This window comes from Lolium rigidum, chromosome 4, assembly GCF_022539505.1.
Source record: "Lolium rigidum isolate FL_2022 chromosome 4, APGP_CSIRO_Lrig_0.1, whole genome shotgun sequence".
Lineage (NCBI taxonomy): Eukaryota > Viridiplantae > Streptophyta > Magnoliopsida > Poales > Poaceae > Lolium > Lolium rigidum.
Window position 1 is genome coordinate 8,431,010 of NC_061511.1, and position 72,089 is coordinate 8,503,098.

At 45.7% G+C, this 72,089-nt stretch overlaps 1 pseudogene; it reads left to right on the top strand.

Moving 5' to 3' along the window:
* Window positions 1-22,274: 22,274 nt before the first annotated feature.
* Window positions 22,275-46,123, top strand: LOC124646655 (annotated as a pseudogene).
* Window positions 46,124-72,089: the final 25,966 nt, after the last annotated feature.

Below are 72,089 nucleotides of genomic sequence, written 5' to 3' on the forward strand. Positions count from 1 at the left end.
CTTGGTAGAACTATAGATCAGGGCCTCCTCCACCACTCCTCAAAATTTGGGCAAGATTGGTTGGATGGTTGGGGAGATCCTCAAGGTTTAAGCTCAGCAACAATGGAGGAGAGAGAGAGGAGAGATAAAATCGTGTTGGGGAAGAAGGGCCCTTTAAATAGGCCCCTCGAAATCCAACCGTTACCTGCAGTTTTTGCCTAAGCGATACTACCGCTTTGAGAGCGGTACTACCGCTCTGGATTCAAAATCCCACAGAACTTATCCACGTGGACACATAGAGGTACTACCGCTCGCGGTACCGCTCGATGTACCGCAATGGTCTCCAGAGCTTACTGGATCCCAAGCGGTACCGAAGCGGTACCAGAGCGGTACAGCCGTAACTTCCGTTATGGTACTTAAGCGGTACCGTGGGCGGTACTACCGCTCTCAAGCGGTACTACCGCTCAAGGTACCGTAAAGGTACTGTAACTTGTTCTGTGGGTCAATTCTAGTGCAGAACACCAGAGCGGTACCGTGGGGCGGTACCAGTAGGGGTAGCGGTACTACCGCTACTGGTACCGGTAGTACCGGCCTGACAAAAACTGCTTTCTCCTCTTTTCCTCTCCAACCATGTCACCTCGCGATACACACACAAAACCAGAAAACCTATAAGCTACGCTTCAGTCCTCCGATCTTGACGTGTCCAACGAGGTCACTGTGCACTTGCAAATCTAACAAGGATACACAATGCACACGGTGAGATTGTTCAAGTGTTGTCATCAAACACACAAAACACGGGGTTTAGACTTTTCTCTTTGAATCTCCCCCTTTTTGGTGTTTGATGACAACACAAGAATTTGCAATGGCATATGATATTATGATGAGATAATTAGATTTGCAAAAACTCGACGGAGCTCCCCCTAGACATGTGCATATTTTGAATATGTATTTGAATACAAATGCACACATCCTAGAGACAAAACTTCCCCTAGATTTTACAAATCAAGCACATAAGCAACAAGGATTCTTGACATGTTCAAATAGCATATGCACAATATGGAGGCAACACAAGATCATGCAAAGAGTTTTGGGTGAAGTTATCATACCTTTGCCTTGAGAATACCCAAACTCACAATAAGGTGCCTCCATAGAGTTGATGTAGCCACAAGAAAAGATAAACAACGAGGACCAAAAGGCTACAACAACGAAAGTCCCCATGCAAAAACCCATCCGAATAGGAATGTCTCCCCCTTTGGCATCGAAACACCAAAAAGGAGGGTAAGTAAACTACAAGGATGGTAAAGAAATACACAACCAAGCTTGCAAAAACCAACACGAAAAACAAAGCTTGGATGAGACTCCCCAAAATCATGGAGAAAAAGATAACAAAAGAAGAAGGACAAAAGAAAGTCACAAAGAAACACGAAGAACCGAAAACTCCTTAAAAAGGAGGTTGGTGGCCGAAGCCACCGTGTAAGAGTATAGTAGTGTGACGTCGCGTAGATGTATCTAGGACTCACGACTACAACTCAATATGAAGCTCATTAGTCACTTGTTTGACAAATAGCATATGTTTTGGATTTCTTTATGCATTATGGGGTAGGGATAGCTCAATAATTTAAACCGCACCCCCCTATGTTCATGCGTGCCTTTCATCTAGATATATAGTTTGAGAGTGGTATGTGCGCACGACGGTCAAGCGAAGTTTGATGGATCAATGATATTTAGCTCATGCCTCAACTCAATGAAACGCTTCTCATCCAAGGGCTTTGTGAATATGTCCGCCAATTGCTCCTTGGTACCAATGAAGGATAGAACAATAACTCTGCGAGCAATGTGATCTAGAATGAAGTGGTTCCTTATCTCAATGTGCTTCGTCTTACCATGAAGAACCGGATTGTATGCGATCTTGATTGCGCTCTCATTGTCACACAAAAGAGGCACCTTTCTATACTCGAGTCCATAATCCCGCAAGGTTTGCCTCATCCACAAGATTTGAGCACAACTACTTGCCGCGGCAACATACTCGGGTTCCGCGGTGGAGACGGAGACACAATTTTGCTTCTTCGAGGACCAACACACCAAGGATCTTCCAAGACAGTGACAAGCTCCGGATGTAGACTTCCTATCAACCTTGTCGCCCGCCCAATCGGAGTCGGTGAAGCCAACCAAAGCAAAGTCCGTGTCCCTTGGGTACCATAGTCCGAAGTGTGGGGTATCAACTAAATATCGAAAGATCCTTTTTACCGCCACAATGTGGCTTTCCTTCGGGCTTGCTTGAAACCGTGCACACATACCAACGCTTAACATTATATCCGGGCGAGAGGCACAAAGGTAAAGAAGCGAACCTATCATCGAACGGTAGAGCTTGAGATCCACCGCCTTGCCGGTCTCGTCAAGGGAGAGTTGACATTTGAGATGCATAGGAGTTCCAATGCCCTTGGCGTCCTTCATATCGAAGCGCTTGAGCATGTCTTGAAGGTACTTTGCTTGATTGATGAAGGTGCCTTGTCGCATTTGCTTGATCTCGAACCCAAGGAAGTACTTGAGTTCACCCATCATCGACATCTCAAACCTATTAGTCATCAACTTAGCAAACTCATCATTGAACTTTGTGTTAGTTGAGCAAAATATGATGTCATCTACATAAAGTTGGCATACGAAGAGCTCCCCATTGACTTTCTTAGTAAAAAGAGTGGGATCGATTTTCCCCACTTCGAAACCACGGTCTACAAGCAACTCCTTTAGATGCTCATACCAAGCTCTAGGAGCTTGTTTGAGTCCATATAGGGCCTTTTTGAGCTTGAAGACATGGTCCGGGAAATGGGGGTCCTCAAACCCCGGGGGTTGCTTCACGTATACCTCCTCATGTAGAGGACCATTAAGAAAATCACTCTTAACATCCATTTGTTGCAACTTGAAGCCATGATGGGAGGCAAAGGCCAAAAGGATACGGGTGGACTCAAGCCTTGCAACGGGTGCAAAGGTTTCACCAAAGTCCACGCCTTCAACTTGAGAATAGCCTTGTGCCACCAATCTTGCTTTGTTGCGGATGACGATGCCATGTTCATCTGGCTTGTTCTTGAAGACCCATTTGGTGCCGATAACATTGCGGCAATGATCGGGTCGCTTCATGAGAGTCCACACATCATTCCTCTTGAAGTTGTTGAGTTCCTCTTGCATTGCTATCAACCAATCGGGATCTTCAAGCGCATCATTAACCTTGAGAAGTTCCACCATAGAGACAAAGGCATGGTGCTCACAAAAGTTTGCTAGTTGCCTCCGAGTGGTCACTTTGCTCTTTAAATCACCAATGGCATTACGCAAAGAATGAGACTTGAGGCGCAAATGTCTTGAAGTAGGATCTTCACGGCGAGTGTCGGCTATAGGAGTAGATTCTTGTGAGTCCTCTTGGGGTTTAGATCCTCGCCTTGACCTTCATTGTTGTTGAATGGGGCATCATCATCATCTTTATGAGAGCCGGACGACTCGGGGGTATTAGGAATGGAATTGTCCATAAAGATTGTCCCCGAGCCATTCGGTGAAGAACTTGAAGCTTGACCTTGGTCACTTGATGTCGGTTGTTGAGGTAGATGAGCTTGCGGTAGTTGTTGATGTTGTTCTTGAGCATGTTGAGGTGGGCTTGCACTTGATTGTTGTTGTGGTTGTTGTTGATGATTTTGAACTTGAGGTTGTTGTAGAGGTTGGCTTGCACTTGTATGATCAACGGAAGAAGCTTGGCCTTGTGGTGTAGATGGCTCCACTTGGGTGGAACTTGGTCCTTCCCCGGTGCTCATAGAAGGTAGCTCTTGAGGCCGGCGAATGCCAACACCCATCCTTCCTATGGCATCCGGGGGAATTGCATCTCCCTTCTCACAAGAAGCACTTCCCTCCTCCAAAGATCTATCATCTTCATCGAACGTCACATCACAAGATTCTACAACTCGCCCATTTGACTTGTTGAATACTCTATAGGCGTGAGAATCCGTAGCATAGCCAACGAAAATTCCTTCTTGAGCTCTTGAATCAAACTTGGAGAGTCTTGTGTCCTTGACAAGCACATAGCATTTGCATCCGAAGACCTTGAAGTATGACACATTGGGCTTGTTTCCGGCGAGAATCTCATATGGTGTCTTCTCTAGACCCTTGCGAAAGTATAGGCGATTAGTAGCATGGCAAGCGGTAGAAATAGCTTCCGCACAAAAGTTGTAGTTTGACTTGTACTCCATCATCATTGTTCGGGCGGCTTCGATCAAGGTTCGATTCTTCCTTTCGGCGACCCCATTTTGTTGGGGAGTAAATGGCGAGGAGTATTGATGTTGGATTCCTTCTTCGCCGAGGAAGTCATCCAAGGTGTAGTTCTTGAACTCCGTTCCATTGTCGCTCCTTATTGCGAGGATCGTAGCATTGTACTTGCGTTGAACTTGATTGGCAAACTCCATCATGGTCCGTTGAGTCTCACTCTTGTAGTTGAAGAAGAATACCCAACAATAGTGTGAATAGTCATCAACAATGATGAGGCAATACTTCTTCCCTCCAAGACATTCATGAGACGGTGGACCGAAGAGATCAACATGTAGGAGCTCCAAGCATCTTGTGGTGGAGATGATCGTCTTGGCCTTGTGAGGAGCTCCATGCATTTTTCCTTGTACGCAAGCCCTACAAACACGATCTTTGCAAAAGGAGACATCTTCTTTTAGTCTGAGAATGTGGCCACCCTTGTGGAGACTTTGCAAAGTCCTCATGTTAACATGGGCTAGTCGGCGATGCCATAACCAACCCTTGTCACCTTTAGCAAATAGGCAAAGAGCGGAAGATGTTGTCTTTCCGGAGAAATTAACAACATACAACCCGTTCTCTACATATCCAACAAAGGCTACACGGAGTGTCTTACTCCACAAGAGGACCACCATATGTTCATCGAAAAAAGTACATAGACCCATACGAGCAATTTGATGAACGGAAAGTAAATTGTAACCAAGGGTCTCGACAAGGAGGACATTCACAAGTGAAATGTCGGGTGTTACCACCACCTTGCCAAGACCCAATACCTTAGAGCACGTGTTGTCGCCATATGAAACGGTAGAGTGAGATGGCTCGAGGTCGACAACAATATCCTTGCTTCCGGTCATATGACTTGTGGCTCCACTATCAACCACCCATTTAGCGCCACCGGAAGCATAGTCCTACAAGGAATCAAGTCTTGGATTTAGGTACCCATTTTTCAATGGGTCCTATCATGATAGTTACAAGGGGTTTGGGAACCCAAATAGTCCAATCAACATTGTCCTCTTGAGGACCAATAAAGCGAGCACGAATATGTCCATAGTAATCAACAAAAAGAACATGAGAAGGGTTGTTAGAGCCGGCGAAACCCATCGTGGTGGAGTTAGGTACTCCATCCTTTCTTGGGCTTGCATCGCCTCCCTCATGGTTAATCTCCATGTTCTCCTTGTTCTTGTTCTTCTTGGTCCTCCTACTCCTCTTCCTCTTTGGCTTGGTAGCCACTCCTTCATTGCACGAGCCCTCTTTGGCTCCATCTTTGGCTTCAATGACTCCTTCCAAGTACTTGGCTTCGATTTGGAGTCTATCAATTTTGGCCTTCAAACGATTGACCTCATCTTCATGCTCCGGGTGAGGGTGAGTGATATCAAACACTTGGACTTCCTTTGCCTTGTTCACCCGGAAATGTTCCATCAAAGCTTCTTCTTGGAGAGAGTTCATCTTCATGAGTAGACGCTTGTCACTCTCCATCTTGGAAATATCACTTCCATGGTTGCAACACTCGCGGTCCTTGCTCAAGGGAAAGTACTCCTTCAAAGCTTCCTCTTGCATGGAATTGACCTCCATGAGCTTGGCTTCGCTCCTCTTCAAAGAGGCTATTTCTTCCTCATGATCACAACAAGTGACCTTATCTTTGCTCATGCGGAGGCATTCCACCAAGGACTCTTCTTGCATGCTACTCAAACTCAATAGCTTGGCCTTGGTGGTCTCAAGAGTGGCAATTTCTTCTTCATGATTGCAACATGAGGTCTTCTCCTTGCACAAGCGGTAATACTCATCCAAGGATTCTTCTTGAAGAGCATTGACCTCCAAGAGAAGAGCATTGTGCCTCTTCGAAGAAGCAACTTGATCAACAAGCTCGTCATGACAAGAGTTGGGGTCTTCCTCATATTTCTCCTTGTTGGCTTCCTCGAGAGAAAGCATCTTCTTCTTGAGCTCACCCATCAAACCAAGAGCATGGTCTCGGTCCTTGGTGAGTTGGGAGATGATGGCATTGTTGGAGTCTTCGAGGGTGATGACACTAGCTTCAAGAGACATGCGCACATTTTGTTCCTCCTCAAGTGCTTGATTGAGAGAGGCAATCTCATTTTCCGCCTCCCTTTCAAGCCTCTCCTTCTCCTCTATAAGGTCTTGAGCCGCACCAAGTTGGGCCAAGAGATCCCCAACATGAGTCTTGGTATCCCCTTGCATGTTAGTGAGAAAAGAATCCAAACCCACAATCCCACGCTTAATGGTGAGACTAGTGGCATCATCAATAGATAAAGCATTAGTTGAAGATTTGAGTTTGGAAGGGGATTCTACCTCCCACGATACCTTTGCCATGAGGCAATGGGCGTTGTTGGTGATGAGGTTCTCATTAGGAGAGTCGAAGAGGGAGATAGAGGGAGTGGTAATGGCGATGGCGGCCACTCCCTCTCCTTCCTTGTTGGAGCTCTTGTCCTCATGTTCTTCATCCTCATCGGAGGAGTACTCTTCACGAATGATAAAGGCTCTTGGCTTCTTGGAGAAGGAGACCTTGTCGTCATCGGGCTTGGAGGAGAACTTGGAGAATCCTTTGGAGAGGGACTTGAACTTTTCCTTGCGGACAAGTCTTCCACCATTATCTTCTCTTGTCTCATAGATACAATCCGCAACAAAATGACTCTTGTCGCCATAATTGTAACATGTTCTCCCCCTTTGCCCCTCCCTTGGGCTCTTGGAGAAGCTTCTTGGAGAATCACGTGATCTTCTTGGTCTGGTGCTTCGGGACTTGTTTCCCTCCCAAAATTTCTTGGCGACGAGAGCCATGTGCTCATGATAATTGGTCTTGAGATCACCCAGACCCCAATCAATGGGATCTTCATCGCTTTCACTAGCCTCATGTACCTTCATCTTCAATGCAAGGTTGGGCTTGCGGGTGTTGTGGGCGCAAGCAACAAGATCCTCCGCATTCTTCTTGGAGATGTCCAAAGCGATGACTTCGCTAAGGACTTCATCGGATGTCATAGCACGAAAGGAGGCGTTTTGGCGGATGGCCGTCAACTTCACTTCCTCATAAGGGAGGAGAGCGTTGTAGAACTTGCGCTTGATCCAATGGTCATCCACAAACGTTGCTCCAAGATCTTTCATTTGTATGGCGAGAGCGATGAGGCGCCGATACATTTCTTCGGGGGTCTCTCCTTCATTCATGACGAAGTTGTCGGCCATGTTGTTCACTTCATAAAAATGCGATGCTCTCATTTCCGAGGAAGAGCTTGTCGAGTTTATCCCATGCTTCCTTGGCGGTCTTGAGCGAGCGGATATGAGCGCGGTCCTTGGGCGTGACGGCCATGTCGATCATGTTGATAGCGGTGGCGTTGAGTTGGTCATCCACCACTTCTCTCCTTGTCAAGCTCCTTGGGTCTCGTGGTGAGTAGCCCTCCTCAATGATGCGCCAAAGCTCGGTAGAAGAGCTACGCACATGAGAACGCATTAAGAATTGCCAATTTTCAAAGTTATTTGATTCAAGTAATGGTGGTGAACCATGCGACAAGATATGTGGCATAGGTATTGAAACGTTTATGGTGTAATTACTTGGTGGTGGCACCGCATGATTACCCCCTAGACGTCCCGCAACCGGTGTCTCATCCTTCCCCTTTGTTGAAGTGCCGGTCTCCTCAAGCCCTTCCTTTTGTGGATCTTTTGTCGATTGCGCGACAAAATCAACAATAGGAAATTGACTAGCTTTTGGTGGGGGATCCTCGACACTCCCCTTAGGATCTTGAGGATTAACCTTAATCCCAACACTCCCTCCTGCACAAAGTTTTTAATCCGATCACACCAAACTGGGTTAAAACCCTTCATCCGCAAAACTAGTTGAAGGAAAGGCCACTTCACCATGTCATATGCCTTCTCGAAATCAATTTTAAATATAACTCCATCCATCTTTTTACGATGTAATTCATGGATTGTCTCATGCAAAACAACAACTCCTTCCAAGATATATCTACCAGGCATAAAGGCCGTCTGAGTAGGTTTTACTATTTTATGAGCCACTACCGAAACCCGATTAGTGGAGACTTTAGTGAAGATTTTAAAACTAACATTAAGCAAACATATAGGCCTACATTGTTGAATTTGCACCGCATTTTTTTAGGTAATAAAGTAATAATCCCAAAATTTAACTTGAACAAGGGAAAACCACCAGCCTGAAAATGACCAAACATAGCCATCAGGTCCTTTTTAACGACATTCCAAAATCTTTGATAAAATTCCACGGGAAACCCATCTGGCCCCGGCGATTTGTTGTGTTCCATTTGAGATATGGCTTCAAACACTTCTTCCTCGGAAAAATCAGTAGTTAAGAGGGCATTCTCCTCTTCAGAAATTTGTGGAATATCATCGGTACGAGTTTCCATCATTTCGAAATTGTTATCTTCAGGAGGTCCAAAAAGTTTCTTATAGTGTTCAGTGATGTATACTTTCAAATTATCATCACCCACAATAGCCCCTTCTTCTTGTTCCTTGGAATGTTTTTTCTTCCTATGTTTGCCATTTGCTATCAAATGGAAGTATATTGTATTGTTTCCTCCCTCCTGTATATGTTTAACTTTAACCCTTTGTGCCCATTTTTTCTCTTCTCGACGAAGCTTATTCAATTGATCATTTGCATTTTTTAAATCCATCCTCTCCCTCTCAGTTAGAGGGCAAGTTTCAGCTTGAATGTCCAAGAAGTCTACTAAATTCAACAACCGTTCCTTCTCTTTCTTATATTTTCCACTTATATTTTTTGCCCATCCCCTCAAAAATCTCCTCAAATGTCTAATTTTATTTTGCCAAGTCTTAATCGGTGTATCACCAATAGGACAAGATGCCCATTCTCTCGCCACTATCTCATTGAAACCATCTTGTTCAAACCAAGGTAGTTCCAAAGAGAAACGCACATTGTTACCCCGATGAGTCTTATTTCCCGAATCAATCAGCAGTGGAGTGTGATCCGATCCAGCTCGGGATAAATCTCTCACCGAAACAAGTGGAAAATTTTGTTCCCACTCCACACTTGAAGAACCCGATCTAACTTCTCATAAGTCGGGTTTACTCGCCTATTCGCCCATGTGTATTGAGGACCAGATAAAGCAATTTCCCGCAGATTTAAATTCTCAATGATAGCATTAAACATAAAAGGCCATCTACGATTATAATTATCATTATTTTTCTCCTTCGATTTACGGAGTATGTTAAAATCTCCAGCTAACAACATAGGTAAAGACTCCGTATGACAACTCCTAACCAATTCAGACAGAAATTCAGGTTTGCGAGAATCTTGTGCCGCTCCATACACAAACACTAAATCCATTCAAAACCATCATGTTTACAATGGACATGGAACTTAACACAAAAATCCCCATTGTCCACTTTTTTTATTTGAAGAAAGGAGGTATTAATACCAATCAGAATCCCTCCAGACCGCCCCATTGGTGGCAAACAAAACCATGCGAAGTCAGCATCCCCTGACAAACTGGTTATGAGTGCATTCGAAAAGTTAGATCATCCTGTTTCCAACAGCGCAATAAAATCTAACCTATACTCATTAATTGCCTCTTTAACAAAAAGATGCTTTCCAGGATCTCTAAACCCCTCACTATTCAAGGACATGCCTCTTAAGCCCTCCATTTCAAGAGTATGATTTTTTAAACTTAGTTCTGGTGCTTCGACGAAGAGGTGCTTTATCAATGGCCTTTTTTTTAATCTTAGTACAATTCACTCCAGCTGGTTGTTCAATAGCAAGTTCCTCATTTAACAAATTTTCCTCGTCATTCAAATCTTCACATAAATTTGAAACCCTATTAACCAGTAAACATACAGGTAGTTCCTCAGTACTCTCATTTGATTTTAATAAAGTCAAAGACCTCCTACATTCATTATCAAGGATCAACTTAGCAGAATCATTTTCTACCTCGGTTGAGTTTCCCAACGACACCCCCAAAGTCTTAGCCTTATCAATAATATTAGAGCAAGTAAACAATAACAAAGAAACTTTATTCGGAGCGACGTACCAGGCAAATTGTACATAGACTTTCGGTGCGCCGACGCCATAGCTCTCTGCAATTGAGAATCATCTACATTGGGTTGAGCTCCGATCCTTGCACTAGAACGAGTCCCCCGCACACTTTCCTCCGAAATCCCGCCAAATGCAATAACCTCCTCACGAGTAAAAGTTTTTGCCTCTTCCAATACAGGGACTGCATTTTTATTGTTATGAGGCAAAATTTAGTCTATCACAGGCGACTTTAAATTGTTTGGCACATTTTTGACAGCAAAAAATCGATCCCCGATCGACGTACCTCGTGTCGTGCATCCATTGCCATGCAAGTTGGGCTCGGCATGCAATATAGGCCTCGGGCTGCTACGCTGCTGATGAAGCGCGGGCCTTGGGCTGTCGACGAGTGGCACACACACTCCGTCCCGGCACTGTCCGCCAGCGCTGGCAGCTTTTGGCGAGCCATCGCTCGCTGCCTGAGCCCACCGGGCCTCCTGCCTAGGATCACACGCCCCATGCAGTGGACGTGCACCATCTGCATGCTCCCGACGTCGACCGGCCGCCCCAAACAGCACATTAGTAGCACCATTTCCAGTATTCAGAGAAGAAGATGGTGGTGAATTCCGACTCGCCGGAGAGCGAACAGCGGACAAGTGCTGCTCCCTACCCTCGGAAGAAAAAGCATCACTACACAAAGGTTGTAAGATTTTAGAAACAGAATGAAAGTCAACAACATTTGAATCCTTGTACCTCAAAAAATCAGATGAATTGGCTGCCATATTTGCCCCAGTATCATATAAACATGTATTCTTCAATTCGTTGATATGAACCTCAGTATCAACTAGTGGTATCATCTTGGTTGCCGCATCCTTGATTAATGGGGATACAGCAACATCTACATGAGCCGAGATAACCTGTGCAGTACCTAGATCATTCGGAAAGCGAACATCAGGCATTTGCTGTCCACTACCAAATGAAGAAACAGCAGTAAATACAGGTTCTAAACATTTTGGACTAGGATATGAATCAACACAAATTGAATCCAAATACCTCGCCTCAGAGAGACCCTTGTCCGTCAAATTTAGAACAGAATGATCTGACCAAGTACTGTTTAGCTTCAAGTGAACCAAAGTGCACTGGTGTATTAGCTAAATTCTTTGTATTACCCTTAGACTCATTAGACTTTCTGTTTATATCATTCTGTGCCTCTTTGTTGGTCTCACCCTTGGACCTCTTAACCTCCCGATCCGCTACATTATCCTCTAGTTGTCTAGAACCATTGCCACTTGGGTCATCATCTTCCCCAGATGCTGCAGTCATAGTGACATCTGGTGAAATATTGGGTTGCTGCCTCTCCACCTCAAATCTAAGACGATAAAAATCATTTTTAATCTTCAAGTCCCAAGTAGCTGGTATTAGTGACGGATCTAAACAAGTAATCAACATACGCAAAACATTATTTGCGCGAGTGAAAACAGTGTCTATATCCTTGGTCTTTCCAAAGACGTCACCCAGAGCCCACATAGCCAGAAAATCATCAAGTGCAAACGGAGGTAACTTGTGCACCCGTACCCAGATGTCCTCCGGTGCCCAAACAGGTTCGACTTCTTTCTTCCAAAAATCAAAAGAGATGGATATGACCGAATCTGGAATATTGTAACGACCAAAACGCTGCACTCGTACCAAATCCAACTTGCTTGGAAAATTCACCCTAAAGACATTAGCCTCCACTTCTTGCACCTCCCACTTATATTGATCATCTGGAACAAACCATTGTAACTGAGTGATCACCTCATCAACCGTAAGAGATCCCCCAGATACAGTCACTCTTCCTAGTCTTGTGTTCTCAATTCTTGGCTTTACCGAGCCAGACAGCGGTAGCTCCCAAAAAGACAAATCGACATGGCCCAAACCATACATGGCCAACCGAGGTCTTGGAGCTTTCAACAAGGGACATTCAGTAGTAATATGTCCAGAACGCTGACAACAATCACATAAGATTACCTTGCAATCATTCAGAGAATGTCCAGGTTCCCACATCGATAACAAGTCGGACCCTTTTTCTCCCCCCTGCTGCATTATCTCCGGCTAGATGATCAGATTCAACTATGTTCTGAGATACTTGCTTATTAATACCTGCAACTGCTAACAAAGCATCTGTAGCATTAGTGGTATTGGTTGGCTGCTGATTAACTTCATTATGCTGACCCGAAACCATCCGCGGCACATTGCTCTGGGTGGCATGGGGCATCACACTGTCTGCATTTGCTCCCTCTTTATGACTAGAAACCTCCGCCATTTGATGTGCTAAGGCCTCTGCAGTATCTTTTACCAATTGTTGCTGAATTGCATTCAAAGCATTCAGAGCTGGGGGATTTCAACTATTTGCAAACCTATCATAGTAAGGACCAGATGTGAAACGATGCTAAAAATTATTGTTACCATACCGGTGTCCGTCGCCGACAGCATTGTGCCGTTGAAACCCCGTATTCCGGTACCCTCCTTGATCATATGTGTGCCCTTGGCCTGCCCGGAATAAACGGTCATCGAAGACATTGTCCCTATTATCTTGCCCATCCCGAGAACCACCATCCTCACCCGCTGTCCCGCTAGGTCCGCCTTGAGCGAAGTTGCCTTGGCCACCACTCGGAACTCCGACTGCCTCCACGACCTCCTCTCGGCGTCTCGCGTCCGTGGTTCGGCTGCCCCCCGCCACGGTTCATCGCAGCGGCGACAATTCCCTCCAAAGACGAAGACTGCAGCGGTGGTGACGGCTGCCAGATGGTTCTGCCAAACCCTAAACGACGTCGAACACCCCCAATCAAATTGTGGTGCTCGACTCGTCAGGTGGACCTCGATCGTTGACTCCAGGCCCAAACATCCCTTCATGTGAGTCAACGGATTTTGTTCGCCCGCACGGCCCAAACTTAGAGGAACAACATTTGAAAATCTCCTGCTCGACACATGCAACGGAGATCTGGAAGGCTGCCGATCACCACAGAATCGTCGATCCCCACAGAGTTGGCGTTGCAAATTGTTTCTCCTTTGTAAATTGTTTCTCCTTCGACGAACCGCAATCCACTCGACAGCATCGAAGCTATCCAAGAGGAATGTCGTCTGTGACAGCACCGGCAAAGACCGATCACTTCTCTTCGGCCTCGATCTATAAAGATTGGAAGAAATATCATAATCAACTGAATCCAAACACTGACCTGATCGTAAGACAATCGCATCTTGTCTTTGTCGCCTCTTCTTCTCTTCACGTCTACGCAACGCAAAGATATTCTCCTCCACCAGCGTACAAAATCCTCGACGCCGACTCGTGGACGAGATACGGTGACTCCCTGGTGATGGCTGACGATGAACTGACGGAATCCGCCTCCTCATCGGAGCTCACCGCGGCCTCCTCGTCGGAGAGCACCCAAAATCGCCCACGAGTCGCCTCTAACGGCTCTCCGCGATTAGCGGACATCATCTGTCATCCACCTATATCAAACTAGCATGTCTTGCTCGACAGTGGCCCAAGCCCTAGCGACCGGGTGCTGGCGGAGTTTTTCTATCTCTATTATGGTTTGGAGATGGCCCAAAGATGGGACTTACTTATCCAAGTGTGCATATGCGGCCTTCTTTGCCAGGACAATGAGAGCTCCCATTCTTGATCAGATCTGGAGATCCAGGGTCCCTTACAGCTGCAATTTTTTTATGTGGCGGGTCTCCAGGAGCAGGTGTGCTGGCCTACGGATAGGCTGCAGCGATGAGGCATTGCTCACCCTGCAGCTTGCCCTCTCCGTGATCAGGAGCCTAACTAGTTGCGTTGTGGCACGTGAGGATTGGGCATGGACGCTTGATCCAATGGTGGACGTCACTTTCTTGCATGGTGGCTCACTGGTGCGACCTCTGGACGGCAGTGGCTCTTGTCTTTTGGTGCATTTGGAGGCACTGAAACGAGGAGGTCTTCAAGGGAGCCTCGCTAGCAGCGGCGGTGATCAGGAGCAGGATCAAGGAAGAATACGATAGGTAGCGTTTGACGAAGCTTTTCCGCAGAGATTCCAGAGCCGGTGCCCCTTTGATTGCTAGTACGAGGATTTTTCTTTTTTCTTTTTTAGAGCTGTCACCTCATGCTGGCAGCAAAACAGTTTTCGTTGGCGTTGTTGCTGTATTTGACAACCCTTATATATATATGATTGATACACCTTTGCTTTGAGGGCGTATTCTCGAGAAAACCTAGCATGTCTAAAATAAAACTATATTGTTTACCGTAAAGTTCGCCCAGTACTTCGAATACTATTAGGTATGAGTGACTCGTTTTAGACATTACCATAAACTGTAAGGGAATAACCTCGTTTGCAGGATCTGGTTAGGATTTTCTTTTTGGCAAGCACCAATAAAATAGTGGTTATTTTTACGATTTCAGCTATTTGCATGAGATGCTCATAGGAAAGTTGGTATTGATGTGAATTTGGGTAGCCAGGGGCTGGTTAGTACTCCTATGCTAGCAAGGAAAATGGAGGATGCGCTTGATCGCACCACGGTGATTGTACAGCAAACGGCACAAATTAATCCAGGGCATCACTAACAAGACGAGTTTCCTGATCACATTTTTTTTTTCGATAAAAGGAATATATTAATATCAAAAGATCTCGGTTTCCAGGTGCTTCTCTCCCTAGTCTGGGGAGATTATTCCCTTCGGGTCCAAGAGATCTGTTCTCCACCAGGATTGGGCTGAGGTCTGCATTCGTTGGTTCGAGGGGCTAGGGTTTGGACGGTCCTGCTCAGGATGTCTCAGGTCAGATCGGAAGCAAGTACTACTGGTGGGGCGGCGATCGGTGCCGCGGAAGGAGAAGCGGAGAAGAGCAGCAGTAAGGGGAGGGACTTAGAAGATCTACCATCATCTGCGTTCAATCCAAGGGAGGATGGTATCAATTCCATGTTCGGTAACCTGGATATTGGGGAGGATGAATATGACGATTTCATCATTGAAGAGGATGTGAAGGAGCTCGAAGAAAGTACGCGCTGGCTGGCGGTCGCAAGGGTGAATTGCAGGAAGAAGTTTAGTCATGATGCTTTGTTCCAACAGATGAATGCTGCTTGGAACTCCTCACAGAAAATTAGTATACGAGCAGTGGATGAGAATTGCTTTGTGATCCAATGTTTCTGCCTTGCAGATTGGGAGAAAGTCATGGATAGAGGACCGTGGCTCTTCCGCGATTGGGTGCTTATTACTGCACCATATGATGGGTTCTCGGACCCGACAATGGTTGCTCTTGATCATATGCCCATATGGATCCAGGTTCATAAATTACCTGAAGCTTACAGGAAGGAAAGGGTCATCAGACCTTTAATAGAGAGATCAGCTGGCGAGGTTATTGTGGTGGAGATGATACCTTCTGGGGCCTTTAGAGGTGACTATGTTCGGTTTCGCGTAAAACACGATGTGCGACGATCCCTGACACGGTCTGTATCCATTGTTCTAGATAAAAAGAGAACTCTCTATGCGGTGAAGTATGAAAAGCTAGGACAGATGTGCTATGCATGTGGACTGATAGGCCATGAATATAAGGAGTGTGGAGATGGTATATATGATGAAAAGAATCTGAAATTTGGCGAATGGATTTATGCTAACGGCTGGGGGCGTGGTACATACACCCGTGGCAATTCTAGGGGAGGTTTTGGAGGAGTGCGAGGGAGAGATGGTTCTTTTGCTGGTGGAAGAGGAGGATTGGTAGAGAGAGGCAGAGGTAGGGGCTTTGTAGACTGGCGAGACCACCCAGAGAGAAAGGGTGTAGGGAATACTCAGGTGGACCCAGAACTACTGGATACTGCGTCTAGCCCAGTTAAGCAAGGTGATGAGGTTATGACCGAAGCTGAAAAAATAGCATAAAGGAGACTTGACTTTGGAATTGAGCCAGGAAAAGGGGTATTAGCGATTGTACCCTCTGATATGATAGTTGATGGAGTAGAGTGAAACAAAGATCAAGAACAGGAGAGTTCTTCGGATTCCAAGAGGCAAAAGAAGTCAGATGGGGCATCAATCTCAAACCAACACGAAGGATCGGCGGCATCCCTCGAGGATGACCGCCGGGCACAATGAAAACATGTGGTTGCAACTACTGAGGGCTTGGTAAGTCGTCGGCAATTGGAGCGCTTGTGGATCTTCACAAGCGATTGAAGCCGGATGTGTTCTTTTTGTCCGAGACGCATTTGACGAAAGTTAGGGCAGAAACAATCAGGCGTAAGCTGGGGTATGATCATATGATTGAGTCAGAGAGTGATGGGAGAAGCGGTGGCTTGCTGATGCTTTGGAATAAAAATATTAAGGTGACTTCTTCCACTGTTCACACAAATTACCTTGATATTCGTATTGATGAGAATTCTGTGAATGGTTGGAGGATTACGGGGTTTTATGGAGAACCTAGTGGAGACCGAAAACATCTATCGTGGGACTATATAAGGGACCTGCAGGGGATGTTTGATTTACCTTGGATGGTTATTGGCGATTTTAATGAAATATTATCTAACAGTGAAAAGGAGGGTGGTAACTTGAGGCCGCAGAGATGTATGCAAATGTTCAGGGATGCTTTGAGTAATTGTAGTCTGAGTGATATGGGGTCTTTTGGCGACATCTTCACCTGGAGAAGGGGTCGTATAAGAGAGCGACTTGATAGGGTGGTCGCTAATCAACGTTGGAGGGATAAATTCCCTATGGCGGCAGTAATACATGAGGTCTTCTGGAAGTCGGATCATAGACCGATTACATTGAACATAGAATATTTTGATTCAGAAGAAGTGAGGAATAATGGAACAAAGAAGATGTTTGAGGAAAAATGGTTACTGGAAGAGTCTTTTGATGATATTGTTGGAGGTGCCTGGGAGGAAGCCTCAGCTGGTGGGCCGACAAATTTGGCCCAGAAGTTGCATGCGGTCCACCAGGCCTTGCATGCATGGGATCGCAGGGTCCTTGGGGAGCTGAAGAGACGCTTAAAAGAATTACAGAATGAATTGAATTCGGTCATGGAAGGTTCTCTGTCTGATGAAGCAACAACAAAAATTCAAGCAATCCAAATGGAGATTGAAAATCTCCATGAGCAGGATGAGATTAAGTGGGTACAGCGAAGCCGTGCAAATTGGATGAAATCTGGGGATCGTAATACCAATTTTTTTCATAATTTTGCAACGGCTAGGAAGAAGAGAAATCTTATTAAACGGCTTAAGGATGAGGGTGGTAATTGGATTGAGGACGAGGTTGGACTTGCTGATCACATAAAAAATTACTTTGGGAATCTGTTTTCTAGCGAAGTGGCTGAACCAAGCATGGATGTCATTAATAAAGTCACTCCACGTGTGACAGCGGAGATGAATGCGGTTTTGAGTGCTCCTTATACTCGTGAAGAAGTGAAGAAATCTATGTTTAATATTGGGGATCTCAAAGCCCCAGGCCCAGACGGACTTCATGCCATTTTCTTTAAAAGATACTAGAGTCTTATTGGAGAAGATCTTATTGATGAAGTGCTCATTGCCATTAATTCTGGGAGAGTACCAGAAGGGTGGAACAACACAAATATTGTTCTAATTCCAAAAGTGGATAGCCCGGAAAGCATCTCTCAGTATAGACCGATAAGTTTGTGTAATGTTGTGTACAAGGTGATTTCTAAAGTGCTAACGGTGAGGCTTAAAGTTCTTCTGCCAAAGATTATTTCTCCAATGCAGAGTGCCTTTGTCCCTGGGCGTATGATCACTGACAATTTTCTGGTGGCTTTTGAATGTTTCCATGCAATAAAAAGAAAGAGAGAAGGCAAATATGGGACTTGTGCAGTGAAGCTCGATATGCATAAGGCTTACGACCGAGTGGAGTGGGGGTTTCTGGAAAAGATCCTTAGGCGTCTGGGTTTTGATCACAATTGGATTCGGTTGGTTATGTCTTGTGTTGCATCTGTGAGATATCAGGTTCGGTTTAATGGGAGGGAAACGGAACAGTTCTCTCCGACTAGAGGGTTACGTCAGGGGGACCCTCTGTCCCCGTATCTATTCCTGTTATGTGCGGAAGGTCTGACAAGTCTTCTCAAAGTCGAAGAAGAAGCAGGAAATATTTTGGGGGTGAAGGTGTGTAGGTCGGCACCAGCGGTTTCTTATTTGCTCTTCGCGGACGATTCTCTAATCTTAATGAGAGCAGATGTACATAATGCTAGGAGTCTTCGGAAAGTTCTGGAAGATTATTGTGGTGCCTCGGGTCAGATGGTTAGTGAAGCTAAATCGAGCATCTTCTTCAGTCCATGTACAAGTGCGGAGACTAGAGAAGATGTATGCGTTGAACTGAACATTTTAACGGAAGCTATCACGGACAAATATCTGGGTTTGCCACCGTTGGTGGGAATTGACAGAACGGACTATTTTCTACACCTCATTGATAGAATCTGTGCTCGGTTAGCGGGGTATAAGGAGAAGATGTTATCCTATGGGGGAAAGGAGTTTTTGTTGAAGGCGGTTATCCAGGCGATTCCCGCATATGCTATGTCCGTTTTCAAGCTGCCCAAGCTAGTAATTAAAGGGATCACTGATGCAATGGCCCGTTACTGGTGGGGAGATGAAGATGATCAGAAACATATGCACTGGTTTGCTTGGTGGAAGATGTGTGTTTCTAAGAACAAGGGTGGAATGGGATTTCGTGACCTTCACTATTTTAATCTAGCATTGCTAGCAAAGCAAAGTTGGAGACTGTTATGTGAGCCAGAGTCTCTATGTGCTCAAATTCTGAGAGCAAAGTACTACCCCTCGGGAGATATTCTTAATGCTGAACTTAAAAAAGGTTCGTCCTTTACTTGGCAGAGTATTTGGTTTGGTTTACAAACTTTGAAAAGAGGCCATATTTGGAGGGTCGGGGATGGGACGGATATTAATATTTGGTCTGATGCTTGGATCCCTTCTATCCCATCGAGGAAGATCCTGACACCGAGAGGAAATACGGTATACACGAAGGTTTCAGAGCTTATTGACCCTGACACTAGAACATGGGATGTGGAGCTTTTGAGAGATTTATTCCTGGATGTGGATGTTACCAGAATTCTTAAAATTCCTTTAGCTATTGGGATGATGGAAGATTTTGTATCGTGGAATTACACTAAAACTGGTATCTTCACTGTTAGATCGGCGTACCATATTGAATGGGATCATCAGCATGGACAGAAACTAAGGAGGACTAATCAGCAGGGGTCGGCAGTGGTGAACCCAGTTTGGTCAAGCCTGTGGGCGTTGCGAGTTCCAGCAAAGATGAAGATTTTCGCATGGAGATTTCTTCATGGAACAATTCCATGCAAGTCAGTTTTGGCAAACAGACACATTATAACTAGTAGTCTCTGCCCTGTCTGTCAGGTTCATTGTGAAGATACTAGACACCTCTTTTTTCAGTGTCCAAGGGCGGCAGAAATCTGGGACAACCTCGGCCTGTCGTCCTATATAGTAGAGAGTTGTGTTGAAGATCGGGCGGGCTCGGGTGTTTTTGAGGTTCTGCTTAGGCGAAGTAAAAGAATGGCGCCAAAGATTCCTGATCTCGGTTTACACGAGCTGATCGTTACTGCTTGTTGGTACCTGTGGTGGGAGAGAAGGAAAATTGTCCATGATGAAAAGGTTCAGAAACCAGGCCAATCTGCCCAAGCTATTTCAGTGCTTGCTCTTAATTACTTTCGTGCTCTGAAGAAAAATGCTGGTATTAGGCGACACGGATGGGAGAAACCAAAGGAAGACTCCGTTAAACTGAATATTGACGCTGCATTCTCCCATGAATTTTTTCCAGGTGCAACTGGTGCAGTGCTGAGACATGAGAAGGGAAAGTTTATAGCTGCCTCCTGCTGTGGTATTGAGCATGTCGGCGATGTGCCAACTGCTGAAGCCAGAGCTCTGCGTGATGGCCTGGTTTTGGCGGGCCAAATGGGGTGTTCAAAATTGGAGGTCAATAGTGATTGTATGGAGGTGATTAATACTATGGAGCAAGAGGGTAACTCGGCCGGGCCTGCTGCTGCGATCTATGAAGAATGTGCTTTTCTGGCGAGGGGTTTTGCAAAAGTGATCTTCAGTCATTGTCCCAGAGAAAGCAATACAGTTGCCCATAATTTAGCAGCTAATGTGCAGGGGTATCAATCAGTAGTTTGGATTGATGATCCTCCTGAGTTTGTAATAGCTGAGTTAGCCAATGATGTTAGCCTCTTTACTATGTAATCTGAATTCTGTTGGGTAGCCGCAAGTTCCAGACGCGCTCTTTTCCTTACCAGGGTACCGAAGGGGACTGGAAGGTTTTTAATGAGGCGGCTTGCGTGCTTAATATATTATTTCAAAAAAAAAGATACGCATTACACTCAGTATGTGCAACAACGCAATGCCCTAATAACATTACGGATGCACACAACCAAAAAAGAGAAAAAGAAAACTAAGAAATAAAAGTCCCGCTACAGTATCCCAGCCCTAGCAATAGTAATACATCCACCACCAAAACAACACCTGAAATTCAGACTCTTCAAAAATGATGCTTCCAAGAAGGGAACAGTGCCCCCGCCGTCGTCGCCTCATCAAATATCTTAGGTTTTCACCCTGAAGATAGTCTCCGCTCTCAAAACAATGCCTTCAACAAGGACATTGTCAGGCACAACCAGTTAAGGCCAGACCTTGGATTTTCACCCTGAAAGGTAAGACTCTGAACTTCACATTTGCTGCCGCCCCCACTTTCATACCACTGTTGCGAAGTCCGAAACACCAAGCAAGCCCCTCAACAGCGCAAAGACTTGAACCTTCATTAACTAGTCCTTCAATCCGACCTTCATCATATTCTCTTCTTCTGACTTCACCATGGATCAGTTGTCACTTGGTTTCAACATAGAAAAGAGCTTCGCGCAACACCCTCCAGAACCAAACGATCGGAATAAAAGTATGGGTACGCATGGCCGAATACCACCGATCCAGCAAACTCCAGGCGGCGCCTTCCGGAACTCAACACTCTGGCTAGATCATGAAGGACAGGCCCTGGCAGGTCTTCATCTTCGCCCAAGAGAGACCCTAGAACCGCCGCCTTTATTCAGGTCGGGGCCCCACGCCGGCGGCCATCCCAGGCTGGCCATGGATGCTGCCGGAGACACCAAGCAGATCGCCTAGTCCGGAGACACTGCACACGCCTGGGCACCGCCGCAGCCGAGAGCCAGCCCTCCATCGTTGGCTGCCGATAGGCGAGGAGAAGTGGATCTAGGGTTTCCCCTTGCAGCCCGGCCCCACCCCTCCCTCCGCCGCCGGCAGGGCACACCACCGCCTCGTCGTCCATCATGCCGTCACCGAGCCGAGGCCAGGCGCCGCCATCGAGGTTCCCGACGAAAGGGCCGCGCCCTAGCCTGAGGAAGGCGACCCGCGCCCGACCCCCTCGCGCGAGATGATGAATTCCCCGCCGGCGCCGGCGCTGGTCAACCTTTGCGTGACCGCGCCCCCTGGCGGCGGCGAGGAAGGGGAGGGGGAGGGGGGAGGCGGCGGCGGCGCTGTAGAGATCCCTGGGCCGCCACGCGGGGGCGACACGGGAGGGAGGAGTTGGTGGACAACCAGAATATTTCGGGCAAAGAGAACTCAAAAGAACTGACAGCAGCTAATGCACGGATCTAGATGAATTGTTAACCTCAACATGATGCTAACAGCTACTAATACAGATCTGAGATCTGGTATCGATTAGCTTAATCAAAGGTTTTCCGGTCGAGAGTTCGAGATCTCTGTATGTCAACGGATACAGCTAATGCAATTGGGCATCGATCATTTCGGGTTTACTTTGCATAATGTGACATTGTATGGTTGCTGGCTTGAACACCGTGGAGCGCACATGGATGGCACTGCTATACATGGTAGCAAGTGGATTATTTTAGTTCCATCGAACGACTTAGACTCAAAGTTCTGGTCAATCCAACTATAAGCCTAAGGAGAAGAGCATCCATTTCCTACACTGCTACGAGTCTACCACATCCATTCCATACACACAAAAAATTAACCAGTAACCATGGAGGGTGCTCTTGTGAGTGTGGCGACGGGAGCTTTGAAACCAGTGGTGGAGAAGCTGTTCGCTCTACTTGGTGATGAGTACAAGCGGTTCAAGGGGGTGCAGGACAAGATCAGGTTCCTCACCAAGGAGCTCACCACCATACACGTCTTCCTTCTCAAGATGTCGGAGAGGAGGAGGAGGAGGGGGGTCATGATCCGCTGGACAAGGCGTGGATGAAGGAGGTTCGGGAGCTGTCATACGACATGGAGGAGTCCATCGATGACTTCATGCTATGTTAAGCCTGTAGGTTTTGAAGCACTAGAACGATACGATTGGAACTAGTACGTGAACAAGCTAGCTAGCTCTTGCTTAATCGGAACGATCGGAACTTCGCAAACTCAGCGAACAACGGAAACAGGAGAATCGAAAAACGATTTTGGATTGCCTCAGGCACGTATCGTGCCTTGCTTTACTCTTTCTTTTTCTGAAGATTTTCGTTGTTTTACAAGCAGCAGCCTTGCCGTGCTTATATACACGCACAAACCGACCTTGCCGCGCCCAACGCGTCTCCGTACCGGAAACCAACACGACGCAACCCGGAGCTGTTTACAACTTGACATACTCCGGTTTGGACTCCACTTCCTAAAACGAATTTAAACTTACCTAAAGCTAATTCATCTAGGACTCTACTTGGATAGCTACGTATCCTAGAAACAACTAGGTTAATAGCCTTCATTCACCTCTTTAACCTGGTTGCTATGCTTCACTTCATGCACTCCGACTTTCTTCCTCATCTCGATAAACTTCTGCTTCCCGAGGGACTTGGTAAGAATGTCGGCAAGCTGGTCATTGGTGTTCACATGTTGAACTTCAATCATCCCCTCCTCAATGCACTCCCGGATGTAGTGAAACCGGGTGTCTATGTGCTTGCTCCTCTCGTGATGAACCGGGTTCTTGCATAATGAGATGGCAGCTTGGTTGTCGATCTTCAGTGACACCTTCTGCACCTCCTTCTTTGCAAGATCAGCCAGGAGTCTTCTCAGCCACACACCTTGACAAGCCGCTGTGCTCGCCGCTATGTACTCTGCCTCACATGAAGACAGTGCCACCACTTTTTGCTTCTGAGAATTCCAGCTGATAGGATTCTGACCTAGGTAGAATACCATGCCCGACGTGCTCTTTCGATCATCAACATCACCTGCCATGTCGCTGTCTGAATAGCCATGAAGGATCAATCCTTCTTTTCCCTTTTTGTACGTGCAGCCAAGATTGATAGTGCCTTTCACATAGCGCAAGATTTGCTTGACGGCGCTCATGTGTTCAGTCGTGGGGTTCTCCATGAAACGACTCACGATCCCGACTGAATAAGCCAAGTCTGGTCGGGTATGCACCAAATATCCTAGGCTGCCCGCAATACTTCGATACGTTGGGGTGTCCACCGGCGGGTTTGAGCTGATCTTGCTCAACTTGTGACGTTGGTCCATTGGCACTTGTACCGCGTTGCAATCTTCCATGCCGCACTTGTCCGACAACTTGACCGCGTAAGCCGATTGATATAGGGAAATTTCTCTGGAATTTTGCTTCACTTCAATGCCTAAGTAGTAGCTTAGTAATCCAAGATCACTCATGCTAAACTTCTTCATCATTTGCGCCTTGAAAACTTCAATTTCTTGCGCGTTATCTCCGGTTATAATCAGATCATCGATATAAACTCCAACTAGCAGGTTTGAGTCTTTGGAGCTCTTTGTATAGACTGCATGCTCGAGGGGACATCTCTTAAATCCGAGAGAGACCAAACATTGGTCCAACTTTGAGTTCCAAGCTCTTGGCGCTTGCTTCAGTCCATCTAGTGCCTTCTTGAGATTGTAAACTTTCTCTTCTTCGCCTTTCTTCTCATAGCCGATGGGCTGTTCCACGTACACTTCTTCCGTGAGATCACCGTTGAGGAAAGCGGATTTAACATCCATGTGATGAACCTTCCAATCCCCTTGTGCTGCCAAAGCTAGGAGCAGCCTCACGGTCTCGAGTCGAGCAACCGGTGCAAACACCTCCTCATAGTCAACTCCTTGACGTTGTACGTAGCCCTTTGCAACGAGTCTTGCCTTGTGCTTCACAACAGCACCCTGCGTGTCCTTCTTTAACTTGTAAACCCACTTCAAACCAATAGGCTTATGGTTCGGAGGTTGGGTTACCATGGTCCATGTGCCATTGCTCTCAATCGCCTTCATCTCCTCATCCATGGCGTGCTTCCAACTTGGAACTTTGCTTTCCTCTACAAAGTTAGCTGGCTCCTCAATACCGAGCAAACACAGTCCGGAGTACTCGAGCGTGACTGGCTTGGTGTCCTTGTAGATTTTCTTGAGGGTCTTGTAGCGACGTGGACCCGAGGAGTCCGTTGTGGCTTGCGAAGGAGGAGACACAAATTGTGTCTGTGTCGATGCGTTTGAAGAAAGAGGCGTGCTTGGCGCCGGATCATCGACATCCGTGTCGTCGGCGTAGTCGTCGTGACCATGATAGTCATCGTCACTTTGCGCCTCTTGGTGAGCATGATCACTGTGCGCCCCATCATGTGCTCCTTCGCTGCCAAGATCCTCTCCTGTGTCCGCATCATCATCATCGGTGTCCGCATCGTGGCGATCGTGATCACCTTGGTCACCGTGGTTGGGCATATCGCCGAAAATCTGGACATCCTTCCCTGCATCATCACGAATTGGGAAATCAATGGTGGATATGTTACCATTTGAAGCTTCGTCTGCTTCGCCGCTCCAATTCCACGCTTGTTTTTCTTCAAACACAACATCGCGTGAAACACGTAGACGTTTAGTATGTGGGTCATAGAAGCGGTATGCTTTGGTGCCGGAATTCCTCTCGTAGCCGATGAACACCATCTTGGTGCTACGATCAGCAAGCTTTGAGAGGTGAGGCTCCGCCGTCTTCACATGAGCCACGCACCCGAACGTCCGTAGATGTGACACATGTGGCTTACGTCCGTATATAGCTTCATACGGAGTCTTGCCGATAACCGCCTTCGTTGGAGCCATGTTTAGAAGATAGACCGCCGTCATGACGGCTTCACCCCAGAAGGACCCCGGCATGTTCTTGCTCTTGAGTAAGCTCCTTGCCATGTCCACGACGGTTCGATTGCGTCTTTCAACGACCCCGTTCTGCTGTGGCGTATATGGTGCCATGAGGAACCTTTTTATGCCAATCTTCTCACAGTAGTCATTGAACTCGTTTGACATAAATTCTCCGCCACGGTCTGCCCGCAGAGCACGAACCTTGAGCTTGTGTTCCATCTCCGTTGCAGCCTTCAGCTTCTTGAATGCTTCAAATGCTTCATCTTTGGATCGTAAGAGAACCCACATGTATCTCGAGTAGTCATCTACCACAAGGAAAAAAATACTTCTTTCCTCCGTGAGTTGCTGGGGTGATAGGGCCACATAGATCACCGTGGAGCAGCTCAAGTGCAGCACTTGCACGATAGGTAGACACAACAGGGAACGGTATACGGTGTTGTTTTCCAACCAAACACCCATCACATACTCGATTAACATGGTCTATCATTGGCATCCCTGATACCATCTCCATCTTGGACATCTTCTTCAAGGCATGGAAGTTAACATGTCCATATCTAGCATGCCATAACCATGAATCATCATCACTCCTGGCGAGCCAACACTCCGGTTGAGATCGATCAAAGTTAAGGATATAGAGCCTGTTTCGCGTGCGATATACACGCGCTAGGACGTCTCGGAGTCTATCGTAGATTGTCATCACTCCGTCCTCGACTTTCACCTTGCATCCGTTCTCATGAAGTCGCCCAATAGAGATGATGTTGTTCCGAAGCCGTGGGATGTAGTATACTCCGGTTAGTATGCGGTGTTCGCCTGTGAGGCACTCGAATAGGATAGAGCCTTGCCCACAAACCTCGACCATTGAACCATCACCAAATTTACCGAGCCTTCAACACTAAGCTCTAGCTCGAGGAATTTCTCCTTGCATCCCGTCATGTGATTACTAGCGCCGGTGTCTAGATACCATGACATGTTCTGGTTCCCGGATAGCTTTGGTATGACCTTCTTCTCCTGAAGTCGCACCGTCCGGTTTGGTTTTGGAACAATCGTTTGGACGAGATCACAAACCTCGGCCATTAGAAGAGCTGGATCATCGTCTTCCCGCTTTGCCAAGTTTGCCCTCATCTCTCGCTTGTTTGGCTCCGGACATTGCTTTGCATAGTGACCCATCGTATTGCAGTTGTAGCACTTGACCTTGGACATATCCAAGTTCCGTGGCTTTTGCTCGTTAGATCGATCACCTTTGCCACACCCTTGTGGCTTGCCTTTTCCTTTGCCCTTCTCATTGTGCCCGCCACGCTTTGAGTTACTTGATCCTTCTCCATCATGCTTTCCTTTGCTGCTTGGTGCCTCCCAATCAGCGCGTGTATAAAGCAGTTGATCAACACCTCCTCCCTTGCCTTTCCGACTGCCACAAGAATTTTCTTCCCACGTCCGCAAGCGTCCGATCGCCTCCGTCATGGTCATGTTCTCGATATCGGTAAGTTGCTCAAGCGTGCCAATGATATACGTGAACTTATCAGTTACCGAGCTGAAAATTTTTTCCACCACCTCGGCTTCATCAAGCTTTGCACCAAGTGTGCGGATCTCAGCCACCAAAGTGGTGATTCGCATGGCATAGTCGTTCACTGATTCTGTTTCCTCCATCTGCAACTTGTGAAGTTGGGGCTTCAGCACTTGTGCCCGAGCCTTCGTGACGCGATCTTCTCCGACCCTCATCTCCTTGAGTGCTTCCCACGCCTCTCTTGCTGTCTCGAACTCCGCCAATGTCATCAGCACGGAATCTGGAACAGACTGGGCTATGGCGGCCATGGCACCTTCGTCGACCTCGTTGTCAACCTCGTCGTCGGTGATTGCCTGCCACACTCGGAGTTGCCGGATAATAATCTTCATCTTAACCGCCCAAACACCATAGTTGATGTCGGTCAGCTGCGGGTACTGTACAGGGATATTGCGATGCGCCATCACGTTGGCACCACTCGCCCCGCTTGTTGCTGTCTCTGTAGCCTTCTTCAGCGTATTGTCGCCATCCTTGTTCACCTTGGAGTCGCTGGTGTCGCCCATCGCCTTTCTCGCTGCAAGAGCTCCTAGATCGTCGCGACTCTGATACCAAATGTAGGTTTTGAAGCACTAGAACGATATGATTGGAACTAGTACGTGAACAAGCTAGCTAGCTCTTGCTTAATCGGAACGATTGGAACTTCGCAAACTCAGCGAACAACGGAAACAGGAGAATCGAAAAACGATTTTGGATTGCCTCAGGCACGTATCGTGCCTTGCTTTACTCTTTCTTTTTCTGAAGATTTTCGTTGTTTTACAAGCAGCAGCCTTGCCGTGCTTATATACACGCACAGACCGACCTTGCCGCGCCCAACGCGTCTCCGTACCGGAAACCAACACGACGCAACCCGGAGCTGTTTACAACTTGACATACTCCGGTTTGGACTCCACTTCCTAAAACGAATTTAAACTTACCTAAAGCTAATTCATCTAGGACTCTACTTGGATAGCTACGTATCCTAGAAACAACTAGGTTAATAGCCTTCAAAGCCTGATGGCTTCATCAACAAGATCAAGCAATCATTAATTGGGGAATTTAGGGAAGATGAAGACTCGCCGCCAGATCGGAAAAGAGATAGAAGATCTGAAGAAGCAAATCATTGAGGTGAGCAACAGAAATGCAAGGTACAAGCCAAGAAGTGTCATACCCAAGATGAGCAATCTTACTATTGACCCTAGAGCACTTGTTATCTTTGAGCATGCCTCCAAACTAGTTGGAATTGGTGAACCCAAGGCTGAGATAATTAAAATGTTGTAAGAAGATGAACCCTGTGGGTCAGCGCCACAACATTCGAAGGTGGTCTCCATCGTTGGATTTGGAGGAATAGGCAAAACAACCCTCGCGAATCAAGTGTATCAAGAGCTCAAGGCGCAATTCCAGTGCAGCGCTTTCATATCCGTATCTCGGACTCCAGACATGATGAGTATTATAAGAACTATTCTTAGTGAAGTCAGCAATCAAAATTATGTAGACACTGACGCAGGGAGCATCCAACATTTGATCAGGAAGGTCCGTGATTTCCTAACAGACAAAAGGTAATGTATCAATTTTGTTTTAACTAATCATCTTCAAATTATTAAAGAATTAGTTAGATATATTATGTCTAACTAGCTATATGCCCGCGCGTTGCTGCGAAATATTAAAAAAAAAGGTCCCTCGGGAACCTATAGAATTATGCAGAATGCAACACATTTATATCAAGTAGCAAATTGCTACAAACCGTGGAGAAGAGACACATAGCATGCAAATTACACATAAGAAATATTTGCAGATAGATGGTTTGGTTAAGAAGATTGTAGAGTTCTTTGACAGGATCTTGATTTCAATTAGCCATACCAGATGTGTGTTACATATCAGTGCAGCAGTCCCAAGCTCTGGCATGTGCATGCTTGAGAACGTATCCAGTGAAACGGCTGAATCTATGCACCTGCTGTACCCACAGAACAAGGGCCGTTGGATTGAGAATAGATGGACTGGATCTAACCACAAGGTGGGCTATGGTACATTTTACAATCTGGGCCTCGTAGTATTGTACAAACTGTGCAAAAAGGCCTTCCCCGATCCCATCGTCTTCTTCCTCTTGCCTGTTCTCTGGTCACCTAATCTAGATGTGTTCATGGCGATTGGAACATAGCTAGCATAGATTATTTCCAAGAAAAAAAACTTGTGTGTTCTTGCTCCTTCGCGAGGGCTTGCTACATCCAGACACCAGCATCCAGCAAGCAGCAGCCAGCGAAGTTGAGTTCGCCGCACACAGCCATTTCAGAGGGTACGGGCTAGCGATGGTGTTGGTGCTTCAATAGTACCAGATGGCCCAGATCTAGGTACGGGCCAGAGGAGGGAGGTCCAGATTTGGTGTAGGAGAGGTAGTCGATGGCTCAAATCTTGCTACCCCAGCTCGCATGGTATAGAAGATGGTGGAAGAGAGATGTCTCGGTTTAGGGAAGATCTGAGATCCATCAGCTACGCTTGCTAAATTTAGTGACTATCAGTGTTGCTTTGCAAATATGCCTATAGTCCATCCTGTAACAGGATCCGATCCATCTATTCCCAATCCAAAAGCCCACGTTTCATGGTGCAGCGGGTGCATAAGTTGAGCCGTTTCACTGGATACATTCTCGTGCATGCTTGTCTTCTTGACTGATACCAGCTATGCACACGCAGTATTGGACCCCACCCATTGAATTTTGCCGATTGATCTGGTGGAGATGATTTTGGTTGTCGCCGGCGCAACTTGCACAAAATAGAGATGAATTTAGAGTGCTATGCTCCTCCTCTTCTCCAAACTCTGAGCTCGGACAGACCGCACCGGCCACCACTCCATCTCGGGATTCTCGGCATCCCCACGCTCTTCCTCTTCTCTGGTCAATCAATCAAGGGCTGGCTAGCTGTTAGTGTGCCACGCTGTTCTGTTCCCCGAACTCTTGAAGGCGTGCGTGTCTGGGCCGACGCCTTCAGCTTCCGAAGCGGATGGCCTGGACGTCCACGCATACGCCCACAGGCCGGCCGAGCAAGTGCAGCCCCCCGACTCCCCAAGCACGGCAGCATCCTCCAGCGTCGTCTCCCCATGGGAATGGAAACCTGTTTGTCCTGGCGGACCAGATTGCGGTGACCTCGTAGAGCTGCACCTAGCACTTTCGGGTCAATTGGACGCCGGCGAATTTGACGTGTTTCATATGACTGCCGTCGTCGCTGTACGACTCCTATGTTTGTCTGTCGTGTCGACAGTCGCTGCGCCGAGAATCGCTAGATCGCGTTTGGAACAATGGAATTAGATTGTATCTGATGCACTAATCAATCGATGGTTTTTCTTACCTACGAAGGCCGAACCCCCTAGCCTGCTCCATCGGTCTTCCTCCTATCCGCTTCCCACAGTCGACACTCTCACGCGCCGCCATCCTACCTCGCCCGGTTGATCCTCCTCCTCCTCTCGGGTCCCTTTCTCCCACAACCATTAGCCCGCCCCCGCAGCTCCACCTCGATTGGCCACCTCCTTGGTCCTTGCGCGAGCGGCCGGCTGCCGTGTGTCTCTCTCTAGCGCGACGCCGAGGTCAGACGCGCACAAGCTCCGTCGGCCTACAGGTCGCGGCGTTGTGCACCGCCAGGTCGCCACGCCCTACTCCTCCACCTCCCGCGCTGTCTCTCTCCAGCGTGACGCCGAGGTCCCCGCCAGCAAGATCTGGCAGACTCCATCTCCCATCGTGAAGCCGAGGTTCCTGCCAGCAAGATCCGGCGGCCTCCATCTCGCGCGATGCCCGTCGCTGTGCGCCTCTCCCTGCTCCACTTCAACGGTATCTGCGGTCGCTGCTGATTCGGTCGCCGCCGGCCGCGAGTTGCACACACGGGAGATGGATGAAACCGAACAGACTACGGGCTGATTTCTGATTTTCTTAGGGGTTTTTGTGTAAAACGGCAGGACGTACCACAGTCGTTTCGGAATTTAATAGTAAAGATTACTAGTAGTAATTTTCTTAATAGTGATGTTTCAACTCCTTAAGATTAACAACCTTGTATCCCCATTACACCGTCCAATTTTTTTTCGATAAATGATGCTTTATTACTTTTAAAAGCAATTACACCCAGCCTCTCTATAACCAGGATGCACACAGGCTTTTAAATGTTTCAAGTCAAGACTCTGATAAAATAAAACTAGGCGAAATACATATCGAAGCGATGAAACATAAGACGCCTAAGAGGTGGGTGAGCCTTCAATCCATAGACTATGCTGCCACCCATGTAGGGAAAAAGTATCCCTTGCCGCAGCCTCCAACCGTGTACAACCTTCGTAAATAGATCTCGGTTCTCCACTCGCTGAAGAGGTAACCACAAACGGAGAATACATGTACATCTGTAGATAACTTGCAAAAAGGAGCAATTTTTATCGTTAAAAATCTTGTCATTTCTACTTAGCCAAAGCACCCAGCTGCTAGCGCCCCCACCCTAAGAAGCAACTTGAACCTTGAATCGATACCATGAAGCCAATTGCCAAAGACATTGGCCACACTAGTCGGAGGATACAGGCTAGATGCTAGTTGGATGACTGACCATATAGATCTCGCAAATTGACACTGGAAGAAGAGGTGTTTAATAGTTTCGTCTTGTTGACAGAAAACACACCGGGTACTTCCATGCCAGTTTCACTTAACAAGATTGTCTTTGGTGAGGATAACTCCTCGACGAAGATACCATCCAATTTTTTTTATTTTTAATGATATTTTCATCCTTCAAATTTTCTTATTATTATCAACTCGTATATCAGAATGAAGGATCGCATTGTACAATGATTTTACCGAAAGTGTCATCTACATGAAGATTCCACCTAAATTCGTCCGGTTCAGTCGATAGTTTTATATCTCCTAGCCGGTGGATTAGGGAATTCCATGCCAACAGCCTTTGCCCAAGAAAGATCCGTCTGAACGTCACATTCGGAGGTGAGGCAGCCATTACCGTGGCAATGGTATCACTTTTGCGATGAACAATACAATACAAGGCAGGATACTATTCACTTAAGGGTGCATTGCCTAACCAAATGTCTTCCCAGAACCGTATCTGTGCTCCATTCTTGATGGAAAAAGTACCATGGCGGAAAAAGTCATTCTTTGCCGTCATGCGACTATCCCAGAAGTGTGAATCCCCTGGTTTCCAAACCACTTAGGATAACGTCTTTGAGCCAATATATTTTCTCCTAAGAATAGTTTGCCAAATCCCATCCTCGGTAAGAAGCTTAAATAGCCATTACCTATCAGGGATGAATTCTTGACTTTCAAGCCATGAACTCCAAGCCCTCCTTGATTTTTGGGACTACAAACTATGCTCCATTTAACCAGTCGATATTTCTTTTTCCCGCTATCCCCTTGCCAAAAGAATCTGGATTGATAGTAATCGTGATTATACAGAATTCCTTTTGGTACTAGGAAGAAGGATAACATGTACAGCACCATATTTGTCAGTACCGAATTAATGAGTACCAATCTTTCTTCCAAGGACAACAATTTACCCTTCCAACTACTAAGGCGTTTTTGTAATCTTTCTTCCACTATTTTCCATTCCGCGATTGTGAGTCTCCGATAATGAATCAGAATATCCAAATAGCGAATAGGATACTATTCTTGCCCGCAACCAAACAACTCTGCATGTAGAGTCGTATCATTTTGGGCATCACCGAAACAAAACAATTCACTTTTATGAAAATTTATTTTTAGTCCCGACAACTGCTCGAATGCCGCCAAAATTAATTTCAGGTTGCGAGCTTTTTCGAGGTCGTTATCCATAAATAGAATTGTATCATCGGCATATTGAAGGATAGATAAACCCCCGTCGACCAGATGTGGGATCACACCATCAATCTGACCTTCAGACTTGGCCCGCTCTATCAGGATAGCCAGCATACCCGCTACAATGTTAACAACATTGATGACAACGGATCCCCTTGGCGTAACTTTTTTCATGTCTGGAAATAGTGTCCGGTATCATTATTAACCCGGATTGCCACACTTCCTCCATACACAAAATCATTGATCAGAGCGCGTCACTCAGGAGAAAAACCTTTCATCTTAAGAGTTTGCTGTAGGAAAGAACACTTGACCTTATCATACGCCTTTTCAAACTCTAATTTTAAAATAACCCCATGTAATTTCTCGGTATGCATCTCATGTACCATCTCATGCAACACCGCCACTCCATCCAGGATATTTCTTCCTTGCATGAAAGCGGTCTGTGAAGGATGAATAACATGATCCGCAACCGTATTAAGTCTAATAGTGGCCACTTTCATGAAAATCTTGAAACTTACGTTTAAAAGGCAAATAGGTCTATATTGTTGAATCCTTTCCGCCTCATTAACTTTCGGTAACAAAATTACTTCACCAAAATTTAGACGAAATAATTCTATTTATCCCATATGTAGAGCACTAAACAAATCTAGAATTTCTGATTTAATAGTATCCCAAAAGGTTTGATAGAACTCAGCTGGAAAACCATCTGGACCCGGTGCTTTGTTACATTCCATTTGGAAAATTACCTTCTGAACCTCTTCCTCTGAATAAGGTGCAGTCAAAAGGCTATTCAAAAGGCCATTCTCTTCCATAGAAACTTGGGGTATGTCATCTGTTAAGTCCTCGTTTAAAGAAAATGCACTTTCCTCTGGAGGACCAAACATACCTTTATAATAATTCGTAATGTAGGATTTGAGTTGCTCATGGCCTTCAATCAGCCCTTCATCTTGTACCAGAGAGTGAATACGTTATTTCCGATGTCTCCCATTGGCCAAGCCATGGAAATATCGTGTATTTGAGTCTCCTTCCAATATGAATTGGGCTTTGGAACACTGATACCATTTAAGTTCCTCTTCGCGAAGAAGACTCGCTATCTGCGCATTGGACTGACTCTTGACTTCAATCACTTGCGGAGATAGCGGTCTTACCTCCGCAAAAGCCTCTAGCTCATCAATTACCGCTGATAAACGAGCCTTCTCCTTTTTAAGAATACCAGCCATATGGGTGATACGTCTCCAACGTATCTATAATTTCTGATGTTCCATGCTTGTTTTATGACAATACCTACATGTTTTGCTCGCACTTTATAATGATTTTATGCGTTTTCCGGAACTAACCTATTAACAAGATGCCACAGTGCAAGTTCCTGTTTTCTGCTGTTTTTGGTTCCAGAAAGGTTGTTCGGGCAATATTCTCGGAATTCGACGAAACGAAGACCAAACATCCTATTTTTCCCGGGAGGCTCCAGAACACCGAAGCTGAGTCGGAGGAGAGCCAGGGGGCCACCACACATGTGGGCCGCGCGGCCTACACCCTGGCCGCGCCGGCCTGGTGTGGGGCCACCCTGTCGCCCCTCCTGCGTCGCCTCTTCGCCTATTTAAGCCCTTTCGACCTAAAAACGCAAGTACCTCTTGACGAAACTCCGGAAAGACTCCGTGGGCGCCGCCACATCGTGAAACTCCAACTCGGGGGATAGAAGTCTCTGCTCCGGCACCCTGCCGGGACGGGGAATTGCCCCCGAGTCATCTCCACCGCCGTCTCCACCGCCATCTTCACCGTCATCGCTGTCTCCATGATGAGGAGGGAGTAATTCACCCCCGGGCTGAGGGCTCCGCTCGTAGCTATGTGGTTCATCTCTCTCTTTATGTGATCTAGTTGAATATCATCTATGTGCTACTCTAGTGATGTTATTAAAGTAGTCTATTCCTCCCGCACGGTGTAATGGTGATAGTGTGTGCATCGTGTAGTACTTGGCGTGGGTTATGATTGTAATCTCTTGTAGGTTATGAAGTTAACTATTGCTATGATAAGTATTGATGTGATCTATGCCTCCTTCATAGTGTGATGGTGACAGTGTGCATGCTATGTTAGTTCTTAGTGTGATTGTGTTGATCTATCTTGCACTCTAAGGTTATTTAAATATGAACATTGAATATTGTGGAGCTTGTTAACTCCGGCATTGAGGGTTCATGTAATCCTACACAGCTTAGTGGTGTTCATCATCCAACAAGAGGGTGTAGAGTAGTCCTATTATGTGATCATTGTTGAGAGTGTCCACTAGTGAAAGCGGGATCCCTAGGCCTTGCTTCCAAGCATCGAATCTCCGTTTGTTTACTGTTTTGTTGCATGTTTACTCGCTGCCATATTTTATTCAGATTGCTATTACCACTCATACTCATCCATATTACTTGCATCTCACTATCTCTTCGCCGAACTAGTGCACCTTTACATCCGACAAGTGTATTAGGTGTGTTGGGGACACAAGAGACTTCTTGCTTTGTGGTTGCAGGGTTGCTTGAGAGGGATATCTTTGACCTCTTCCTCCCTGAGATCGATAAACCTTGGGTGATCCACTTAAGGGAAACTTGCCGCTGTTCTACAAACCTCTGCTCTTGGAGGCCCAACACTGTCTACAAGAATAGAAGCTCCCGTAGACATCAAGCTATTTTCTGGCGCCGTTGCCGGGGAGGAAAGGTAAAAGGTACTCACACTCCGGATCTCGGCTACTAAGCTATTTTTGCCGTTGTAAGTACTCGAAGCTATTTCCTTTAGATCCTGCAATTGCATCTTTTTGTTTCTTGTTTTACACTAGTAAGGCATAATGGAATACAACTATGAGCTTTTAAATTTATTTCCTAAGTTAAGACATGAATTGTGTGATGCGAAAATTAAAGAACCTATGGAGCCTCAATTGCATGCTAGTAGCAATGTTATTAGTATGAACGCAATCACTGCTAATGCTATGGATAAGTCTAAGCTTGGGGAAGCTAGTTTCTGTGATCTTTTAGCTTCCCATCCTTAGGGGAGAAAATTTGTTCTGATAATGCTTTATCTCCCATATGCGATAACTCTAATGATGCTTGTGATATTTTAAATCCACCTACTGCAAGTACTACTTTCAAGATACCCATGAAAATTATTGAACGTGTTATTAATAACCGCTATGAAGGGGATGGAACTGTCCATCCTGGAGATCATTTACTGTTTTTGCATGAATTATGCGGATTATTCAAGTGTGAAGGTATCTCTATGGATGAAGTAAGGAAGAAGCTATTCTCTTTTTCGCTGTCTGGTAAAGCGGCGCATTGGTATAAATTGTTGAAGAATAGTCATTCTCTTGGTTGGGAGGAAATTGTACCTCTCTTTTATTCTAAATTTTATCCTACTCATGAAGTGCATATTGATAGGAATTACATTTATAACTTTTATCCTCGTGATGGAGAGAGTATTTCTCAAGCGTGGGGGAGATTGAAGTCACTAATGCTCAAATGTCCCATTCATGAGCTCCCCGTAATGTTATTGTTAACAATTTTTATGCGAGGCTTTCAGGACAACACAAGGACTATCTCGGATGCCTGTTCGGAGGGATCTTTCACAAGCAAGGAGGTTGAAGCTAGGTGGGATCTTCTTGATCGGATTGAGGAGAATGCTGAAGGATGGGAGAACAACAAAGGTGAAGAGTCGATATAAATTATGATTATGAATGCATTGAAGCTTTTATGGATACCGATAAATTTCGAGATATGAGTGCTACTTATGGTCTTGACTCTCAAGTTGTTGCAAATCTTTATAAAGCCTTTGCTTCTCATTTTGAATTGCCTAAAAAGAATTTTGATAAGTATCATGAACCTTTTAAAGAGGCTCGCATGAAGGATGAAATTGTTGTTAATGATTGCAATAAGCATGCTCAAACTCCTAAGAATGCTATTTCCTATAAGCATGTTAATTTTTGTGGAATGCATAGACCTTGTGGAATTAATCAAATCAAAGATGAATATTGTATCCATCATATTAATGAAAAAACTAGAAAGTGGGTTAGGGCTCTAGATGATCTTGGTAAAAAAGTTTGTGCCCTCTATCCTTTTATTTGTGAAGTTTTCCATGAAGTGGGTCATTTTAATTTTCAATGCTCCACCAATGAGAATTTGAACCCAATGAGTGCTGCAAATTTGTATTGCGATGATGAAATTACTCCTAATCAGCATGATGAACTCACTTTATTTTTGTGGTGTGAGGAGTTATCAAGGAAAATTTCTTTGTTAGATATTAATGATCTTGATATTGATGATGTCCTCGCATGGGTGTTTTTCTTATTGCATTGATAATAGCCATACAAATACTTACATACAAAATATTTTAGAAGATGACACCTTGCCAAAATATGATAGGACCGCTGTGTGTTTTGAACTAATTAATGAAAAGGAGGAATCCTCCCAAGTTTCTTCTATTGTTTCTGAAAGTAAATCAGGTTATGCGGACAAGCCACCCTTCAAGCCTCTTCCTCCTAAAGAAGGGAACGAGGAGAAGGAGGAGAAGAAGAAGAAGAAGAAGGGAACGAAGAAGAAGAAGAAGAAGAAGAAGAAGGAGAATAAAGAGAAAGAGGTAACGGCATATCCCCGCGTGAATGAGATAACGCTAGGTAACCGTAAGTATGTTGCTCCTAATGATTATTATGATAATGAATCTGAATACAATGATCTTCCTATGCCCTTTACATACATTAGTGATCATGATTTGAATGAGCACACTACTTTTGATATTGCAAATCTCTGGGAAACTAATTCTGAAAATGATGATGATAATAATTGCCATAGTGTCAGTGCTATCCATGCTTCCTCCCATAATGATATAGAAAGCTCTAAGCTTGGGGAAGAGGTGTTTGAAAATCCTTTTGCTACTGATCATTATGTGTTTGATACATCTCCTTCTAATAACAATGATGGTATGGTCACAGATAAACCGACTGTGAAAGATAACTATTCTATTTCTTATGATGACACTCGTGCCTCCGACCTTTAATGATTATTATAAAGAATGCTATGATATAGGTTATAACTATCCTTATGAAACTTGTCATAGTCATGATTGGATTACCAAAAACAATTCCCTTAATATGCAACTTGTTTACCATGTTCAAATTCTTGATAATAATCTTGCTCCAATTACTATTAATGAGAAGAACTATTCTTATGCCAAAATCAATGATACTTCTATACATATGAGCCATGATAAGAATGTTTTAAGTGATGGGTATATTGTGGATTTCATTAATGATGCTACTGAAAGTTATTATGAGAGAGGGAAACATGGTTATATGCATCTTAATAATATTAAGTTTCCCTCTTTATGTTGAGAATCTTGAAGTTACTCGTGTTTTATCCTCTTATGCTTGTCACTTTGTTCTTCATGAATTCATTTGTGTACAAGATTCTTTTGCATAGGAAGTGGGGTAGACTTAAATGTGTTTTGAATTTGCTTCTTGATACTCTCTTTTTGCTTTAAATACTATTTCTTGCGAGTGCATCATAAAAACTGCTGAGCCCATCTTAATGGCTATAAAGAAAGAACTTCTTGGGAGATAACCAATGTGTTTATTTTGCTACAGTAATTTTATTTTGTATTTGAGTCTTGGAAGTTGTTACTACTGTAGCAACCTCTCCTTATCTTATTTTATTGCATTGTTGAGCCAAGTAAAGTCTTTGATAGTAAGGTTCATACTAGATTTGGATTACTGCGCAGAAACAGATTTCTTGCTGTCACGAATCTGGGCCTAATTCTCTCTACGTAACTCAGAAAATTATGCCGATTTACGTGAGTGATCCTCAGATATGTATGCAACTTTCATTCAATTTGAGCATTTTCATTTGAGCAAGTCTGGTGCCTCAATAAAATTCGTCTTTACGGATTGTTCTGTTTTGACAGATTCTGCCTTTTATTTCGCATTGCTTCTTTTGCTATGTTGGATGGATTTCTTTGTTCCATTGACTTCCAGTAGCTTTGGGCAATGTCCAGAAGTGTTAAGAATGATTGTGTCACCTCTGAACATGTGAATTTTTATTATGCACTAACCCTCTAATGAGTTTGTTTCGAGTTTGGTGTGGAGGAAGTTTTCAAGGGTCAAGAGAGGAGGATGATATACTATGATCAAGAAGAGTGAAAAGTCTAAGCTTGGGGATGCCCCGGTGGTTCACCCCTGCATATTTCAAGAAGACTCAAGCATCTAAGCTTGGGGATGCCCAAGGCATCCCCTTCTTCATCGACAAATTATCAGGTTCCTTCTCTTGAAACTATATTTTTATTCGGCCACATCTTATGTACTTTACTTGGAGCGTCTTTGTGCTTTTATTTTCGTTTATTATCTTAGTTCTCTGAATAAATTCATGCTTGTGTGGGAGAGAGACACGCTCCGCTGGTTCATATGAACACATGTGTTCTTAGCTTTTAATGTTCATGGCGAGGGTTGAAACTGCTTCGTTCATTGTTATTTGGTTGGAAACAGAAAATGCTACATGTAGTAATTGGTAAAATGTCTTGGATAATTTGATACTTGGCAATTGTTGTGCTCATGTTTAAGCTCTTGCATCATATACTTTGCACCCATTAATGAAGAAATACATAGAGCTTGCTAAAATTTGGTTTGCATATTTGGTCTCTCTAAAGTCTAGATAATTTCTAGTATTGAGTTTTGAACAACAAGGAAGACGGTGTAGAGTCTTATAATGTTTTCAATATGTCTTTTATGTGAGTTTTGCTGCACCGGTTCATCCTTGTGTTTGTTTCAAATAACCTTGCTAGGCTAAACCTTGTATCGAGAGGGAATACTTCTGATGCATCCAAAATCCTTGAGCCAACCACTATGCCATTTGTGTCCACCATACCTACCTACTACATGCTATTTCTCCGCCATTCCAAAGTAAATAACATGGCTACCTTTAAATTTCCATCATTCGCCTTTGCAATATATAGCTCATGGGACAAATAGCCTAAAAACTATTGTGGTATTGAATATGTACTTATGCACTTTATCTCTTATTAAGTTGCTTGTTGTGCGATAACCATGTTTTCTGGGACGCCATCAACTACTCTTTGTTGAATATCATGTGAGTTGCTATGCATGTCCGTCTTGTCTCGAAGTAAGGGAGATCTACCACTTTAATGGTTAGAGCATGCATATTGTTAGAGAAGAACATTGGGCCGCTAACTAAAGCCATGAATCATGGTGGAAGTTTCAGTTTTGGACATATATCCTCAATCTCATATGAGAATACTAACTGTTGCTACATGCTTATGCATTAAAGAGGAGTCCATTATCTGTTGTCTATGTTGTCCCGGTATGGATGTCTAAGTTGAGAATAATCAAAAGCGAGAAATCCAAAATGCGAGCTTTCTCCTTAGACCTTTGTACGAGCGGCATAGAGGTACCCCTTTGTGACACTTGGTTAAAACATGTGTACTGCGATGATCCCGGTAGTCTAAGCTAATTAGGACAAGGTGCGGGCACTATTAGTATACTATGCATGAGGCTTGCAACTTGTAAGATATAATTTGCAAGATACATATGCTTTATTACTACCGTTGACAAAATTGTTTCATGTTTTCAAAACCAAAGCTCTAGCACAAAAATATCAATCGATGCTTCCCTCGTCAAAGGGCCATTCTTATACTTTTATGTTGAGTCAGTTCACCTATTTCTCTCCATCTCAAGAAGCAAACACTTGTGTGAACTGTGCATTGATTCTTACATACTTGCATATTGCATTTGTTATATTACTCTATGTTGACAATTATCCATGAGATATACATGTTACAAGTTGAAAGCAACCGCTGAAACTTAATCTTCCTTTGTGTTGCTTCAATACCTTTACTTTGATTTATTGCTTTATGAGCTAACTCTTATGCAAGACTTATTGATGCTTGTCTTTAAGTACTATTCATGAAAAGTCTTTGCTTTATGATTCAATTGTTTAGTCATTGCATTAACATTGTTTCGAATCGCTGCATTCATCTCATATGTTTTACAATAGTATGATTAAGATTATGTTGGTAGCATGTCACTTTAGAAATTATCTTTTTATCGTTTACCTACTCGAGGACGAGTAGGAACTAAGCTTGGGGATGCTGATACGTCTCCAACGTATCTATAATTTCTGATGTTCCATGCTTGTTTTATGACAATACCTACATGTTTTGCTCGCACTTTATAATGATTTTATGCGTTTTCCGGAACTAACCTATTAACAAGATGCCACAAGTGCAAGTTCCTCGTTTTCTCGCTGTTTTTGGTTCCAGAAAGGCTGTTCGGGCAATATTCTCGGAATTCGGCGAAACGAAGACCAAACATCCTATTTTTCCCGGGAGGCTCCAGAACACCGAAGGGGAGTCGGAGGAGAGCCAGGGGGCCACCACACATGTGGGCCGCGCGGCCTACACCATGGCCGCGCCGACCTGGTGTGGGGCCACCCTGTCGCCCCTCCTGCGCCGCCTCTTCGCCTATTTAAGCCCTTTCGACCTAAAAACGCAGTACCTCTTGACGAAACTCCGAGAAAGACTCCGGGGCGCCGCCACATCGCGAAACTCCAATTCGGGGGACAGAAGTCTCTGTTCCGGCACACCGCCGGGACGGGGAATTGCCCCCGGAGTCATCTCCACCGCCGTCTCCACCGCCATCTTCACCGCCATCGCTGTCTCCATGATGAGGAGGGAGTAATTCACCCCGGGGCTGAGGGCTCCGCTGTAGCTATGTGGTTCATCTCTCTCTTTATGTGATCTAGTTGAATATCATCTATGTGCTACTCTAGTGATGTTATTAAAGTAGTCTATTCCTCCTGCACGGTGTAATGGTGATAATGTGTGCATCGTGTAGTACTTGGCGTGGGTTATGATTGTAATCTCTTGTAGGTTATGAAGTTAACTATTGCTATGATAAGTATTGATGTGATCTATGCCTCCTTCATAGTGTGATGGTGATAGTGTGCATGCTATGTTAGTTCTTGGTGTGATTGTGTTGATCTATCTTGCACTCTAAGGTTATTTAAATATGAACATTGAATATTGTGGAGCTTGTTAACTCCGGCATTGAGGGTTCATGTAATCCTACACAGTTAGTGGTGTTCATCATCCAACAAGAGGGTGTAGAGTAGTCCTATTATGTGATCATTGTTGAGAGTGTCCACTAGTGAAAGCGGGATCCCTAGGCCTTGCTTCCAAGCATCGAATCTCCGTTTGTTTACTGTTTTGTTGCATGTTTACTCGCTGCCATATTTTATTCAGATTGCTATTACCACTCATACTCATCCATATTACTTGCATCTCACTATCTCTTCGCCGAACTAGTGCACCTTTACATCTGACAAGTGTATTAGGTGTGTTGGGGACACAAGAGACTTCTTGCTTTGTGGTTGCAGGGTTGCTTGAGAGGGATATCTTTGACCTCTTCCTCCTTGAGATCGATAAACCTTGGGTGATCCACTTAAGGGAAACTTGCTGCTGTTTTACAAACCTCTGCTCTTGGAGGCCCAACACTGTCTACAAGAATAGAAGCTCCCGTAGACATCAATGGGCAGCCCAACTAGAGAGATGTTTGCGCATTGCCTGCATCTTATTATTCCATCTCAAAATTGGAGTGCTACCCGAGAACGGTCTCTCCCAAACCGTCCTAACCATTTCATGGAACCCTCTCGGTGTAGCCAGCCAAGTTCAAACTTGAACGGCCGTTTACAAACAGGTCGGGGATTCCCAGTAGTTTGGAGGATAGGAGCATGGTCAGAAAATTTTTCGATACGTTTTAGTGCACGGACTGACACCATAGGGTATTTATCTTCGCAATCGGTATCCATCAACACGCGATCTAGTTTTTCGTACGTGGGTTCAGTCAAGCTGTTAGACCAAGTAAATTATCGACCGGACATAAAAACATCTCTTAAGTCTAAGCTACCAATGACAGCATTAAACAAAAAAAGGCCAATGTCCATATAAATGGCCTTTGCTTTTCTCGTGAGGAAATTTTAGCAAATTAAAATCCCCTCCGATCAAAATCGGATGGGGGTTATCTTTTGCTAGATTTACCAACTCTTGTAAAAAGTCACCCTTAAAAGTGTCTTGGACGGCACCATGCACATCGACCAGACTCCAAATGAAACCATCAGCTTTATTCTGAATGTCGAGTTTAATATGATACTCTCCATCAGAACTAGCTAAGACAGTCATGGTGTCTATGCGGACGCCGAGTAATATGCCCCCCGACCTACCACGAGGCGGGCGAGAAAACCACTGAAAGTTAATCCCCCCTGATAATCGGTCGAGAAAACTTTGTGAGGAATTCCACCTACCCGTCTCCGATATAAAATCCGAATCAAAATCTCTACAACAAGCGGCACTGTGAGAATTCTTAGTCAAGTGACCAAGACCTCTGCTATTCCGAAACATACCATTCACCGAGAAACTTTTTTAGATTTGTTACCCTTGCCATATCTACGAGACTTCTTTTTAGCCGAAGATCGAGAACCACATGCAGACACCTTTAGATCATACAATGAACTAAGCTCTGAGTGTTCCAAATCAACTTCTGTAATATTCCCAACTATAGCCGAGAGAAGCTGACCATCTAGGATGTCATCATCTTCATCATCGTCTAGAATGGGAGTTTCAAGCCTAGTGGAAACTTTCAGAACAACTGTTAAACGTTCATGCTCCATCCGTCTAAACACACCGAAACCAAAATCTCATCTGACCTAGTACCCATCGAAACACCTAGACTACTCAAATTCGAAGAAATACGAGAATCCGAAAAAGACGTAAACGAATTGACTGGTTGTTTAATACCTGCCGTGTCGAGGTTCTTCTCCGCCTTGCGTCGCATGGCTCTCCGCATCACGTCCTCGTTAGTGACCCCCGTCCCATCCTCAGCAAGTGCGTACCTCCCACTCCTCCTCACCATTGGCTGAACAACAGGTGCGGGACAAGCAGAAGGAGGCTGCTGCAAGATGGAGAACGGTGAGGGAGAACTCGAGCGTGGTGAAGACGTTGTCGAGGCGGGCGTAGAGACCTCCGAAGCAGGGGTAGTTGGCGGTGAAGCCCCCTGCAACGGGATAGGCCACGGCGCAGATACTCCCCTAGGCAAGGAGGGCGTCGACGTCTGCATGCTGACGCCTCCGTCCGCCCCAGGAGAAGCGGTGTAGCTCCCCTCCCCAGCGTGGCCGTCCGCCTGTGGAGGCGGTACCGCCAGGGCCGGCTGCCCTGTCTCTAGCTCCTCGCGGCGCCGGGGCCCAGCGTGACCCTCCGCTTGTGGAGGCAGCAGTGCCGGGGCCGGCTGCCCTGCCTCCAGATCCTCACAGCTCCTGGGCTGTGGCGGCTGCCCTGCCTCCAGAACTGAAGAGGCTATCGCCAGCGGCTGCAGGCCCGGCCCCTGCACCTCCCTGGACCTCAGCGGTGGTAGAGACGACGCCACCGGCTGCAGCCCCGGCCCCTGCACCTCCTTGGAACTCGGCGGTGGTGGTGATGACGCCGCCGGCTACGCCACCGTCATAGGTGGCTCGTCGAGACCGTGCACCAACTCCGTCTGTGTTGATGTAGAAAACGGAGTCGGTACATCTTGCGGCGTAGTCGGCGGCGTGGTCAACGAAGAGGCCGAAGAAAAAGGACGGGTGCGTCCTTGCATGAAAGTCCGAACCCGAGACGGTGAAGAAGCCCTTGAAGAAACTGGGGGAGAAGTGACTAGATGAGGCGACTCAGACCTGGCCCGAGCCACAATCTCCCGCCCTCTGGCTATCAACGGCGAATGGTTAAACGGGGTCAACGCCACCTGAGTAACCGGCGCCGCTGCGGCTCCAGAAGAGTGTGTAGGAGGGTGACCATCAACATCCATGTGAGCTGTGTCCGGTGCAACATCCGCCGCAGAATCATCAAATCTCTACTCAAAACCGTGGGAAGCAGCATCATCATCATCGTCCTTCTAGAAAAAAGGACGGAACCGAGGATCTGGCTTATACCCAACCGCATCTCCCTGAAAACGAAACTTGTAGCCATTGAGGTGCAAACGATCTATCACCTCCAAGCATGGCGGTCTGTCACCATCCTTATCTTTCTCCAAAGCTGCTAAGTCTGTCATGGCCACAAGAACTCGAACAATCCCTTGGGCTCCGAAGGGTATATAAATCTACATCTAGAGTGGATCCAATAAGAGTACCCACAGCCCATAGACCTAAGAAGTGTCGCACGGAATCAGGTACACCATCGACATGCACCCACACAGGCTCCATAACAAACTCCAGGGTGACATCTTGATGTGCCCATGAAGTAACTAACGCATGTGCATTTAGCTTTACTGAATTTTCATTGTGCCATAAATTTTTTGGAAGCGTCTTTAAAATTATGGTTTGTTGCTCAATTCTCGTGTATTCTGTCAAGATAAGATTCGTACTTGTGGCTATGTTATCATCTCTTGTTTATACTATTGGCTAATGGCTATATATATGCTACCAATCGTGTACCTAGTCCAAGTGTACCCAGAGTTGGTCCGTGTGTACGATTATTTCCTGTTGCCAAGACATGTTTTTAACTGCTGATTATCCCTCTGATTTCTGTAACATGCCATAGAAACACACGTGAATCAAAGCTACCTTTTTATTTTTCTTGATTGGATACACTTTATAGTAAGGCCACACTAATATCACTCATACCCGCAAAAAAAAATCACTCATAACTCATGTGCAGATACTTTATTGTAGTTGATGATATATGGAGCGTGGAAGCATGGGAAGACATTAAGCATGCATTCCCTATGATGACTGGAGGCAGCAGAATAATCACCACTTCCCGCCTTAAAGATGTTGCTCATCATTCCATGACTGTGTCTATGATACAAGACCTCTTGATATGGTGCACTCAAGACAATTGTTACGTAGAAGATTATTCAAACCCGAAGAAGATTTCCCTTTAGATCTCAAAGATGTTTCGACTGAAATCTTGAAAACATGCGATGGATTACCTCTGGCAATCATTGCAATATCTGGTTTGTTGGCCAGCAAAAAAAATAGTCAAAATACAGAAGATGAATGGAACCAAATGAACATTTCAATAGGTTGTGCACTTGAGCGAAATCGTAGTGTTGAAGGAATGATGAAGATACTATCACTTAGTTACTTTGACCTTCCTACTCATCTCAAAACTTGTCTACTTTATTTGAGTATATTTCCAGAAGATGCTGTTATTAACAAGGATGAACTGATTGTGAGATGGATTGCTGAAGGATTCATTTATCCACAAGACAAATATTCATCGTACGAGTTCGGAGAGATGTGTTTCAATGAGCTTGTCAACGGAAGTCTAATTCAACCTGAGAAGTCAAACATCGGTTTTATCATTGGTTGTCGAGTTCATGACACCATTCTTGATTACATCATATCAAAGTCAAGTGAACAGAACTTTGTTACTTTAGCTAGTTTTGCCAATCACTGGTAGAAAAAGAGGCTTCCGTCCAGCCCCATTAGTCGCGAAAATATAGGAACCGCGACTAATGGAGTCTTTAGTCGCGGTTCGGGAGACGAACCGCGACCAAAGGCCAGGGCCTAGGGCGCTCGGTGGCCAGCTGGTGGACGGTAGGAACCGCGACTAAAGGTGCCCGAAGGCCTTTAGTCGCGGTTGGCCAGGCCAACCGCGACTAAAGCCCCACCCCTATATATACCGTTCAGTCCACTGCACTTAGCCATTTGGTGCCACTTCTCTTCACAAACTTCACAAGGGGGTGTTAGGTTTGCTTTTGGCTCCTCTTATGCACACAAAGTGTTTGATGAAATGCCCCAAGAGCATGAAACAAACATGATATGAAGTGTCGGAGCCACACTTGAGCTTCCTCATTCATTTTTTCCTCCTCGATCGCGGTTAGCAACTTGAACCTTTCATATGTGTCATTGATAAAAAAATGTATGTGTGTAGTTCATTGTTTAATTTCTATTGTTTGTAGCTAGTTAGTTTAACAAATGCATGATGGTTAATTATATATTTTATATTATAATAATGCAGATGAATCGGTAATGGATGTACGGTAACCGACTCTCCGGCGAGTTCACTACGGGTTTGAAAGATTTCCTCGTAGTGGCTAATGCGAACAAGAAGAAGGGTTTTGTTATCTGTCCATGTGTTGACTGTAAGAATCGGAAGGGTTACTCTTCCTCAAGAGAAGTTCACTCGCACCTGCTTCGGCATGGTTTCATGCCAAGCTATAATTGTTGGACCAAGCATGGAGAAAGAGGGGTTATAATGGAAGAAGATGAAGAAGGGGATGATTTCATCGATGAAAACTATCTTGATCCTTTCGGTGATACTTTCATGGAGGATGCTGAAGGTGAAGGGGAAGGTGAAGAAGAGGCACGTGATGAGCCCGTTGATGATCTTGGTCGGACCATTGCTGATGCACGGAGACGCTGCAAAACTGAAAAGGAGAGGGAGAATTTGGATCGCATGTTAGAGGATCACAAAAAGTCGCTGTACCCTGGATGCGATAATGGTCTGAAAAAGCTGGGCTGCACACTGGATTTGCTGAAATGGAAGGCACAGGAAGGTGTAGCTGACTCAGGATTTGAAAACTTGCTGAAAATGTTGAAGAATATGTTTCCAAAGAATAACGAGTTGCCCACCAGTACGTACGAAGCAAAGAAGGTTGTCTGCCCTCTAGGTTTAGAGGTTCTGAAGATACATGCATGCATCAACGACTGCATCCTCTACCGTGGTGAATACGAGAATTTGAATGAATGTCCGGTATGCACTGCATTGCGTTATAAGATCAGAGGCGATGACCCTGGTGACGATGTTGAGGGCGAGAAACCCATGAAGAGGGTTCCCGCCAAGGTGATGTGGTATGCTCCTATAATACCACGGTTGAAACGTCTGTTCAGGAACAAAGAGCATGCCAAGTTGTGGCGATGGCACAAAGAGGACCGTAAGTTGGACGGGGAGTTGAGACACCCCGCAGATGGAACGCAATGGAGAAAGATCGACAGAGAGTTCAAAGATTTTGCAGCTGACGCAAGGAACATAAGATTTGGTCTAAGTACGGATGGCATGAATCCTTTTGGCGAGCAGAGCTCCAGCCATAGCACCTGGCCCGTGACTCTATGCATCTACAACCTTCCTCCTTGGTTGTGCATGAAGCGAAAGTTCATTATGATGCCAGTGCTCATCCAAGGTCCGAAGCAACCCGGCAACGACATCGATGTGTACCTAAGGCCATTAGTTGATGAACTTTTACAGTTGTGGGGCAGACCTGGTGTCCGTGTGTGAGATGAGCACAAAGAAGAGGAATTTGACCTACGAGCGTTGCTTTTCGTAACCATCAACGATTGGCCTGCTCTTAGTAACCTTTCGGGACTGTCAAATAAGGGATACAATGCATGCACGCACTGCTTACATGAGACTGAAAGTGTACATTTGCCAAATTGTAAGAAGAACGTGTACCTTGGGCATCGTCGATTTCTTCCGAAAATTCATCCACTAAGAAAGAAAGGCAAGCATTACAACGGCAAGGCAGATCACCGGCCGAAGCCTGCGGAACGCACTGGTGCTGAGGTATTTGATATGGTCAAGGATTTGAAAGTCATCTTTGGAAAGGGTCCTGGCGGACAATCAGTTCCGAAGGGAGCCGACGGGCACGCACCCATGTGGAAGAAGAAATCTATATTCCGGGAGCTAGAATATTGGAAAGTCCTAGATGTCCGCTCCGCAATCGACGTGATGCATGTTACGAAGAATATTTGTGTGAACCTCCTAAGCTTCTTGGGCGTGTATGGGAAGACAAATGATACAAAGGAAGCACGGCAGGACCAAGCAATGTTTGAAAGACCCCGATGACCGGCATCCGGAATGGTTTCAAGGTCATGCCGGCCTACGCTCCGACCAAAGAAGAGAAGGTCATCTTTTTTGAATGCCTAAGCGAGTACGAAGGTCCCGTCCGGATTCTCGTCCAATATAAAGGGAATAATAAACATGGCGGAGAAAAAGTTCCAAAACCTGAAGTCTCACGACCGCCACGTGATTATGACGCAATTGCTTCCGATTGCTTTGAGGGGCTCCTGCCGGAAAATGTTCGAGTAGCCATTGTGAAGCTATGTGCATTCCTCAATGCAATCTCTCTGAAGGTAATCAATCCAGAAGTTCTACCACGATTACAGAACGATGTGGTCCAATGTCTTGTCAGTTTCGAGTTGGTGTTCCCGCCATCCTTCTTCAATATTATGACGCACCTCCTGGTTCACCTAGTCGAAGAGATTTTCATTCTCGGTCATGTATTTCTACACAATATGTTCCCCTTCGAGAGGTTCATGGGAGTATTAAAGAAATATGTTCGTAACCGTGCTAGGCCAGAAGGAAGCATTACCAAGGGCTATGGAAATGAGGAGGTAATTCAGTTTTGTGTTGACTTTGTTCCTGACCTTAAGCCGATTGGTTTTCCTCGATCGCGGCAGGAGGGGAGACTAAGTGGAAAAGGCACGATCGGAAGGAAATCAACGATATGTATGGACGGACATTCTATGACTGAAGCACACCACACTGTTCTGACCAATTCCAGCTTGGTGGCTCCGTACTTTGAGAAACACAAGAATATTTTACGCTCGGACAACCCGGGGAAGCCTGAATCCTAGATTAGGAAGGCCCACATGGAGACTTTCAGCAGTTGGTTGAGAAAACATTTGATGAATGACAATGATGTTGTAGATCAGCTATACATGTTGGCCAAGACACCATCTTCGACTATAACGACTTTCCAAGGGTACGAGATAAATGGGAATACATTTTACACGATCGCCCAAGATAAAAAGAGCACCAACCAAATCAGTGGTGTCCGCTTTGATGCAGCAACCGAGAATGGGCAAAAGGTCACATATTATGGTTACATAGAGGAGCTATGGGAACTTGACTATGGACCCTCCTTTAAGGTCCATTTGTTCCGGTGCAAATGGTTCAAGCTAACAGGAGGTGGGGTAAAGGTGGACCAGCAGTACGGAATGACAATGGTGGATTTCAACAATCTTGGTTACCTTGACGAACCATTCGTCCTAGCGAAAGATGTCGCTCAGGTTTTCTATGTGAAGGACATGAGTAGCAAACCGAGGAAACGGAAAGATAAGAAAACGATCAGTACATCATGCGATGATCCAAAGCGCCACATTGTTCTTTCAGGGAAAAGAAACATCGTGGGAGTGGAGGACAAGACAGACATGTCGAAGATTATAATATGTTTGGTGAAATTCCGCCCTTCAAAGTGAACACCGACCCTAGCATTAAGTTAAATGATGAGGATGCTCCATGGATACGGCACAATCGTAAGCAAGCGGGGACACAAGGGAAGAAATGATGTGTAATAATTTATTGTACCAAACTTTGTTGAATGGATCATGTGAATTATATTACCCGTGATGTGTTTGGTGTCCATTTTCGAATGATTCGATTGATTCGAGATACCACTGATGATACATGAAATTTGGAGTGATTTAGTCATACTCCTGCCTAGGCGTATAATATGCATACTCGTAGTCTTCATAGCCACCGCCGTTGTACTGGTAGTCATCGCCTTCTAGGTTGCCGCCGCCGTCGTCGCTGCTGTTGTCGCTGTCGTCGGGCGGCGCTAGTGGCTCGAACTGAGGGTAGCGCAGGCGGGGGATATCGCTGGCCGTGATGTAGTCCATGACGCTCTGCAGAGTCCGGCCGTACCACCATAGCCGACGGCCGGCCTCGTGGAAGTTCCCAGGAGGCAGACCGTCCTCCTCATACCTGGCGAGCGCCCTCTCACGCAGATTGATGAAGAAGGCATCCCAAGTATGCTGGTTATCGGGATGCCAACGGGGATTCTTCCGCTGCTCCGGCGTGAGGTTGAGGTAGTAGTGGTTCGTGATGGTTGCCCGGCGTGCAGTACCCTGAGGGACGGGAGGGACCGGCACGCCTCCGGCGCTTACGGTCCAGCCGGCGGGGACGCGGTAGCCCGGTGGGCAAGGGTAGTTCGAGGCACAAAGCTCCTCCACCTGCTGGTAGGTTAGAGTCGGTGCGGTGGAAGCCATGAGAGAGTGATGAGAGATTGTAGAGATGTGATAATGCTGGCCAAGCCGGGCTACATATATGTACTGAGAAATGGCGGGAAAAATGGGAGCGGGAAGACAGGAGGCGGGAAGAAAGTGGCGGGAAGAAAGAGGCGGGAAGAAATTGGCGTGAAGAAAGAGGCGGGAAGAGAGAGGCGGGAAGAAAGACAGAGGCGGGAAGAGGGGCCGGCGGAAAGACAGAGGCGGGAAGAGGGGGCCAGCGGAAAGACAGAGGCGGCCGGGAAGAACTGGTGGGAAGAGGAAGGCGGAAAGATTTTTAAATGAATTAGTTTTATTTTTCTGAATTTTTTGATATATTATTTGTATTTTTAAGATTTTTAAATGAATTAGTTTTATTTTTCTGAATTTATTGATATATTATTTGTATTTTTAAGATTTTTAAATGAATTAGTTTTATTTTTCTGAATTTTTTGATATATTATTTGTATTTTTTAAGATTTTTAAATGAATTAGTTTTATTTTTATGAATTTTTTGATATATTATTTATATTTTTAAGATTTTTAAATGAATTAGATTTATTTTTCTGAATTTTTTGATATATTATTTGTACTTTTAAGATTTTTAAATGAACTAGTTTTATTTTTCTTTACTTTTTGATATATTATTTGTATTTTTCAGATTTCGAAATGAATTAGTTTTATTTTTCTGAATTTATTGATATATTATATGTACTTTTAACATTTTGAAAAAGAAAAGAAATTTGAAAAATACCTTTAGTCGCGGTTGGCCTCGCCAACCGCGACTAAAGTGTATTTTTTCGCGGGAAACGAAAACCCGACGAAAAATACCCTTTAGTCGCGGTTGGGGTCGCCAACCGCGACTAAAGGTACCCGTTTAGTCGCGGTTGGGGTCCCCAACCGCGACCAAAGGTCGCCCAGTATAAAACGCCACGACCGAACCGCCGCTGCCCCCATTCTCTTCTTCTCCGATCGATCCGCGCGAAGGAACTCTCTGCAGCGACGCCGTCAGGCTGCCCTCGCCGACCGCCGCCGCGCCCTCGACGCCGTCGCCGTGCCACCAGACTGCCCCTCGCTGACCGCCGCCGCGCCCGGACGTTCTCTCGATCTCGCCGGCCGACTGCCGCTGCGCGCGCGCCGCCCCTCGACGCCGTCGCCACGCACGCCACCATCGACGACGTGTACGTGCTGCCAACGCTCCCCGCCGGCGCTGCTCTCGATCTTTTCCCCGGCGGCGCACCGCTCGTCTTCCCCGCCGGCGCCGGCGCTGCCACGTGCCACACACACAGGGAGGAAGGCGCGGCCGGCCGGGGGTGCGCGCCACACACACGCACAGTACACGTACGGGCGGCGCCCCGGCCCCCCTCCATCTCCCATTTTAATTTTTTTTTAATTAACAAAAAAATTAACTTCACAAAAACTTTAACTTAACAAAAAAATTGAACTTCACAAAAACTGTAACTTAACAAAATTTGAACTTCACAAAAACTTTAACATAACAAAATTTTAAATTAACAAGAAATAACTTAACAAAATTTAACAAAAATAACTTAACAAAATAACTTAACAAAAGTTTGTCAAAAAAATGAACTAAAATTTCACTTTTAAAAGAACTCAAAATTTGACTTAAAAATTTTGTCTTAAATTTTTTGACTTAACTAAAATTTGACTTAACCACCGCGCGTATACGGAGGGGGCAGCGAGCCCCTCGTCGCCCCCTCCGTATACGCGCGGTGTTTTTTTGGGATCGAGAGGGGGCGGCGAGGGTTATGTGTCCTCGGCACCGCCACCGCACTTTCGCCACCGCCACCGGTCTCTCGGTCACGCGGTCACTGCGAGGTCGATCGTACGCATATACACATATCTAATACGCGTCCCCCCTCTCGCCTCCCTCGTCGCCCTCTCTTTTTATATGTAGAAGAGATGTGATAATGCTGGCATATACACAATTAATTAGTTTTTACTACATGTTTTCAGGACTGAATATGGCGGACGATATCGATAGAGCTGACCCGATTATGGCCAACTATGATCCGGACGCTGAAGAACGTATAATGGGCCTCATTGCTGGCGATATTCTTTATGTGCCGACCGAACAAGATGAAGAAGAGGATATCTCTTCTTATCTGAACCTTGACGGTCAAGATGAACGCCGTCAGCAAGATGATGACGAAGAAACGTCGATAAACGACGATCTTCAATTGGAAGTAGCAACCACCTCCGGCGCCGAGGTATATATATACATTGAGCCTCTGGTGATACAAACTTACTGATTTGAATAAATATGTGTGTACTAACGCGCGCGACTCTCTTTCTTATTTTAGCCCTCGGCCGGATCGTCGAAACAATCGAGTACGTCGTCAAAGCGTGGCGCAACCAAGACGCTGAAACAAGGAGAAACATATACCATCGAGGTTGTCAGTGCAACCGGCAAGCCGTTGGAGCCCCACAAGAACGCCACCAAGTTTATCAACCAATGCGGAGCCGTTGTTAGAGACAACGTCTCGATCACCATCCAGGAGTGGAATGAGCCAAAGAAGGCACGTCTTGGTTTCACTTTTGTCGAGAAGAGAACAAAAAAATATTGCTTGAAAAAGCTTATGGAACATTTCGTTCTACCTCCGGAATACAACAAATTCGATGAGGAGGGTAACAAGATTGAGGAAAACAAGGAGAGGAGGAGGCTAGTCAAACTGTTCGCTCTTCATAAGATGGCCGGTGCATTCCGGAAATTCAAGCAAAATCTAGCCCGTGACTATGTCAACAAGAACAAGACTCCGGATTTCAAAGGACAATATGCGAAACTGAAACATGATTGGCCATAATTTGTGAGGCAAAAGAAATCGGAGTAGTTCACTGAAATATCGAAAAAAATAAGGAAAATGCGGCTAAGAAGGAGTACAATCATATTATGGGGCCAGGAGGGTATCACCTTTGGGAGCCTAGGTGGGAGAAGATGGAGAACGAGCTGAGGGCGCGAGGAATCCGTCCAGGTACGGAGGGATGGGACCCAAGGGCCAAAAGCTGGTGGTACGGGCATGGGGAACGCTACACCCGGAGACATGGGCGTGTGTTCACCGGAACAAAACGTTTAAACCCACCCAAGCCCTTATTGACGCAATGAGGGATGCTCAAGAGGGGAAGATCAAGTTCAACAGAGAGAACGACGCGCTGACAAAAGCCCTCGGGAATCCCGAACACGGAGGATGTGTACGAGGCATGGGGAACATTCCGTGGAAAATAGGGTTCTCCTGAACGATGACCCGTACGGTTACAGAAGCCGTAAGAGAAAGATGGATCGGGATGCAGATGTTGTGGCGCGGTTGGCATCGGAATTCGATGAGATGAAGAAAACCGTGAATATACTAGTACAAGAAAGATTGGCAGCTGGGACGCATGAAGATCATCCAGCGGATCTCGGAAGCCAGCAGCGGAGAAGCAGCGTGGCTTCCACGGAGGCCCCGTCGGCTACTGCTAATGCACCGGCGATCGATATCACTGCACCGGAGCCTCCTCGCTACCCCGTGGACGATGTAAAGGAGATGAAAGAATGTCATCTTGCATTATCCAATTGGGAACATGTCCACGAAGGTAGCCATCGGCAGTGCTTTACCATGTGAACCTGGAGCACTCCACCACAACAACCCCATTCAAGATGGCTATGCTCGTGTCACGGTGGAGGACATAGTCCCAGGGTTTGAGGACCTGGAGATTGACATTGCTACACCCGAAGGGGAGAGAAGACTTGGAGGTGTCAAGCGCCAGTTCATTCTATGGAAAAAGAAGTTAATCAAGTTTCCAGGCGAGGCGCCAAGGCCAACAATTCCACCCCCCTCCGGTGGTGGTGGCGGCGGTGGTGGTGGTGGTGTTGGTGGTGGTGGTTCACCTACAGCTCCGTCACGTCAGCCGACGCCGCCCCCCAGTCCACAACGTCCGGCGGGTGATCAGCCGCCGCCCCCGAGTCCTCGTCCTTCGGGTGATCAGACGCCGCCCCCCAATCCACCTCCGGCAAAGAAGCAGAAGCAGTCCTGGACTATTAACCCGGACCCTTATGTACCTAAGAACACAAAGGTACCGGAGCCATCACTGAAGCCTCTCCCCACAAGGCCTTGGGAACGTAGTGCCGAGGAACCGACGCGGCCGCGGCTGCTGATTATGAGAAATGGAAGGCGGACTGCAAGAAGAAAAGAGAGCCCGAGCCCAAGCCGTATTTTCTCGATGAGCAAAAGAAGTGGGCTAAGTCATTTTTGAGCACACCATCCCAAGCCGCGAAGAATCTGCCTGACGACTATGCACGTGAACTTCGTAGGCAGGCACTCATGTTGAAGGAGAAGAAAGAGTGGGCGGAGAAGTAGGAGAAGAAAGCCTTGGAGGAGGCCGAGAAAGAATTAGCAAGTAAAAAAAGTGGGAAACGAGTTGCCCAGCTCGGGGAACAAAGTAAACAATCGATTGCCCCACTCATAGTGAAAGCCGCCGGTCCGGATGCCCCCGATATCATAGCAGCTGCGGCAGCACAGGGATTGACTGTAACGAGTGCCAGAGAACAAGCGTCCAACTTAGGTATGACTCTTCGTGCACTGTTAGGCCTTGAGGAGGCGCCAATGAGTAAACCGGTAATTACATATGTGCGGAATGGGACCCTCGTCGAGCCTGCGCAGGAAGAGGATCTACCTCAACAAATGAAAAATCTGCTAAATTGGTACAAGGGTTACATAAAAAATAAAAACACCAAAGAATATATTTATGCGGAAGTTAGACATGAGCGTCACTTCAAACATTATTATGTAACAATTTATCTGAGTGAATTGTTCCAGCTTTTCAATCTGCGCGAGCTCGACAAATCTATCATCAGTTGCTATGTTCTGTAAGTGATTTATTTCTACCCCATCTCGTTCATTGCCTGCACTATATATATGTCCTAGCTATATTGTTGTGTACGCTATTATGCAGAATGAAGATTAAGGAATGCAGAATAAGGAACATCCATGATGTTGGGTTCATTGACCCACAAATCGTTAATGAATATGTGTTAGAACATCACCCCGCCGACGTGGAGGAAGACCTGTGGCGGTTTCTTTCAAAGCAGGAACTCAAAAGTGATATTCTATTTCCTTACCATTTTGGGTGAGTGTTTCTGTCTTGAGCACATTCTCTTTTGTTTACTCCATGCATGGTATGTGGCTAATCGATGAGTTATGCATGATCGTGCATGTATCGTGTCCGCATGTTCCACTCGGATTCTCGCTAGTAATTCAATTTCACACCTCCACAGTTCTCGTCCACGACTCTCTGAATATGGATACAAAGCTTTGGGCCGACATGAGAAAAATGATGCAAAAGTAATTATTTTCATTCATTTGCGCTCTATATCGATCGGCCTATTTCGTTTATTTCCTAATATCAAGTAACTAATAACTCTCTTGTTCATTTAATTTTGTTTGCCTTGTAGGGTTTGGAGACGGTTCGCAGATCAAAAGGTCGGTGAATTCCAAAAAGAGCTACAATTTAAAAGGTCAGTGGCTGGGACTGGGGATATTCAGCCACCGGGGACCAATCTATGTGGATACTATGTTTGTGAGATGATCCGGAGATACACCTCTGAGCGGGTTCCGTGTGATAACAATGTCAAGAGGAATAACCTCCGGAAGATGCTTAGTCCAGAAGCTCGCTTCCGACCACTTCAAGAGGAACTAGCTGGATGGTTCGCGAGGGAAGTCGTCCATCCTAAAGGAGAACACTATGTAGAGGATGTAGAACTTCATATGCACTAAATTATGTATGGAAACTTGTTCAAAATTGTATATGGTCATCCGATATTGAATATATATTGTATATTCCTCTTGAATTCTTTTTGGTTCTAATTTCAAATTTGTTTGAAATTGTACATTCATATGCATGTATGTAGTACCGTAGAATATGTGAAACTCCTTCAAAATTAAAATAAAACACAAAAGAAATAAAACAATACAAATTAAAAAGAAACCAGGTTTAGGGGGGCTAAAACCCTAAACTCGCGGCGGCCTTTAGTCGCGGTTGGCCAGAGAACCGCGACTAAAGGTCCTCCGCCCGACGGACTGCTGGCGGCCACGTGGACGTGCCTTTAGTCGCGGTTCGTAAGAAACCGCGACTAAAGGGGGGGCCTTTAGTCGCGCTTAATTGGTCGCGGTTGCGCAACCGCGACTAATGGCAGTTGCGAACCGCGACCAAAGGCCATTTTTCTACCAGTGAATACAACTATCGAGACACATAGAAAAATTCGTCGGCTTTCTCTCCAGGTCGACAAGCAAGGAAATTTGTTCCTACATAAGGATCTAATATTGTATCATGTCCGATCACTTTATGTGTTTCGTTATTCCGGGGAAGTCTCATCTCTTGACCGATTCAAGCATTTGCATGTTCTTTTTCGAGAATACACCCTGGAAGGTGTATTAATATATAGAAGAAGGGGCAAAGAAGCCCGGCGACACCGCAAGCGGCAAGTTCATGCTGCCAACATGGGGTGGCAGCTCCCCGACCCAAAGCCTACTCTCCTAATTGCCACCACTACTCCACCGGCTCCGGGAAGCCAAAGCTATCACTACGAAAGAGCCTAGCTAGACGCCACCTCCCATACTGTTCCCTGATCTTTGTCTTGATCGCCAGGACCACCGGCCTCGCCGAATTGAAGACGACATCATTCATGTGTGTCCAGATGGACCAGAAAACCAGGATCAACGAAGTCCACAAGTCTCGTTGCGAGGCCCCTAGTCCAGGTCTAGAGGTCCACCAGGAGACCAGGTCCTCGTCAGCAGCAGGTAGACAACCAAGCTTACCCCAACGGCTCAAAGCCCAGGCCCAGACCTCCCGAGCCATGACGCATCCCAGAAGCAGGTGCTGAATCGTCTCTGGATCCTGATTGCAAAGGGGGCAAGAGGCCGGGGTGGGAAGTCCACGCCGCTGCAACCTATCAGCTGTCCAACATCTGTTCCTTGAGACGAGCCACGCGAAGAACTTGCAAAGAGTAGGGGGCACGCGAGCGCCAGACATGCGAGGCCATCGGCGCCCCAACCCTGCCCGCGAAGAAGGCCCGATAGGCCGAGCTCACCGAGAACTTCCCATCGACAGACCAACGCCACACAAACTCATCCGAGCGCTCAGGCACAACCGTGCAGCGCCCACCACACTCAAGAGGAGGAAGAACTCCGCCACCGCGGCATGCCCCAAGTCTGGGCCACAGTCGCGCAGCCATTCACCGCCAAGGCCTTCCTTAACAGTGCGAGTACTGACCTTGCGGCTGGCCACCAAGGCTAGGAGGTTTGGTGCAAGATCTGCGACCCGCGCCCCATTGAGCCATCTGTCCTTCCAAAAGAGCGCACGCTCTCCGTCACCCAAGATGACCACTGTAGCAGACTCGAAGAGGGCTCTAGCCAACTGCGGAATCTGAAGGTTGAATTCCGCCTGTGCTTTGGTCGAGTCAACCCTTTGCAGCCCACGCCCAACGGGAGCGAAGAGCAAGGTTGAGGAGGCGCAGATTAGGGAGGCCCAGCCCCCAAAGACCTTGGGGGAGGCGACCTGCTCCCAAGCCACCAGCAAGGCCCACCTCTCACATCAAGTCCGGCCTTCCACATGAAACCTCGACAGATCTTCGTCAACGCCGCAAAGTCTTAGGCGGGATGTCAAGAGACATCATCGAATGCACCGGATAGGCGAGAGGGTCGTCTGGACCAAGATAGTCCGCCCCCCACGCGTCAGCAGTTTGGCGCACCAGGGCTGAAGCCTGTTGGCCGCACTGTCCACCACGGGCTGCAGCTGGGCCGCAGTGGGTTTACGGAGTCCCAGCGGCTGCCCCAAGTACTTAGATGGCCATTGATACGTCCAATTTGCATCACTATTTTATATTATAATTTGCCGTTATTCATTGATATATTTCATATTGGGACACAATACTTATGTTATTTCATCTATTTTGCATGTTTCATGATTATTTGGAGATCGAGCACCGGAGCCAGGATTCTGCTGGAAAAAGCACCGTCAGGATGCAATATTTCGGAAGATCAACCGTGGAAGGAAGTTTTACCAAAAATCCTATTTTTCCAGATGACGAAGGAAGCCAGAAGGGGGAGCCAGGTGGACCCAAGGTGGTCCCACACCATAGGGCGGCGCGGCCCATGGCCTGGCCGCGCCACCATGTGGTGTGGGGCCCCCACAGCCTCTTTCGCCTCCTTTTCTTCGCGAAACCCTTCGTCCCGAAGACCTAAGCCACAGAGGAATCCTCACGAAGGGTTACAGCCCGCCTCGCGGGGCGGAGAACACCAGAGAGAAAAGAGCTCTCCGGCGGGCAGTAATCCGCCGGGGAAATTCCCTCCCGGAGGGGGAAATCGACGCCATCGTCACCGCCATCGAGCTGGACATCATCTCCATCACCATCATCATCATCTCCACCATCATCACCGCCATCTCCACCGCTGGACATCGTCACCGCCGTAGCAATTTGGGTTTGATCTTGATTGTTTGATAGGGGAAACTCTCCCGTACTGATTTCTACTTGTTATTGATGCTATTGAGTGAAACCATTGAACCAAGGTTTATGTTCAGATTGTTATTCATCATCATATCACCTCTGATCATGTTCCATATGATGTCTCGTGAGTAGTTCGTTTAGTTCTTGAGGACATGGGTGAAGTCTAAATGTTAGTAGTGAATTATGGTTGAGTAATATTCAATGTTATGATATTTAAGTTGTGGTGTTATTCTTCTAGTGGTGTCGTGTGAACGTCGACTACACGACACTTCACCATTTATGGGCCTAGGGGAATGCATCTTGTACTCGTTTGCCAATTGCGGGGTTGCCGGAGTGACGTAAACCTAAACCCCCGTTGGTATATCGATGCAGGAGGGATCGCAGATCTCGCAGTTTAAGGCCGTGGTTAGATTTATCTTAATTACTTTCTTGTAGTTGAGGATGCTTGCAAGGGGTATAATCACAAGTATGTATTAGTCCTAGGAAGGGCGGTACATTAGCATAGGTTCACCCACACAACACTTATCAAAACAATGAAGATTAATCACTCAGTATGTAGCGAAAGCACTAGACTAAAATCCCGTGTGTCCTCAAGAACGTTTGGTCATTATAAGTAAACAAACCGGCTTGTCCTTTGTGCTAAAAAGGATTGGGCCACTCGCTGCAATTATTTCTCTCGCATTTTACTTACTCGTACTTTATTCATCCGTTACATCAAAACCCCCGAATACTTGTCTCGTGAGCATTTACAAGGAATCCTTCATCGAAACCGCTTGTCAACACCTTCTGCTCCTCGTTGGGATCGACATTCTTACTTATCGAAGATACTACGATACACCCCCTATACTTGTGGGGTCATCACGACTATTTTCTAGCGCCGTTGCCGGGGAGTGAAGCGCTATTGGTAAGCGGAATTGGTAAGGAAAACCTTTACTGTTTGTGCTGATTTTATTTCTGCCTGCTGCTATAAGTCATTATGGAGAGATCTTCTCTTCAATTTCTATTTGGGAAATCTACTACTACCGCAACGAGTAGTGGATGAGGCGCCAGGTGAGGAAGTAATACCATATAAAACACATACGAAAATTATTGAACATGTTATGGATAACCGCTATGAAGGGGATGGAACCGTCCATCCCGGTGATCATTTACTCGTTTTTGCATGAATTATGCGGGTAATTCAAATGTGCAGGTATTGCTATGAATGAAGTTAGGAAGAAACTATTCTCTATATCGCTGTCCGGTAAAGCGGCGCATTGGTATAAATTGCTCGAAGAATGGTGATTCTCTTGATTGGGAGGACATTGTGCCTTTATTTTATTCCAAATTTTATCCTCCAAGTGAAATTCACAAAGATCGGAACCGCATATATAATTTCTGGCCTCATGATGGAGAGAGTATTGCCCAAGCTTGGGGGAGATTGAAGTCTTTAATGCTCAAATGCCCCATTCATGAGCTTCCCGGTAATGTTATTATTGATAATTTCTATGCAAGACTTTCTTTTCAAGACAAGACCTTGCCGGATACTTCTTGTTCCTGGATCATTTACACGCAATAAAGAAGAGTTTAAAAGGGACCTTCTTGATCGGATCCAAGAAAATACCGAAGGTTGGGAGAACGACAAGGATAGAGAATCAGTATAATTTATGATTATAAATGCATTGAAGCTTTTATGGATACCGATACATTTCGTAATATGAGTGCTACATATGGTCTTGATTCTCAAGTTGCCGCAAATCTTTATAAAGCTTTTGCCTCTCATTATGAATTGCCTAAGAAGAATTTTGATAAGTATCATGAACCGTATAAAGATAAAATTGATTCATCTATTAATAAGTGTGTTGTAGTTGAAACCGCCGATCATGTTATTCCCGAAGCTTATATTGAAAAAACTCCTTTTCCTCGCTAAAATGAAGGAGTACTCGTTATAAATAGTGTGGTTCATAAAAGTGAAAAGAAACCTATAGAACCCGAAGAACAAATAAAAGTTGAACTCGCCGTTGCAATAGTTAAAGATCTTGTGACTGAAAATGTAGAGGATGGTCATATTATTTTCTGTGAAGATGCTTATAATATTGTTTCTCATCCTAATAAACCCAAACAAGCTAGTGTTCCTATGCTATCTGTTAGAATTGGTGATCATTGCTATTATGGTTTATGTGATATTGGTGCAAGTGTTAGTGCTATACCTTATGAGCTTTACACGGATATTATGCACGAAATTGATTCTTGTGAACTTGAAGATGTTGATGTGGTTATTCAGCTGGCTAATAGAGAAACTATTTCTCCAATTGGTATTGTTCGAGATGTGGAAGTTCTATGTGGTAAGATTAAATATCCCGCTCGACTTTTTGGTACTTGGTTCTCGTCGCTAGTGATTATTGTCCTATCATTTTTGGTAGACCTTTTCTAAATACTTGTGGAGCTATTATAGATTGCAAGAAAGAGAAAATTTTGACTAAATTTGCTAGTGAATCTTATGAGTTTAACTTCTCTAAATTTACCAAAACTCCTTATAAAGCTGATTTGCCTAGTAATGATTTTAAAATGGAGCAAAGGTGCATCTATTGTTCTTGTTCCTAATAATCCTTTGCAGCAACATTTGGAGAATAGCGAGAGTGAAGTTTTTAGGAAAGAAAGAGATGAGCTTGAGGAGATTTTTCTTCGCCAACCTATTCTCAAGCATGATTTACCTAGTGGAAGACTTGGGTACAACACCGCCACCAAAGGAAGATCCTGTTTTTGATTTAAAGCCTTTGCCTCGATAATCTTAAATATGCTCATATTGATGATAAGAAAATATATCCTCGTTATTATTAGTTCTAAGCTTATAGAGTTTGAAGAAGAAAGATTATTGCAAATATTGAAGAAACACCGAGGTGCTATTGGCTATACTCTTGATGACTTGAAGGGGATTTCTCCCTCTATTTGCCAACACGCCATTAATATGGAAGATGATGCGAAGCCTGTTGTTGAACCTCAGACGTCGTCTAATTCCTAAGATGAAGGATGTGGTAAGAAATGAGGTATTACGACTTCTTGAAGCCGGTATTATATATCCTATTGCTGATAGTAGATGGGTTAGTCCTGTGCATTGCGTTCCTAAGAAAGGAGGAATAACTATTGTGCCTAATGATAATGATGAGCTCATACCTCAAAGAGTAGTTGTAGGGTATAGAATGTGCATTGATTATCGAAAAGTTAATAAGGTTACTAAAAAAGATCATTACCCTTTACCATTTATTGATCAAATGCTAGAAAGGTTATCTAAAAATACTCATTTTTGCTTTCTTGATGGTTATTCTGGGTTTTCACAAATTGTTGTTAAAGCTAAAGATCAAGAGAAAACCACTTTTACTTGTCCCTATGGAACTTATGCTTATAGGCGTATGCCTTTTGGTTTATGTAATGCTCCTCGCTACTTTTCAAAGATGCATGTCTCGCTATTTTTCATGGCTTTTGTGAGAGTATTGTGGAAGTATTCATGGATGATTTTTCCGTCTACGGGAATTCTTTTGATAGTTGCTTGCGAAACCTTGATAAAGTTTTGCAGTAGATGTGAAGAAACTAACCTTGTTCTTAATTGGGAGAAATGCCACTTTATGGTTAATGAAGGAATTGTATTGGGACATAAAATTTCTGAGAAAGGTATTGAAGTTGATAGAGCTAAAGTTGAAGCTATTGAGAAGATGCCCTATCCGAGGGATGTTAAAGGTATTCGTAGTGTTCTTGGTCATGTTCGGGTTTTATAGGAGATTTATTAAAGATTTCTCCAAGATTTCAAAGCCTCTTACTAATCTTCTTCAAAAAGATGTACCTTTTGTTTTTGATGATGATTGTAAGGAAGCTTTTGAAACTCTAAAGAAAGCCTTAACAACCGCTCCTATAGTTGAACCTCCCGATTGGAATTTACCTTTTGAAATTATGTGTGATGCTAGTGATTTTGTCTGTAGGCGCCGTTCTTGGACAGCGAGTAGATAAAAAATTAAATGTTATTCATTATGCTAGTAAAACTCTTGATGCTGCTCAAAGAAATTATGCTACTACTGAAAAAGAATTGTTAGCTGTAGTCTTTGCTTGTGATAAATTTAGATCTTATATTGTTGATTAAAAGTTACGATTCATACTGATCATGCTGCAATTAGATACCTTATGACAAAGAAAGATGCTAAGCCGAGGCTTATTAGATCGATGGGTACTTCTTTTGCAAGAATTTGATTTACATATTGTAGATAGGAAAGGTGCTGATAATCCTGTTGCTGATAATTTGTCTAGATTGGAAAATATTGCTTATGATCCTGTTCCCGTTAATGATAGTTTTCCAAATGAACAATTGGCTGTAATAAAGGTGAGCTCGCGAGATAGTCCTTGGTATGCCGATTATGCTAACTTTATTGTTTCCAAGTACTTGCCTCCAACCTTTTCAGCTCAAGCAGAGGAGGAAATTATTTTATGACTTGAGGCATTATTTCTGGGATGACCCACACTTATATAAAGAAGGAGTGGATGGTATTCTCGCGAAGGTGTGTTCCCGAATATGAACAACAAGAGATATTGAGTAAATGTCATGGCAGTGCTTATGGAGGACATCACGCCGGAGATAGAACCGCGCAAAAGGTTCTACAATCAGGTTTTTATTGGCCAACTCTCTTCAAAGATGCAAGGAAGTTTATTTTATCTTGTGATGAATGTCAAAGGGTTGGTAATGTCTCCAGTCGCAATGAAATGCCTATGAATTATACTCTTGTTATTGAACCGTTTGATTGTTGGGGATTTGACTTCATGGGACCTTTTCCCTCTTCAAAAGGTAACACTCATATACTTGTTGCTGTTGATTATGTTACTAAATGGGTGGAAGCCATACCTACAAAAAGTGCCGATGGTGAGACCTCTTTAAAAATGCTTTTAGATATTATTTTTCCTAGATTTGGAGTACCTAGATATATTATGACCGATGGAGGTTCTCATTTTATTCATGGAGGTTTTAGAAAAACTCTTGCTAGGTATGGTATTAATCATAGAATTGCTTCCGCTTATCACCCTCAAAGTAGTGGTCAAGTAGAACTATCAAATAGAGAAATTAAATCTATCTTGCGTAAGACCGTTAATAAATCTAGAAAGGATTGGGCTAGTAAATTGAAAGAAGCACGATGGGCTTATAGAACCGCTTATAAAAACCCCATGGGAATGTCACCTTATAAAATGGTTTACTGAAAAGCTTGTCATTTACCTTTAGAACTAGAACACAAAGCTTATCGGGTCGTTAGAGAATTAAATAAAGATCCTAAACTTGCCGGTAATAAGAGGTTGCTACAATTAAGTTCTCTAGATGAATGGAGAAGTGAAGCTTATGAAAATGCTAAACTCTTTAAAGAAAAAGTTAAAAAATGGCATGATAGAAGGATCATCAAAAGAGAGTTTAATATTGGGGATAAAGTCCTATTGTATCGGTCTCGTCTCATATTCTTTGCAGGGAAATTACTCTCGAAATGGGAAGGACCATATGTTGTTGAGGAGGTGTATCGTTCAGGAGCAATTAAAATTAGCTCTCTCCAAGGCAATGCTACGCAAGTGGTGAATGGACAAAGACTCAAGCATTATATCTCGGGTGATTCTTATAATGTTGATGTTGATATTATTCAAGTGGAAACACCGGAGGCTTTCATCAAAGGACAAATTGACAGTCCGCCGTAACTCGACTTTGAATAGGTAACAAGATCGGTAATGAAAAGTTCACGATTTACTTTCCGAACAATATTTTTGCTGTTTTTGGAAAATAAGAAAAATTACGAGATCGAAACGGAGTGGAAAGGACGCACGAGGGCGTGCCACCATAGGCCGGCGCGGCCCTGACCCTGGCCGCGCCGACCTATGGTGGCACCGCCTCGTCGCCCTTTCCGACTCGGGTTCGACTCCGGTACTTTCCGTTTGTTCTGAAAATTTTTACTATAAAATCCCCCGGACCCCCGGAGGTCCGTATATCGTTTTCTCGACGTGTTTTGTTTCGAGCTGTTTCTCGCCAGATCTATTTTCAATCTTGGAGCACCATGGCCTCCGACAACAAGGGCAAGGGGCCTTCGAAGGAAGAAGTGAAAAGGGTGTCGTCAAAACAAGAGCAACAAGCCGTGGGGAGTAAGCAAGTCTTGGTGGGATCCGTTGGATACTCGACGTTCTTTCTCTCATAACTTGCAGGGACCTTTACCCCTGCTCTTGGCCTCGACTCTTTCCCTGTGCTGGAAGAAGCTCTACGGACTACCGATGAGTTTTGTGGTCAATACCGGGCTCTAAGAAGAGAAGTGGAGATACTCAGGGGGGAGAATCACCGACTCCATAGAATGTTGGGATATTACTTGATGCCCGTCACAGGTTCGCCATCGCCGACTTCAGATAACAATGAATCTCTTCGAGACTTAGTGCAGATTTGCCAAGCTGAGAAGCTGAAGCCGAAGGAGATCTGTAAGAAGCGCATGAGGGATTCATCACCACCATCGCCAAAGGAGTAATCCATCATCGGTATTGGCATCCCCTTGGTTTGTTCCAAGCTTGGGGAGTGCCGCGGTATCACATTATCATTACCTTTTACTTTTTACTATCAAGTAGTGTCATATCATGAGTAGGGAAGTTATCGTATAAGATGGGTTGAAGTGTGGAAGTATCTCTCCTTTAGTTTGTCTATGTATCCCTTGGTGTGAGTTATCGTTATGGAATATTAATGAGAAGTCTTATCATTTACATATTGCACACCTTATTTTAGTTTGCAATTTCTACTATATGATTGATCTTGATTTTAGTATTGGTACCACTTTGAGAGCATTGAGTAAATCTATTTGGTTTTGGCAAACTTAGCAATGGTCAATAGCAACAACACTTTGAGTTTAAGAAGAATAGAGGAAATACATGTAGAAGATGTTATTATCTTTCTTATCGGTTCTTAGCTTAGTATTCTCAAGTTAAAACTGTTTGTGCTTACAAGTAAGATGCATGATTGTTTCTATCACATGTATATTTGTTTGTTTCCTCAACTCCTATGCTTGCTATTTAACCTTGCTAGCCAAAGACCTCGTACCGAGAGGGAATACTTCGTGCATCCAAACCTCGAACCCAAACCTATGCCATTTGTGTCCACCATATCTACCTACCGCATGGTATTTTCTGCCATTCCAAGTAAATACTTCATGTGCTACCTTTAAACAATTCAAAATTTATTACTTCTTATTTGTGTCAATGTTTTATAGCTCATGAGGAAGTATGTGGTGTTTTATCTTTCAGCCTTGTTAGGCAGCCTCCATTAATGGACTAGTGGCTTCATCCACTTATCCTATAATTTTGTAATAAGAGCCGGCAACGGGGTTCCCAGCCCCAATTAATCAACTTTCATTAATAATTCTCTTCACATGTTTTGCCCTGATTCATCAGTTAGCAACTTAATTTTGCAATAGACACTCCTCCATGGTATGAGATTGTTGGAAGGCACCCGAGGATTCTGGTAGCCATGGCTTGTGTAAGCAAAGGTTGGGGGGAGTGTCATCCTTAAATAAACTAAAGTACATGTGTAAACAAAAGAGAAGAGGGATGATCTACCTTGCTGGTAGAGATAACGTCCTTCATGGGAGCCGCTCTTTGGAGGTCTCGTTTGGCAAGGGGTTAGAGTACCCGCTACCAGCCGTTGACAACAACAAACACCTCTCAAAACTTTACTTTTATTCTCTTTATATGATTTCAAAACTGAAAAAGCTCTAGCACATGATTTAATCCCTGCTTCCTCTCGCGAAGGGCCTGTCTTTTACTTTATGTTGAGTCAAGAAACCTATTTCCCTCCATCTCAAGCAAGCATTTGAGTTGTTGTGATCAAACTATTATATTGTGATTTGCTTCATCATGTCTTTACTCTTTCTTGTTTAGTACAAGTTTTACCTGAATGAATATAGCTTTGAAAGTCATCAATGATTAATATGATTGAGTATGCAAGTTTACCATAAGCTTTTAATATGAGAGCGCTGCTCAATAGATAAGTATAATCTGTTAACTGTTCTCTGACCAAGAACAAAGTTTGCCATCACCAATTATGATTTCTTATGCACCTTTATTTGTGATTACCTTATACTTGTTTCAAGTTGAGTTATATGAGGAAGTTGTTTACTATAATGTCTTGTGTGAATGAATATGATGCTTCTTGTCCGTATTTTATTTATCGACTCTTCACTCCATAAACATGTGGTCCTGTTTACCGAGTTCGCTCGCTTGGGGACAAGCGAAGTCTAAGCTTGGGGGAGTTGATACGTCCAATTTGCATCACTATTTTATATCATAATTTGCTCGTTATTCATTGATATATTTCATATTGGGACACAATACTTATGTTATTTCATCTATTTTGCATGTTTCGTGATTATTTGGAGATCGAGCACCGGAGCCAGGATTCCGCTGGAAAAAGCACCGTCAGATGCAATATTTCTGAAGATCAACTCGTGGAAGGAAGTTTTACCAAAAATCCTATTTTTCCGTATGACGAAGGAAGCCGTAAGGGGGAGCCGAGTGGACCCAAGGTGGGCCCACACCATAGGGCGGCGCGGCCCATGGCCTGGCCGCGCCACCATGTGGTGTGGGCCCCCACAGCCTCTTTCGCCTCCTTTTCTTCGCGAAACCCTTCGTCCCGAAGACCTAAGCCACAGAGGAATCCTCACGAAGGTCACAGCCGCCTCGCGGGGCGGAGAACACCGAGAGAAAGAGCTCTCCGGCGGGCAGGAATCCGCCGGGGAAATTCCCTCCCGGAGGGGGAAATCGACGCCATCGTCACCGCCATCGAGCTGGACATCATCTCCATCACCATCATCATCATCTCCACCATCATCACCGCCATCTCCACCGCTGGACATCGTCACCGCTGTAGCAATTCGGGTTTGATCTTGATTGTTTGATAGGGGAAACTCTCCCGTACTGATTTCTACTTGTTATTGATGCTATTGAGTGAAACCATTGAACCAAGGTTTATGTTCAGATTGTTATTCATCATCATATCACCTCTCGATCATGTTCCATATGATGTCTCGTGAGTAGTTCGTTTAGTTCTTGAGGACATGGGTGAAGTCTCAAATGTTAGTAGTGAATTATGGTTGAGTAATATTCAATGTTATGATATTTAAGTTGTGGTGTTATTCTTCTAGTGGTGTCGTGTGAACGTCGACTACACGACACTTCACCATTTATGGGCCTAGGGGAATGCATCTTGCTACCGTTTTATTATTATCTGCAAATGCCCTGCTATGATTGTTACATGAGTTTCTCTCATCCATGCAACGCCCGTCATCCGTCCCCGTGCCTACGGTATTTTAATCCTGCTTGTTTACTAAAATCACTACTGCTTGTCTTTGTTACTCGCTACTGTTATTTCACTACTGCTACTGCTATAAAACTAGTTACTACGATAAACTCTTGCGAGCAAGTCTGTTTCCAGTGTAGCACTGAATTGACAACTCCGCTGTTAAGGCTTTCAAGTATTCTTTGTCTCCCCTTGTGTCGAATCAATAAATTGGGTAATACTTCCCTCGAAGACTGTTGCGATCCCCTATACTTGTGGGTCATCAGCCTTCCACATGAAACCTCGACAGATCTTCGTCAACGCCTGCAAGTCTTAGGCGGGATGTCAAGAGACATCATCGAATGCACCGGGATAGCTGAGAGGGTCGTCTGGACCAAGATAGTCCGCCCCCACGCGTCAGTAGTTTGGCGCACCAGGGCTGAAGCCTGTTGGCCGCACTGTCCACCAGGGGCTGCAGCTGGGCCGCGGTGGGTTTACGGAGTCCCAGCGGCAGCCCCAAGTACTTACATGGCCAAACCGCCACCTCACAGCGAAGGATGTCATGAGCAAGGTCGATCTGCTGAGGGGAGCACCTGATGGGATGGACAGAACACTTGGCGAGGTTGGTGCGAAGGCCAGACGCCTCACCAAAGTCCTCCACAATGGCCGCGCAGGTGAGGAGATCCAACGATCCGGCTTGAGGAAGGTGACCACGTCATCCGCGTACATAGATGTACGATGTCGGAGACCACGACGCGCCAGTCGCGCAAGCAGCCCATCGGCCGCAGCCCTCTCAAACAGGAGGTGTAGCACGTCCATGACAGTGTCAAAGAGCAAAGGTGAGAGAGTGTCCCCTTGCCTCAGCCCACGCCTGTTGGAGATCGGGCAGCCCGCTACTCCATTGACCAACACCCTCGTGGATGTTGTGCCAAGAAGACCACAAACCATCGCAATCCAACGTGGACCAAAACCGAGCTTGGCAAGGACCTCGAGGAGAAAGGCCTAGTCGACCGTGTCAAAAGCCTTGGTGATGTCGAGCTTGAACATAACGGCCGGGGTCTTGGTGGCATGCAAACGCTTAGCCGTGCATTGCACCAACTGGAAGTTATCATGAAGGAAACGCCCCCTGATGAAGGCACTCTGATGCGGGCCCACAATCTGTGGCATCTTCGGCGCGAGGCGGGAGGAGAGCACCTTAGCCACCAACTTGGCCACGCTATGGATGAGGCTAATGGGTCGGAAGTCCCGCACCTCAACCGCGTCCGCTTGCTTAGGGAGGAGGGAGATCAAAGCCTGATTCGCCATTTGAAGACCACGTGCATCCCCCCTCCACAAAGTCTCGAAGGCCTCCATGACATCATGTTTGATGATATGCCAGCACACGGTGTAGAATCTACCAGTGAAGCCATCCGGTCCAGGGGCTTTGTCAGGCTCCTGAGACTTGATCACCGACCGCACCTCCTCCTTAGAGAACGACGCCTCCAGGTCTGACAAGTCATGTGTCCGCACTCCGAGGAAGTCAAGGTCGAGGGAGAACCCACGCTCAGGTACTGAGCCCAACAGCTGCTCATAGAAGTCGTCGAAAACTCGGGCCTTGTCATCTTGGTCGGCTACCAAGACCCCGTCGACCCGCAGGTGGGGAATGAAGTTCTTTCGACGCCGATGGTTAGCTTGAAGGTGGAAAAAGCGCGTACAAGTGTCACCTTCCTTGAGCCACGTGATCCTCGATCTCTGCCTTGCTATGGTGCGCTCCAGGGATGCCAAGCCCAACAGCTTCCTTTTGAGCAGCTTCCGCAAACCCCGCTCGCCCGTGGATAGGGGCCTCGTCTCCATCGCCACGTCCAAACGTAAGATAAGCTCGTTGGCAAGCAAAATTTGCCGCTTAACATTGCCAATGAACTTGTCATTCCAGCTCATGAGGGCCTTAGAAGTAGCCGTGAGTTTGGCCGCCAACCTCTTGAAAGGATTGGCGATCACCGGCGTCGAGGCCCAAGCCCCGGCCACCACCTCCATGAAACCATCGGCCTTAGGCCAGAAAGCCTCGAACCTGAATCTCCGCCCAGTCTTAAGCTGGGCCGCTGGGTCGAGGAGTAGGGGGCAGTGGTCCGAAGTGGAAGAGCTCAAGGCTGAGAGAAAGGAGGAGGGATACTCCGTCTCCCAATCCACCGTCGAGAAAACCCTATCGAGGCGCTCCAGCGTAGGGCGTTCACGCTCGCTAGACCACGTGTATCTCCGGCCATTTAGATAGAGCTCCTTGAGCTCCAGATCGGCAAGAAGCTTACGGAATTTTCCCATCATACGCCGGTTGAGGTTGTTGTTGTTCTTATCTGCGGCGTCGACAATGAGATTAAAATCTCCGGCCACCACCCACGCACCTGGGTGCAAGTCGCGAATGTCCTTCAGTTCCTGCAAGAACTGACATTTGTCCCCATCCGCCTGAGGGCCATAAACCCCAGTGAACCACCAGCCGGCCGATCCAGACACCTCGGCCCTAGCCGTCACCGCATTGGTGGAGATATGCGGGTTAGTGAAGGAGACTGCAGACGATTTCCACGCGAGGAGAATGCCTCCACACGTACCAGCCGCGGGGAGGAAGAAGAAACCGTCGAAATCTCTACCACAACAATGGTCCACCACCGCCCGAGTGACCAGTTGCAACTTGGTCTCCTGAAAACACACCACGCTCGCACCCGAGAGCAAAACTAACTGATAGATGGCATCACAACGGGCAGGGGAGTTAAGCCCTCTTACGTTCCACACCAACAAAGAGAGGTAATCCGACATAGTCAAGGTTTAGAAAGAGGGATGGCTACAACACAAGAACGTCACACGAGCCACGTAAGACAGGGGCTACACCACAAGAATATCATCATCGCCGGCAAGCGGCAAGGCCGACGGCAGCCAGCCAAAGAGCGCCAGACAAGCTGATAGATCCTCATCTGTAAGTGGCTTCTTCTGGAAGTAGTCTAGGTAGGCTTGCAGCGTATCTTCACCAATGGTCTCACCCTCCCTCGCTATACCTAGCTGCAGCATCAGCGTCTTCTCTTGCGCCTTGATCGAAGACCCGGGCGCAAATCGCCCCGCCACTCTACTGCTGCGGCGGATCACCGAGGGCGGCTGCCTCTTCTTCCTTGGCTTCCTCGGAGCCGGCCGAGGCAACAACGGCTGCAACTTCTTGATCATGCATCTCTCGCGGAAGGCCGCCAGTCCCATGCCCAAATCCGTAGAGGCAGAGACAGCCGGGGCGGTACAAGCCGGCTGCAAGGGGTTCGTTGTCGCCAGCCGCGCCCCCAGGGGAGTGGGAGGATCCACGTCGAGCGCCCTCCCCTCATCATCCAGCTGCGTATCCACAGCCAACATCGACGCTTGGCCAACGCTAGTCATCTCCCGGCCCGGCCGCTGCAGGTAGGAGTCCGGGGAGATCTCGACGGTGAACATGGACATCCCCTGTGAGTTTGTCTTGCCGGGAGGACCGACCTCAAAGTCCAGCGGAGTGTCCCACGAGACACTCGAGCAACGCGAGCCGGAGGGAGAATCGGCCTCAGAGTCCCCATCCACATCAGACCAGAGCACGGAGCCAAG